This window comes from Dasypus novemcinctus, chromosome 10 (genome assembly GCF_030445035.2).
Source record: "Dasypus novemcinctus isolate mDasNov1 chromosome 10, mDasNov1.1.hap2, whole genome shotgun sequence".
NCBI lineage: Eukaryota > Metazoa > Chordata > Mammalia > Cingulata > Dasypodidae > Dasypus > Dasypus novemcinctus.
In genome coordinates this window covers 21,014,072-21,083,384 of record NC_080682.1, presented here as the reverse complement: position 1 = coordinate 21,083,384, position 69,313 = coordinate 21,014,072, and the positions used below count along the sequence as shown (strand labels likewise).

The following is a 69,313-nucleotide window of genomic DNA, read 5'->3' as shown; positions in this document are numbered from 1 at the left end:
CGCACTCTCACGTGGCCCCGCTCCCCAGGCCCGTATAAAAGATTGCCTGCAAGTACTCGGAGTTAACACCTGCACACGCGCCCTGGCGCGCGCGCACGCTCACATGCACACGCTTTCGCACACACAACTCTTGCATATCACTATTCTTATTGTCATACACACTCTGGGCTCGGGATCTGGAAACAGAAGGGAAAATGGAATCTTGGTTGGTCGTGAGCCCTCCCTAATGGGTGGATGGGGGGAATGTTCGAGGCCTAGACAATGACACAGGCAGAGTGTGTGTGTGTTGGGGGAAAGGGGAGGGGGGGAGGGGGGTGGTGACCAGGAGCCCATCTCCCAGGGAAAGTTGGGAGAGGGGAACCGGACAAGTGCACGGGGTTCCCTTCTACTACCCTGCCCCCCAAGAAGGGATTTCTCTAGAAGCGTGGTGCCGCGAAGATGATCTAAGACAATCCCCTGGGTTCCCCAAGGAGGGGAGGAGGCCGCGAATGGAGGGGGCGAGAGTGCCGCTCCCGCCTCCTAGTGGCCGAGAAAGGGTTAAGTCAGCGAGCCAGGAAGCGAGGGAGGAGCCAAGAGAGTGCGGGAAGAAGTGGGGGTGGTTGGGAAGAGCTTCCTCGCTGTCCCCACTCTCCCTCGGCGAGCGGCCGGGGCGCACGGACCGACGGACTGACGGACTTGTGCATGCACCGCGCTGCTGGGGGACCCGGGCAGCGGGCGTCGACCGCCAGCACCTGCCCTCCCCGCCCCGTCGCGCCCGCCCCGTCGCGTCGCGGCTCATGGCTCCTCCGGAGCCCCGCAGCCCGGAGGGCGCAGGGTAGAGGGCCGCGGCGTGCCCGCACTGCCCGTGGACTCCCGGGCCTTCCCGGAGCCCCGCGGAGGCCCCGCCGTCCGTTTGGCGGGCTCCGGGAGTGAGTGGGAGCACCCTCCCCCCGCCGACCTCCCCCGAGCGTCGAGACAAGATGCTGCCCGGTCTCCGTCGCCTGCTGCAAGGTAGGGACCGCGACCGGCGAGAGGCATCTCGGCGAGGGGAGCAGGGCGCCCCATCCCCCAGGGCACGAGGGTGGGGCACCTAGGGGCGTGGGGTAGCCTGGGGAGGGGGGAGCTTAGAGCCCGGGCCCCGCCCCCACCCCAGGTTGCCCGCTGGAGGGGGACACCCGGCTTGGAGGCTGCCGCGGAGCTCGTGACCCCGCCGGGTCGTGGGGGACAGGCGGAGCGAGCTTGGAGCGGGTAGGGAGGAGGCTCAGGTTCCGCTGTCCCGCCTCCGACTGCTCCGGGGGACGCAGAGGACTCGGGCCGGCTGGGGAAGCGCCGATTCAGCAACTCCTCCAGCCCCGTGCCTCAGCACTTTCCGTCACCTGGGAGGACAGGTGGTGTGGGAAGGGGGCCTTTAGAGAGGGGAGGGGGTGTAGAGGGGACTCCAAATGGCCCTCCCAGTAGGACAGATGGAGGGCGCTAGAAAGGGGGTAGTTCCACGGATTGAGTGACATGCAAAGGGTGTGGGCCAGAAATTGGGAGTGGGGTGGGAGGATGGGAAGGGGAAGTCAAAGATGGAGAAAGGTGAGGGGAGCAGAGAGGAGAGAGGGAGATAGGGAGGAGGGTGAGAAATAAAGGTTGGGGGAGGGAAGCATCCAGAGAAGTGGGACCTAGGTGAGGAACGGGGAAGGAGAAGGGAGACCTGGTTAGGAGTGGGATGGAAAGAAGTCCAGGGACAAAGACCCAGAATCCAAGAGGACCGAGTGAGGGCGGATCCCGGGGGACTGGACTGGAAAAGGGGAGCAGGAAGATCAGGAACCCAGAAGGCAGAGAAGGATGGAGATGGTGGATGGAGATGTCAGGTGTCAGGACCAAAGGAGGAGGGTCAAGAGTGAGGGTCAGGGCTGGGGACAGGGAGCCAGAGATGGGAGAGGGCAGGGGCTGGGGGATAGATCAGGCTGGAGACTGGGGAAGGGAGGGGAGAAAGCGGTGGGGAGTGGGAACCTACCCAAGGATAAGACAAAGAGGCTTCTGGAACCACTTCCACGTGCGAAGGCCTCCATCCCCAGAGTGCCTGCCTGTCACATCGCTTCTCTCAGGGAGTGGCTGGTGGGTCCGACCCGGGGCTCTGTGCTCAGGGTCTTGGAAATGGCTGTGAGGGGGCGAGGGTGAGGACATTCAAGCGGGGTGGCAGCCTCCTTGGGTGGGCACTCCGGCTGGCTCTGTGCTGCCATTTATATCTCTGGGCCTGTCGGATCCCGCTGCCGCCGCTGCCACGGTGGCTGCTTATTTTGGGGTGTTACATTCTGGCAGAGTGAGAAGCTGTTTGCAGCAGCTCTAAACCTCCGTCGCCCGCGTCAGTGCCTCCCCAGGCCCCTGCGTCACTGGCACCACCACCACCTCCGTCCGCTCCTCGGCGCCCACCTCCTCAGCCCCTGCCCCCTCAGCATCTGCCCAGCAGGCCCGGGTCCTTCCCTGAGGCAGCCTTTTGGGTGTGGAGTTGTTTCTTCCCAGCGGGGACCCTGTGCCACTCCTTCCAGAGCCAGGGGCCTTGACCCCTCATCACCCTGGACAGGGGACAGCCGCCAAGCCGCATGGGGTAGCACTTGGCTTCTGCCCTCTCTTCTGGGCCTATCTGCCTTGTCTTCAGGATCTCTTCCTTCACAGAGATCTCTGAATTAAAGGGTGGCTCCTCAGAGGTGAGAACTTTGTTTCTGAGCCCCAGTAATATAGGGTGTGATAGCCCTGGGTCCTTAACTGTTGTCCCTCAGGCAATGGATCCTTTTTGGTTCCCAACCTCTCAGTCTTCCAGGATCAATACCACATTCTGACCTCTCATTGCCCCTTCCCCTGGTCAGTTCCAGCCATACCTTCTACACACAAGGCATCTCTTCCTGACTCCTAAATGAGCTGTCCCCTAGAACAGCCACAGCCTGAAGCCCAGAGAGGAAAGCTTCAGATACAGGCTGGGTCTCTTCCTGGCCTTGACCCTGAACAGCCACCTAGACCTAGCCTCATGGCTGACCAGCCTGGGGCACCTGGGTTAGATTTTGGCCTTCCCTTTACCTCCATGGCAGCATCTCTCACACCCAGAGGTGGTTTCTATGGATAATGCAGGGCCTCCCAAAGAAAAGCCAGGGAGTCCTTTATCACGTGGACTGGTACCCCTTCTTTCCAATCTGCATCCCACCTTGTACTAGCTGCATGGCCTAAGGCAATTCACCTCATGCTCCTGACCCTCTTTTCCCTCTTCAAATTGGGGACCCTAATCTTGATCTCACAAGAGGGGTGCTATGTTATGTTCTATTGTGTGCTATGGATAAGGAAGTTAATATGTAAAAATGGCGAAGTACATGCTCAATAACAGATGGTTTCCTCCCTTCCCTGCTCTATACTCCCCTCCAACTCTAACCATCACCTGCTGGCTTCAGAAAAAAAAAAAAAAAAGGAAGAGAAGGAAAGCAAGAGGATGGGGCGAGCAGAGAGGTGGGAGAAGGCTGTTGGAAAGGGCTTTCCCCTGCCTGGAAAGTCGGGGAATGAAATGAAGCTTCCAAGAAAGATGCTGAAGGCAGGCCTCAGAGTCCAGAGCAGGAGGTCCAGGCTGCTCACCCCAAAGCCGATCCCTCCCCCTTGCCAGCCCTCCGTGGTGTTACCTGTGAAATGAGGGGTTCGTTCTTAAGTCCCTTTCCGGTTTGCCTCCCTGGGCATCTTGCCCCGGTCTCCAAGGGGAATTCACAAAATGGGGGCCAGGAGTGGCGCTGTGGTCCTCGGAGAAGGAGAAGACCAGGGCTTGGGGGGAGGAGCGTGCGGTGGTGGAGAGGCGAGGGGCAGGGATGGGGAGGGGACCATGGCGAGAGGCAAAGGGCACCCACAGGGCAGGGACGGAAGGGCAAAAGGCGTGGGAGCAAGAAGGCCCAGCTCACTAGGCTGGCCACTCCCACCCCTCCCTGTCTGCCCAGGAGCTCTGGAGCTGGGCCTGGGGGCAGAGAAACCCTGAGCCCCCAGCTCCCCCTCCTCCTCGCCTCCAGTGAGAGCCGCAGCCTGAATTATGGATGAGGCTCCTTGGGTTACAGCTGCTTTGCATGGCAGCGAGGGCCAGAAATGGCAACAGAGTCACCGTTACGCAGCAGCTGCCATGGCTGGGGGCCCCCTGGCCCAGGACCCCTCCTCAAAGGCCCCAAGCTGGGGGAGGTGGGCGCTGCTGGAAGACTGTTGGTGCAAGAGGGTGGGGTTATGGGGGAGGTAAGAGAGGTGCCACCTCACGTCGGCCAGCAGGGCCCAGGCGTCTGGGTAGGAGGGGTGAATGGGGACCCTTGCCAGTCCTTGCCACTCTTGGCCTCAATGCTGGAAGAGATCCGGGTGCCAGGGGAGTGGCTCCTCACTCTGGAGCCCTCCAGGATTGCATCTTTCCCTCTGGCTCTCCCGGGGTAGTAGACCGCCCTGGAGGCACCCGAAGAGCTCTGTGATCCACCCGAGGGTGGCCGCCATCACGGCTCACACTCCTGTGAGCTTGTGGATAAGGGGTAGGATTAAGGAATCAGAGGAGGATTCGGCTTTCTGTGGTGTTAAGTCCTTGGAGAAGTGGAGCTCAGAGGGTGACTCTGGCAGGAAGGAAAGTGCCCTGACTGGGCATCAGGAGACTCTTTTCCAGTCCTTGTCCTGCCACCGCTTTACTCTGTGACCTTGGGCAAGTCGCTTGCCCTCTCTGCGCTCCAGTTTCAACCGCAGGAGAACAAGAGGCTGAACCAATGAACCTGGAGGACCTTTCCAGCTCTGAAATAACCAATTCTGAGCCCTAACCTGCAGCCATCACGAAACCCACCCAGGGTCCCCCACCACCCCACCACAGTCCCTCAACCCCACCCCTGCCTGGTTCGGATGAGGGGTGAGAGACATGCTTCTCCACCCCACGTGGCTCTGGAAAACCGGGGAGGAGAAAGTAATCGTGAAACGCCGCACGGGGGAGGGGTGAGAAGGGCCGAGAAACGCGGAGGTGGTGTGAACGAATGGAACAGCAGCCGCTGTGTCACTGAGTATTACATCACACCCAGCCTACACACGCACGGGGCCCGGCACTCACACGCGGAGCACAGCCAGCACACGCTCGCACGCGCGGCTCCGGGAGCGCCGGGACACGCGCGACGGGCCCACGGTCGGCGTCGGGGCGGTGCCGGAAGCCAGGAGCGCCACGTCCGTCGGGCGTGGGGTACCCCGCCCCGCGGCTGCGTGCGTCCCCACGGAAGGCGGCGCCCGCTGCATGGGCCCTCGGGCCTGCCGGTGCCATGTGCGCGCCTGGCTCGGTGGCGCGTCGTGCAGCGGGCCTGTGGCCCATTGCGTTACCCAGTATGGCATACACGTGCGTGCATTCACACACGCAGCGACCTCAGGCGCGGGAGGCATCACGCACACAACCACCACCGAAGCATGTGCTATTCCCGGGTTCCGAGAGCTCACACCTAAAAACAGGGACTCAACCGCAGGCCTAGCCCGTTGCCTGAGCAGAGGGTGTCCAGAAAGAAAACCCAGGGCTCATCTGGAAATCATGATGAAGGGTGGAGGTCAAGCTCGTTGCAGCCCAGAACTCTGTCTGCTTCTGTGAGGGCAGGAAGACAGGGAGTGGGGGTGAGGTATAGCACAGGAATACAGGGGCCTAGGCTCGACTTTCATCCCCAGGCCCACTGCCCTCCCCAGGGCTGCTCCTCCATCTCTGTCATTAGAGGGCCGGACCATATATGACCCTCTAAAGTTACTTTGGAAAAAAAATTTTTTTCAGTGACTGTATATAGGAGCCTGGGGTATAAAAATGAAGCAGATTCCGGGGCTGTGCCCAGGAATTGTGATACAGCATGGGTGAGGCCAAGGAAGCTGCATTCTTTCCTGTATCCCAGCTGATTCTGTTGCCAGCAGTTGGTGTCCCCACTTAGAGACCCACTAACTCCTGATGGGGGGCGGGGGGTGGCGGGGGCCTCTCTCCGAAAGGCAAGGAATGAGGGCTCTGGTCACCCAGGATAGCCAGAGGGCCATTTTGCACAAGTCTTAGATTCATCAAGAGTCTCAAGTTAGTCCCAGCAGTTCTCAGCTGGGGCCATTTGCCCACAGGGCATCTGCCAATGCCTGGAGACATTTCGGTTATCACAACCAGGGGGAGGTGCTACTGGCATCCAGTGGGCAGAGGCCAGGAATGCTGCTTAACACCCTGCGTAGGCCTGCCCCCCACCCCAGCAAAGAGCTCTAGCCAAACTGTCAGTACTGAGTCCGAGAAACCCTGACTGTTCCTTTTTTTGACATTATCTCCAAAGAAGGTCAAATGCCCAGGAGAGAAAACAGGATTGAAAGAAGACAATCCTTTGTCCCACAACTTTAAACATATCGTGGTGGTTTTTTATGATGTCCTCCAGGAATTTCTTTATTAAATAAAACAATTATATATATATATATATACACACATACATAACAGAAGCCTCAAAAAGTGGAAGGGGCCAGGGTCTCTCGTGGCTCTGAAGTTGGCCCCAGGATCTATCTCACACACACACACACCCCGAAATGCCGAGCGCCAGGGCCAGGGGTCCCTCAGCGAGTGGGCAGGTCCCGGCGGCTGCACTAGGCCCTGACGGCCCACCCAGTGAGGCCTGTCTGTCTCTCTGCAGGTCCCGCCTCAGCCTGCCTCCTGCTGATGCTCCTGGCCCTGCCCCCGGTGGCCCCCAGTTGCCCCATGCTCTGTACCTGCTACTCGTCCCCACCCACCGTGAGCTGCCAGGCCAACAACTTCTCCTCGGTGCCGCTGTCCCTGCCGCCTGGCACGCAGCGACTCTTCCTGCAGAACAACCTCATCCGCACGTTGCGGCCGGGCAGCTTCGGCCCTAACCTGCTCACCCTGTGGCTCTTCTCCAACAACCTCTCCACCATCTACCCGGGCACCTTCCGCCACCTGCAGGCCCTGGAGGAGCTGGACCTTGGCGACAACCGGCACCTGCGCTCTCTGGAGCCTGACACCTTCCAGGGCCTGGAGCGGCTGCAGTCGCTGCATCTCTACCGCTGTCAGCTCAGCAGCCTGCCCGGCAACATCTTCCGCGGCCTGGTCAGCCTGCAGTACCTCTACCTCCAGGAGAACAGCCTGCTCCACCTACAGGTGAGCCTGCCCTCCCCGCACCCCAAGTCTTCTCCCTGCTGGCCTCTGTGCTCCGCAGTCCCACTGTGCCCTTTCTCTCTCCGCAGGCTGGCCTCCCTGCCCCAGCACCACTGTCTCTGCTTTATGCCCATTTGCTAAAGTTCTGACCCTCTTGATTTCCCCGGATTTTTTTTTTCCTTCATTTCTTTGGTCTGCCGGTCTTTATCTATCTGCCTCTCTCTAACTCCCCCAGGCCCCCATCTGTCTCCCTCTGCTTCTGAATGTCTATCTCTCCCTTTCAGTCTCTCTCTACCTCTCACACTCACTTGCCTCCCCCATCTGTCTTCTCTGCCTCTTCTGTCTGTCTCCCTTCACCCACTCCACACACACCCCCATGTCTGTCTGGGTGTATCTATGTGTCTCTTTCCTTCCCCCTTGTTTACCTTTGGTGGATGCTGCCTTTCTCCAGGCACTCCAGCCCCATTGTCCTTAGAGCTGCTTTCTCACCCTGTCCCCCAAGTCTTCCCACCTTATGGGGAAGTGGAGCAAGAGGGCAGAACCACAAGAACAGGTGACCCATAGCAGGATCCACTGTCCCCAGCTCCCTGGGTAATGGGACGATGGGAAAACCTCCCCTTCCTAGATTCCCATCCCCCAAATCTGTCATCTCCAGGCAAGGAAAGAAGGGGAAAAAAGGGTAACTAGCTGTTAAGCCATTGGAAAAGTGATGCTCTAAATGGAAGGGAAAACAGTAATTGTTATTTATTGTTATTGTTATTGATCTGATTATTGTTTATTGTTGTTCTTTTGCTGACTGTTTGACAGTCAAGTCCTCCCATTCTCTTTCCCCAGGAAACAATCACACACCCTCCAAACCACTCTGGGAGAAAAATTCTCCCATGGCTCCATGGCCTCCAGCTGGGAAAAGGGAGGACATCCAAATTCTCCCCTTTCCCCACATAAACTTGGAAGGCACCTTCTCTTCCCCTCCTGGGGTTGGTGCCTGACCAGCCACCAATCTGCTGGTTTAACAGTTAGGACAGTGATAATGGTGGTAGTGATGATAACAATAGCCATGTTAATTTAACAAACATTTGTTGAACACCCACTATGCACTAGCTGCTGAGAACAGAAGAGTGAACACACTTCCTAGAGAGAGCATTCTAGTGGAGAGACAAACAAGAAGATGCATAATATGCAGGGGGAAATATGCTGTATGTTATTATTACATCAGAAATGGTAGCAGCCACCACCACTTAGTGGGCACACTATGCATCGTGCACTGTTGTAAGCACTTTACAGCCATCAATTCTGCCACTTACAAGTGTGTGCCATTTTTTACTCTCCCTGGGCCTCCGTTTTCCCAGCTGGAAAACAGGGGTTAGCCATAGCACCTATCTCCTAGGGGGTTTACTAAGGATTAAATGCATGAATAATTTGTAAAGCACTCAGGCTACTGCCTGGCATACAGAAGCACTATAGAAAGGCTTGTTAAAATGCTACTTAAAACCAACCAACCAATCTTATTTAACACTGGCCTCCATGAAGCAGCCCATCTTAGACCCCATCCTGAGAATTATACTGAGGCCCCCCTGGGTGGGTCCCAGAAAACTCTGTTTTCTTTTCTTCCTAAATTTTCCTAGCACCTCACAGTTTCACAAAGTACAGTTGTCCACCTCATCTCATTTCCACAACCTTGTCCAGAGATTGTTTTCCCCTCCTTCTGACTGATGGGGAAACTGAGGCCGTGGGCCCTGAAGACCTGGTAGAGTGAGAATGGCCTCTAGCATAACGATCTCCTTGGCCATTGTTCATCAACTGGGGGCTTCTGTGTGCTCACCATCACACTGAACCTCAGAGCAACTGGCAGCAGGACAGGGGAAATGGAAGTTCCCAGAGGCTCAGGGACTTGCCCAAAGCCACACAGCCAGGAAAACCTGGCACCTGAGCCTGCCTGGTCGGGCTGCATTCCAGGTCATTTTCATCCATCTCAGGCTCTGTCTGGGCAGAGCAGAGGGCGGAGGAGTGGTCCTCAGGAGTACAACAGAGTGGGCTCATTTTTGAGAGCACCCACCTTGGAGTCTGCCAAACCAGGGTCCACATGCTGGCACCTTTAAGACTGTAGACAAATTACTTGATCTCTCTCGATCTCTACTCCCTCATCTGTAAAATGCCAATTATAAACATACTTAATAATAATACTGATCTAAGAAGTTTTGTAAGATTGAAACTATCAGGCATTTAGCACGGGGCCACACTCTCAGTCTGTGGGTGCTGTGATTCTTAGGAGTACTGCTACTACCCCCAGAACCCTAGCCTCCTTATCAGTAGCTATTGGTCATTCAGATGAGGAATCTGCAGTCAGAGTGCCTGGGTTTCAATCCCTGCTCTGCTCTTTTCTATTTAACTTTAGGCGGGTTGCTTTCCCTTTCTGAACCTGCTTTTTTTCATCTATAAACTAAATAAACATAAAAATAATAATAATATAAAAATAAAAATAATATCTTCTTCCAAAGGAGGGTTGTAAAGCATAAATGAGTTCTTGTAGAAGAGCATAGTTCAGCGCCAAATAAACCATGTCATCAGGACCCAACCCTCCTGGCAGTCAGGGCTTGGATTCAGGACAGGATTGGGCAGAGACCTCAGGTGGACTATGGGATCTGCTGAAATGGGAAGCGGTTGCTCCAGATACCCCTGGCATGCATGGCCCCGGGCATCATGGGAAGGAAGCATCTTCACACCTGGCCCTTTCAAGGGGAGAGTGAAAGAGACAACCTCTGCCTGCGAACTGCCTGGCGGAACTAGGCTGGGAGACACCATAGGCAGGTGAGGAAACATGCGGGCTGGGGTGAGATCCACAGGGTGCAGGTGTGACCCAAGATGGAGCCAGGCCTGCTCGGAGAAGGGGGCTTTGGGGGAAGCAAGAAGACCAGTTTCTCAGGATGTAGAAGGGAGAAGTGGAGAGGGGGTGGAGTGGGGGCTCTCCCAGGCTGTATGCTATAAACCAGGAACTGTGCCAGATAAGTTCATTCAACAGGTATTTATTGAGCACCTACTGCATGACAGGCAGTGTTTGTGGGTGCCAGGCATTCAGGGTGAGTCGAACAGTGCCCCTGCCACATGAAGACAGGTGATAAAGAATACCCATTCTCTTTTTTTGATGATGACAGCAGCCTGCCTGATGTTTAAGGGCAGTCTTTGCACTCACACAGACTTGAGTTTGAATCTCAGCCCTACTTTCGATCTGCTCTGTGGTTTTGGGCAAGCTACTTAACCACTCTGAGGATCAGTGGACCGAGTTATCAAATGGAGATAATGATCTATACCTCGGGCATTTCTTGCAAGGATTAAGAGAGAAATTGCTGGAAACCCAGAAAAGAGTAGCTACTGTTTCCCTCCATGTAACTGCTGAAGACAGAGGATCAACAAAGATATCAGCCCAAGGTCACTAGGCTAGCAAGGGTCTCAGCCTAGAACTGACCCTGGTCTGACTGCAGGCTGGTGTTATTCAGAGCCCTGCCTCTGGAGTTCACATTCCCATTCCACTGCGGATGAGCTGATGGACCCCAAGGCAAGCCATTTGACCTCTCTGAGCCTCCCTCTCCTGAATCTCTGAAATGGAAAGATTATTACCCACCTCCTAGGTCTGTGATGCTTAAGGTACTCCATGGGCCCTGTGTGCAGCACAGGGGTTGGCACATAATAAGATCTCAGGAAGTCAGCTGCTCGATGACGCTGATGCTGATGAGGATGATGCTACCCTACATAGATTGGTGAGCTCCGTGAGCGGGGGTGCTTGGCACAGAGGAGACTCTCAGTGAAGCTTTGTTGAATGAATTAGGGACATTCCAGGACTCACCACCTCATAAATATCAGATGAGAATGGGATCTTAAAGACAACTATTCCAAGTCCCTTGTTTCATCGACAAAAGAGCTGAGGCCCAGAGACGTGCCTAGAGGTGCCCAAGGTCACACAGCCCAGTGGCTATCAGATGCCTGCCCAAGCTGGGACCTGGGAGGCTGGAAGGAGGCAAGATTATGAATAGGATGCTGTCTGGGGAAAGGGGGCAGGGATGCTGCATGGAGATTCCAGATGGGTGCAGAGTGCTGTGAACTGGCTGAGGGAGGCAAGGGAAATGTGGTTTTTGAAATGGAAGAGGATGATTTTAGCAGAAGCTCTCTCAGTCCAGAGGGAGGGGGCAGTAGGGAGGGTGGGTGGGGGAGGGCCAGAGCTGTGAAAGTCAGGAGCTTATTAATGCACAGAGAACAGTTTTAATGGTGGAGAGAGAAAGGGCTGGATTTGCGAGCTGGCGCACAGGAAGTGGCAGTGGTACCTGGCAACAGCTTGGATGGGGTGAGGGGTAGCCAGGATGGACCTTCAAGCCGAGACTCACGGACCGGGAGAGGCAGGACCCTTACGGAGAACCAAAGGGGAGGTGAGGAGGTCCTAATCAAAGAATTCCATGGCCTGCAGATTAGGATGTGGGTCAAAGAGGCATGAATTCCCTGGGGTCTTCAAACCTTGGCAACTTGGAAACTTCCTGACCTCCTGGAGTCCCCAAAATGCAAATTACCCCTGCTCCCTTTCTTTGCCCCATATTGATCCTCTGACCAGGTACCTCTGGGTGTGTCCTCCTCTTGCTGACACTCCATAAAGAAGAGAGCCCCTAACTGGGTGTCTGAGTGGAAGAGATTCAGAGCCCAGTCCCTGGGTGGGCGGGAGGATGAGAAGAGGACCACGGCCCGGGCCACGTTGGGCCAGGCTGAGCAGGGAATGGGGCGCAGCAGGCGAGGGCGGAGAACGCCGGTGTCAGAGGCAGCCGAGAAGGTTGAGGGGGACGGATCTCAATGTGGCCAAGAGGAGGGCTCTTGGCAAGCTCAGTTCCTGCAGCAGAGAGGGCGGAAGCCAGATGGGAGGGGGCGAGAACACACAGGAGCACAGGAAGGTGGAGGCTGTGGGTGGGGGCTGGGAGTCGATGCCCTTCCCCCACCTGAGAACCTCCGACCCGCCTCCAGGAGAGAGGGGCGGGGATGGACCGTCTCCCCAGGGAACAGGGCCCTGGGCAAGCTGGCTGGAGCAGAGAGGATGCTTGTCTCAGGGAGCCCCAGACCTCCGGGCCCTGCTGAGCACAGGATGTCCTGCACCGGATGGGGGGCACCTCGGGGCTGTGGCTTCAAGAAGCCTGGCATGCTGGCCCCTTCTCTGGCAAGCCCCTCCCCTCTATGGGTCTCATTGCTCTCCTCTGTAAAAAGTGGACTGGGCTGGTGGTCCCTAAGCAGTAGTTCCCCAACCTGGTCTATCACCGGAATGCCTTGGTGAGCTGGTTAAAATGCAGAGTCCTACCCTTCTCCCCCATTAACTGACCTACAACTTCAGTGTCCTTCCAGCACTGCCGTGGCCTAAGGCAATGACTCCCCAGCCAGGGACCCCTGGGCGAGTGGGGCAGCCCTTCTGAGGAGGGAGACAGTGATGGAGGGCCTCAAGCAGCCGCTCCGCAGCTTCCTTCACCTGTCCTGCTTGCTCCCACTGGGGGTGGAGCTGACACCAGGTCCCCTTTAGAACTCAGCTAAGTAGTAGAACCTTTGGTCCCTGGGGACTCCTCTGTTGGAGGAAAAGGGCTGAGGCCTCATTCTAATTGAACCCCTATTGTAATAATTGGCCTTTCTATGTGGCAGACTGGATGTTGTCCCCAGCCCCTAACAAACATTCTCTCTAACCCTGGGTCAGATGCCAAGGGGGGTACTGCTATCCCCGTTATACCTACTGAGGAAACCAGGGCTTGTCTAGATTAAATAACTTGCCCAAAGTGACACAACTAGGAAGAGGACAAGCTGGCTCTGAACCTGGGACTCTTGCTGCTGGGCCTGTGGGCTTGGTCACTGGCCCAGTTACCTTGTGCGAGTCACTGCCCAGAGCCTCCCTTGTGGCATGCATGTGCATCATCTTAGTGCTCAGTACAAACCCTCCCCACTCATAGACAATGGAGCAGGCTCAGTCAACAGTAATGGCTAACTTACATAGACACCTTGGTCTCAGCCCCTTAAACATGCTGCTCCGTTTATTCTACATTTTACAGATGAGGAAACTGAGTCACAGAGATACTGAGTAGACTGTCTAGGGTGACAAAGTCAGTTAGTGACGGAGCTAACCAAACCAGTGGCTGTGTGGGTCAGCAGCATCTCCTGGAAACTAAAGAGATGCAGATTCTCAGGCCTCACCCCAGACCTGCCGAATCAGGAATCTGAGTTTTAATAAGCCCTCCAGGGGATTCTGGGGCACGCTGAAATTTGAGAACCACTGACCTCAACTATATAGCTTTTCCAAAAGCAACTAGGGAGAGGGGGCGGGATTCGAACCCAAGACAGTGAATCCAAAGATTAAACCCTTCCCACTCTGCCACAAGGTTACCCACCTCTCTTCGGCTCCAGACCTCAGGAAGGAGGCGTGACTGTGCTTCAGGACCATTCTTCTTCCCTCCCCTGTGTCCTACCCCCTCCCCAGGATGACCTGTTCGCGGACCTGGCCAACCTGAGCCATCTCTTCCTCCACGGGAACCGCCTGCGGCTGCTCACGGAGCACGTGTTCCGCGGCCTGGGCAGCCTGGACCGGCTGCTGCTGCACGGGAACCGGCTGCAGGGCGTGCACCGCGCGGCCTTCCGCGGCCTCAGCCGCCTCACCATCCTCTACCTGTTCAACAACAGCCTGGCCTCGCTGCCCGGCGAGGCGCTCGCGGACCTGCCCGCGCTCGAGTTCCTGCGGCTCAACGCCAACCCCTGGGCGTGCGACTGCCGCGCGCGGCCGCTCTGGGCCTGGTTCCAGCGCGCGCGCGTGTCCAGCTCCGACGTGACCTGCGCCACTCCCCCCGAGCGCCAGGGCCGCGACCTGCGCGCCCTCCGCGAGGCCGACTTCCAGGCGTGCCCGCCCGCGGCGCCCACGCGGCCGGGCAGCCGCGCCCGCGGCAACAGCTCCTCCAACCATCTGTACGGGGTGGCCGAGGCCGGCGCGCCCCCCGCCGACCCTTCCACCCTCTACCGAGACCTGCCCGCCGAAGACGCGCGGGGACGCCAGGGCGGGGACGCGCCCACGGAGGACGACTACTGGGGGGGCTACGGGGGCGAGGACCAGCGCGGGGAGCAGACGTGCCCCGGCGCCGCCTGCCAGGCGCCCCCGGACTCCCGCGGCCCTGCGCTCTCTGCCCGGCTCCCCACCCCTCTGCTCTGCCTCCTGCTCCTGGCGCCCCATCACCTCTGACTGCGGTGCTGAGACTGAAGCGGCGCTTGGGGGGAACGGGGCGGAGCTGCGGCACTGGCCCCAGTCCCCGCCCCTGGCCTTGCTCTCTCCCTTTCCCCTCCCAGTTCTCCTCCTCCCTGGGGACCAGACTGCTTCTCCCTGCCTCCTGGGCTGCCTTGACTTATAGCGGCCCCAGAAGGGCGTGTCTGGTGGCTCCCCGGCTCTGGCCATCAACTCTTTCCCCATCCCAAGGCCGGGGTGCTTCCTCCCCCAGCAACTGCTGACCTCTCTCCGGGCCCACGGTGGACTTGAGAGGAGATTTTGCCTGCAGCGCATCTTCCACCAGCAGAGCCTTCGGACGCTCCGCTCAAGGGAGCCGCCCCCCTCCCAGGAGCCCTTTGGAGGGATGCCTCAGCCGGGACCAGGCTGACCCCAGGCCCCTGCTCATCCCAGCCCCCCGCAGCCTCCTGACACTGGAGGAACACTTTTCTCCTAAGTCTACACTGGACACTTTTTAGGGCGCCGGGAGAGGGACTTTCCTCTCCACCATGGCTCCTGTGTGGTGAAGATCAAAAGTTGTTTGGGGAAAAAAAATTTATTAAAAAATTCTATTATTTTATCTCCTTCTGTAAGGTTTGTTGGATGACAGCTCCAAAGGGGGACCAGGGCTTAGAGTCCTAGGGATTTCAGGGTCAGAAGAGGTTTGAGAAGGAGAGCCATCTGATGCCATCAGAAAGGTTCCTGCTGGCTGGAGCTAGATGCTGTTTTCCCCCATAACTAGAAACTGAGGCCCCAGGAAAACAGGGGTGGTCCTGGAGTCCCGGACAGGGAGAAACCTGGCAGCCATGAGTGGGTGCTGATGACATTTCATCTCTTCATTTGTCCAGTGGAAGCAGCTACAGCAGCCCTGAGTTATCTGACACCTAAGGAGCTAGCCTGGGGAAGGCCTCTGGCCTAAGCTCTCGCTCTGGGGCCCTGCTCCTTCAGGAAAGAAAAGCAGTTCTCACTTTCCCCTGCTAGGGCAAGTTACACAGACATCCGTGGTCATGGCCAGCCCAAACATGGCTGTGAGAAAATTGGGGAAAGACAGCGGTTCTTCCAGGGGAAGGCAGCCCCATGCCAGAGCCGACACCTTAGTGAGCAGAAAATAAGGCTGGAGAGTAGGTCACATTCGCACCCTCAGCTGAGTGCTCTTGTGCAGGATACAGCCTGCACAGCTGTACATGGAGCCCTGTAGACATCTGTCTCTCTCCCTTCACTCCTTTTTGGAGTAGAAGTGTCAGGGATGAGCCAGGTCAGAGCAGTAGTTACTCAGGTCCACTAGAAGAGAGACCAAGGGGCCAGGGTGACCATGGAGACAACCCCAAGTCAGGGAGCTTTGCTGGCTTGATGTGTGATCAGAAGCTCCATCTTCCTGGTGGGTGTGCAAGAGGCAAGTCATGGTGAAGGGAATCTAAGAAGGACTTGGGGTGGGGTTTAGGGGTGGGTCTCATCAGAGGGATGCAATGCGGGAGAAGTGTGATGGTGTGAATTAAGAATCTAGCTTAGCAGATGGGAAAGGAAAGGGAGGAGACCTGGATGCTAGCGCTCCAGGAGAAGGGACGCTGAGATTCTGGCTGGAAGACAGAATGAGAAAAAGAGCAGAATCAAGGAGTCGTCCTTGAAGACCGGAGCCAGGTGGGCTTTGGATAAAGGTTGGGGGGCAGGAATAGATAGTGAAAGCAGCTGGTCAGAAACCGGGAGAGTTCTGAGTCTGGGGTCTCACAAGGGCCGGTGTAAGGCTGGCTTTGAGGAGGCTGATGAGTGGGACCAGGGACCAGCCAGGCAGGCGTTCTGCTGGTGGAGGAGCTGCTGGGGCCTGGGCAGGGGGAGGGGAGATGCTGGTAAATCAGAGGCAGGCTGTCCAGGTCACAGAATTATCATTGTGAAATATTCATGGGCCTTCGGTCCAGATGCTATTTCAGAACAGTGAGAGCAGGAGGAGTGTGTGTGCCTCAGGAAGAAGCCTCCAGCAATGCCGCTTTCCACACACCCCCACCTCCGCCAGCCCAGACAGACCGACGGACGCCCATCACGTGCACACCCACGCTCACGAGCTCTCTCTCACACACACACAAAGCCGATCCACAAAGCACATGCAGGCATACCAACGACTCCTGGGCCCCGCCAACAGGCAGATGCACCCCAGATACAGACATGCAAGCATACCCACCCAAGACCCGCCTCACAGACCACACGCCCAGACCCCGGCCTCTCCAGATGACCCAGATTCACAGCCTTGCAGCCACACATCCCGAAAAAGGAGGGATCTTCAAGGCCGTCCAGCCCAACCCCCCTCCCAAACTCTGATAGGGAAACCAAGGCCCCCAGAGGGGAAAGGACTTGTCTAAGACTCCCCTACCCTCGAGAGAAACAAAATTCATTCACCCCTGCCCCTGCATTCTGTGAGCGTACCACATTCTGCATTCTCGTCATCACTCACCAACACTGAGCCTGGTTGTAGCTAACCCCTCCCATTCTCCAATCTGTTAGATCTACTCAGTCTAATAGGCTCCCCTAGTCCCTTCCTTTCCATTCCCCGGCCACCTCCCTGCTCCACTACATTGCCTCGTGCCTAGAATATAGCACTATAGGAGAAATCAGCGGTAACCTCCTCACTGATTTTCCTACATCCAGTCTCTCCCTGCCTCCCACCCGGCCTGCCCACGGTGGCCAGAGTCCTCTGACCAAAATTTGCACTATATTATTATGTCACTCAGGAATCTACAAGGGCTCCCAATTGCTTCCAGGTTAAAGATAAAACACCTTAGCGAAGCATCAAAGATCTTGACAGTCTGATTCCAACTGCCTGTCTAGCCTTCACTCTCATGGTCTCATCCCATACCTGCAGTAGGGCCGGAATGGTTCTAGCAGGCTGAACATCACTTACCCTGCCAGCACTCCACCCTCAAGCCTACTTTGAAATTTCCTCGTCTTTCTCAGACTTGGAAATCGCTTCCTGTCTCTTCAAATCACACACTCCAGAGCCACCTCTACATCTCTCTGACCCTCCACAGACGTTCTTTTAAGGCTATAGGAAGAGGCCAAAGCAGATGGGCTGCCCCCTACTGGCCATCTTGGGAAGCACAGCCAGGCTTGGTATCCTAAACTGAAAATGAACAAAAATTTGCCTGGGAGGACTGGGAAAGTTGCACCAGATGACAAGGTTTATCAAGTCCTTAAACCTCTCTGGTTCTTACACGTGGAGTTTGGGAACGGTTCTCGGTCCTGCATTCTGAGCTGCCTGGCTCTAGACTTTAGAGCCCTAATGCCCTAGAAAACCCCTCTAGGAAATAGACTTCAGGAAGTCTCAGGGGGCTCCCAAGATACTGCTGCAGGGAAATTCACCTTCCAGGCTCTGAGAGGCCACAAGAGGCCAGGAACAGTCCAGGTGGCAGGCCCAAGGTCCATCTAGGGTCAGGTTTCTACATTAATTTTTAATGCTTCCAGCCAGACCTGTCAGATGTTCCGAAACCTGAGCATCGCCTTTCATCTCTGTAGATGACACCCTTTACCTATCCCCTGGGGGGAAGGGCAGGGAGGGAAGGCCTGGGGCAACCACCCAGTGGCCTCTGGAATAACCACACTTGGGCAATGATTTGGGGGGTGGGGAGGGAGGGAGTAGAAGGGTGAGTGACCTAGTGATTCTCCCATTTATCCCATTTATGAGCTCTGTGACCTCGGGCAATTTACTTAACCTCTCTGAACATCCATTTCTTCATTTGTCAGCAGGGGACAATGGTGCCTGCCCAAATCGAATTGTTGTGGGGAATAAGTTCAATAGTCCACAGAAAGGTGACCTATCTAGATATATTTGTTGTTGTTATTTTTCAAGTCCTGCCTCCAGTTTTCTTCCAACCCTGTAGTGTCCTCTAGTCCTTTCCTTTGGAGGTGGGGACTTTCTTTGGTTTTGCCATCCCCCCTCAGGCCCAAACTGTTTACCCCAAGATCTTCTGGTCTTCTTAAGAACTTCGGGTGAAGAAAGGAAGTGAGAAGGTGGGGTGAGGCTGGTGCAACTGAGGCAGAGGAGAGGAAAGTGGGCATGAGAGAAGAGAAGGGGAAGGGTAGGCTCAGGAGAGAACAGCCAGGTGCAAATTCCCTCCCTCCCTCCCTTCCCACCTTCTCCAAGGCTGGTACCATCCCACTGGAAGGAGAGATGGCCACACTAAGCCAAGCTGAGGTCAGGACAGCCAGGAAGGGGCTGGGACTGGGTGGGCAGGGAAGGAGGCTTGCTCAGTCATTCCAGCCCACCAACCCCCTACACAGTGTTTCTAAAACCCGAGGCCACTTGCCCCACTGCAATGCAGATTCCTGGGCCCCTTAGACCTGCTAAGCCAGATCTCCAAAGGGGCTTCTTGCATTTTGACAAAAGGGGGAGGTATGAAGCACTCTGAAGTTTGAGAAACATCTCGTTCAAGGTGGGGTGGTCCGTGGGGGGCAGACGGAAGAAAGCCAAGGGAGAAAAGTTGGATCCCACTCTCCAAAACTCTTCCCCAATCCCCCAGCTCACACACACTGGGGGGAAGTTACAGACAATATTCCTGCGTGGAGAGGGAGGAAGGGTGATGCCAGGGATGGGGGATAAAAAAAGGAAGAGTGAAAGGAAACTCAGAGAGGCGGGGGGAGGGGCCCCAGCGAAGGTGAGACCCAAGGTAAGCAGCGAGAAGCTGAAACCACACTCGGCTTCTAGAACAGTCAGAGAGGAAGCCCCTCACCCTCCAGGCCCGGGTGGTCCGAGGCACAGCTAACGGACACACCGCCATCCTGGGCTCTGCTCTCCAGCCCTCCCCCGCGGAACTCAGCTCGGGTCCAGCACCAGTCTGACTTTTTCGCTCCTCCTGCCCACACCCCCTCGGCCCCCAGTCCCAGCTCATCTGCATAAAGCTCCAATTAACACTTTCTCCCTCAGCTATTTGCGATCCCTGAACTCGCTCCCAGCCCCGGAGCAAGTTTCCGCCGCCCCCTCGCCCCTGGCAGCGCGGCCCCATTAACCCTGGCAACCGGGGCCGCCCCCTGAGGCCTTGACCCCGCCGGCGCGCCCCGCGCAGAGGGGCCGGGGGGCCGAGGGCGTGCCCCGGGGCGCAGGATCGCGCCGCGGGGCCTGCCGCAGGCCAGAGGCCAGGGCTCTCCCGGAAGGCCGGAGGCGCGGGCTCGCCCCTCCTTCTGGATAGAGATGGGGGGGGGGGTCTTCTCCTGGGAGATTCAGGCGTCGAAATTCCTCGTTCCTCATCCTCCGGCCCCCGCACCCCTCCTCTTCCCCGCCACGCACCCTCTCCCCTCCCCAGCCATCTGTTCCACTCGGCGGCGCCGCGACAAACACGGCTCCAGCTCCTTTCCGCCCCCCCCCCCCAAAACTCCGGGAGCGGGGGTGGGGGGTGAGGAGACACCCCTCCCCCAGGAGGCTGCGACTTCTGCCTCAACCACTCCCCCCACCCGACATTCCAAGCACCAGCCTAGACCCCCTATTTCCGTCGCCGGGGTCGGTGGGGCTGAAGATAAAGCTGGAAAGAGTGCGGGTGCCGGGGAGGGGAGAGCTAAAGGAGCGGGTGAGCAAGCCCCTGCACCCAGGGCAGGGGTTCTAAAGGCCGAGACCGGGAAAGGACAGACTTGCAGGGAGACGTGCAGGTGGGAGGGCCGGCGGCTAGTCGCCCCTCCCGGCTCGCGGTCCCCTCGCACCCTCCCACCGGGTCCCGGGCTGCGCCCGCCGCAGCCCTGCAGCGCCGCCTGCTGGGCACGTCGAGTACCAGGCGCACCGGCTCCGTGCGTCCTCAACCTGAAGTCTGCGCGGGGGCAAGCTTCCGCAACTCATCTTGACCGAACTCCATCAGGTTAACGTGAAGTAAGGATCGCGGCCAGAGGGCGCAGAAACCCGGGCAGGCCCTCTGAGAACCACCCAAACCGTTGGTGGGTGCCGCCCAATTCTGATTTCTTATTTTGCAAAAAGGGCCAGGGATCACGTGACTTGGACACGTCTCCAGACCCCCCTGGACAATTTTTTTGCATCTGTAGAATGGGTGTGTCGGTATGTTTCATTAACTCATTACTGGGAATTTCAGACAAAGAGGGACAATGGCTTCTCTTCACTGCTGTCTCCCACACTATCTTTGGGGGGGGGGGGGGGAGGTTTCCTTTGAGAGGGGGAGTGGATGAGGCCTTTCAGCCCTGAGGGCAGCTTGGAGCTGGAACTGAGAAGACCCGATCTTCATTCTGCCCTGTCGGCCAGCAGACCTGTGGCTTGGGCTCTGCACTCTGACTGCCAGGGACTCCAAGTTCAGCTCCACCACCTCCCAGCTTGGTCTGCCCTTGGGCTGGTGCCTCCAAGAGGGATGACAGATCTCTTGAACTATAGTTAGGATTGAATAGAGAGATTCTCAACAAATGTTAGTTACCCCTCCTTTCATCCATCCAATCTATCACCTACTCTTAAGACGTAGGTCCCAGGAGCTCTGGAGGGTGGTAAGAGGCTCTCTAGAAACTCCGAGTCAAAGCTCCGCTATTCTGGAATGTCCCTTATTCCCAAATATAGGGTTTTCCCTTTATGTAGATACTCTTTAAGCGTCACTTTAATGTTAAAGCGGCTGTGGCTCAGTTGGGCTCCCACCTACCATATGGGAATCCTGGGTTCGCTTCCCGGGGCCTCTTTGTGAAGGCAAGCTGGCCCGTGCGCTGCAGAGAGCTGGCACAGCAAAATGACGCAACAAAGGGAGACACGCAGACACAGAAGAAATGTGCAGTGAATGGACACAGAAGAGAGAACAAAGAACGGAACAAGCCGCAAAAGGGGGGGGGGGTTAAATAAATAAATAAGTCTTTTCTTTTAAAAAGACATTATTCTTTAAAAAAAAAAAAGTGAATGTAGGAAAGCAGATGTGACTCAAGCAATTGGGCTCCCACCTACCACACCGTACGTCCTGGGTTCAGTTCCTAGAGCCTCCTGGAGAGGATGAGCAAGAAAGCGAACAGGTGCAATGGGCCGGTGCAGCAAGCTGATGCAGCAAGATGATGCAACGAGGAGACACAAGGAGGAAATGGAATGGAAGACACAACAAAGAGGGCAGCAGAGGTGGCTCAAGTGATTGAGTGCCTAGAAGACGAGCACACAACAAATGGACACAGCAGGCACAAACACCAAGTGGGGAATAAGTAAATCTTTTTTTAAAAAAGTGAATGTAAATACAGAATAAAGAGGAACTCAAAATTTGCATGAAGTTTTAAAGATGACACAGGAGAATACAAAGAAGTGTTACTTTCAGCAGACCCCTAGGGATGCTTTGTTGGAAGAGTTGGAGAGTCATCCCTTAGCATTCTTGTTAAAGCATCTTGCCCTGATACCCTATATGGAGAAAGCCCAGCCTCCCAGATATACCCCAAACCCTGGGAAATGGGGGCCAGGAGCAGGGTACAGGATGTGGACTCCCTTTGGGCACTAAGGAGAGCAGGGAGGCGAGCCAGACAGCCAGAGGCGGACAGGCTGGCACTCGAAGTGCTCCACTTAGTGCCCAGCTGAGCGTGGGTGAGAAGGAGGGCAGGGGAGGGTGGATACACCTCCCACCCCCCACCCAAGGCACAGGCACGCACCAGCCAGTCTCTCACTTCTCTTTTTATTTCCTTAAGACCTGCAAGCAGCAGCACCAGGGAGAGAACCTGCCCTCCAGCCCTTGGACAGAGCTTGCCCCCCAAACTCCATCCAAGACACAGCCAGCACCTCAACCTCAGGCCCCTTTGACCTGAGGGGAAGGTTGTTTCTCATACACACACACGCATGCGCACTCCTGGCACTGGGCAGCTGAGGCCTCCGGGGCAGCCTGTTCGCTGAGCCCACAAGCCCCCAGGCCCCCAGGATGAAGACCCGTAGAATGAGCAGCCCCACAGCCCCGGCTCTTCTAACCCAAGGAGGAGTGGAGAAGGTCCAATTCTTCTAGGACGGGGGCTGACTTCAGTCATTAGAGCGTTGCTTTTGGCGATTTTTTTTTTAGGGTTTTTTTTTTTCTTCTTTTTTGCAAGTCCCTACACAAATAGAACTTCTCTTGGTATTTATAAATCCACAGCCCCTGGCTCTGCGCATATGTTACAGGTAGGAGAGCCATTTGGGGCATTCCCTTTGGCTGCTCAGGCCTTGGCTGCCTGTCACCCAGGTCCCTTGGTCTCATAGGTCTACGCCGTCACCTCGGGGCTGCCGAGTGCCTTTGGCGGGTTCGCTCCGCTGGCGGCGTACTCCCTCTGGAGCCGGGCCCGGTAGTAGAAGAGGTAGGAAGGTAGCAAGAATCCCAGGAGTGAGAATAGCAGGAGGCCCAGATTCACCTTTAGGGCAAGAAGAGAGAAGCAAAGAGTCAGGTAAGCACCTGTCGGCCCTCATCACCCTCAGGGACCCTTCTTGGCCTCTGACAGCGAGAGGGCAGCCAGTTTTGCTCTGGATCCTGGGCCAGGATGACAAACATTGCTAGCAGTCATTATGTGCATATTCCATGCCTGTCACTGTTCCACCAGTTTCTCACTTAATGTTCAGCCATCTTATTAAGTTGCTGAGGTCGGAATGCTTGAGAGTAATAAGTGGCAGAGCTAGGACTTGAATGCTGGCTAATGCCAGTGCCCACAGAGCATGGCGATACGGCACCCTCTAGGGAGATGCAAGGAAGGGATAGCTATGTGGGAGTCTGGGCTGGTCAGGCTGCTCCTAAAATATGCCTTCTAGGCTAGGACCCTCAAGCCTTAGGGAGTCCGTTCAGGATACCCAGCAGTCAACGGAGCTGGGGTGTGCAGGGTGAAGGACAGCCGGCTGGGGTGGCCTGGAAAGCAGCTTTCCACTTCACGAGCCGGCTCTGCTTCTACTCGCTGCCGACTTTGAGCAGTAATCTCAACTTGGAGTGCCTCCTTCTGGGGACAAAGATCAAGAGAAAAAAAAATGTGCACAATATGGTAAATGTTCTGGCAGAAGGAGGGTTTTCACGGCATGGGTGGTCCTACAAGGCAGATAGACCATCCACCTCCAGCAGAGAAATGTTGGTTCTGTGTTAGAAAAACCCTTTCTAACCATAGCAATGGCCGCCTAGTGCAGGAGTGAGTACCCGTTGCTAAGGATTCGAGCTGGAAGGGGAGGAACCCCTTTCAGGGGTCCTGGAGAGGAGATCCCAGCACTGGGTGGAACTGGGTTGGATCGGTGGTTCTTGATCCAAGGATCAGGACTGGGCACACTTCATACATCCCCCAGGTGTTTCCTAAAAGCACAGACTCCAGGGCCTAGGTCAAGAGATGTCACTTCAGTAGGCTGGGGAATCTGCACTTTTAACTCTCTGAGGAGTTCTGATGGGCACCCCCATGTTAGAGACCTCCTTCTGGTTGAGATGTGAGGAGTGAGGGATTCTAGCCCCCAGAAGCCCCCTGCTCCTGCTCCCCCAGTGCCAGCCCGGTTCTCACCCAGAAGGCCTCTCCTTTCAAAGGTCCCACCATGGCCATGAAGAGCAGCTGCTGGAGCAGGGCGAACACGGCACTGATGAGGGACTGTAGGCCCGTCAGCGTCCCAAAGTGGTTGGATGGGAACCTGTGAGCGAGAGCGGGGCCTGAGCATCAGGACGCGTGGCCCGGCACCCTGAAGCCCTGTCTCCCCCCGCAGATGGGGAGGCAGGTGGTCTTAAAGCTCTTTGGTTGCTTAGGCCTCAGCTGCCCTCTACCAGGCCCCCGGGCCTCAAGAATGTACACCACGTCATGCACAGTCCTGATGCGCGGAAGGAGTGCCTTGCCACGCAGGGCTGTCCCCCACATAGGGGAGCCCCACGCGCAAGGAGTGCACCCCGTAAGGAGAGCCGCCCAGCGCGAAAGAGAGTGCAGCCTGCCCAGGAATGGCGCCTCACACACAGAGAGATGACACAACAAGATGATGCAACAAAAAAAAAACAGAGCTTTCCGGTGCCACTGATAAGGATAGAAGCAGTCACAGAAGAACACACAGCAAATGGACACAGAGAGCAGACAACTGGGGGCAGGTGAGAAGGGGAAAGAAAGAAATAAAAAAATAAATCTTAAAAAAAAAAAAAGTACGCCACGACCTAAGGGCCACCAGGCTGGGTTCTGACTTCGTTCTGTGTGATAAGAGCAAATAACACAACCTCTCTGAGCCTCCATTTCCTCCTCTCCTAACAGGGGTACTGTTGACATCATTATTCTTATTAAATATATTTAATGAGCTCCCACTATGTGCCAAGTCCTGCTCTAGGTGCTAGCAATACAGCAATGAGCCACACAAGATTCCTTCCCTGGTAGAGGGGACATTCTGGACGGGCGAGTGGCAACCAGACAACAGAATAAATAGATAGTGTGCTCGATGGTGGTAAGGGTAAGAGGAAAGTGAAGCCAAGAAGGGGATGGAAGTGTCCAGGGGGTGCCATTTTAGACAAGATGGCCAGGGAGGGCCAAGGGACGAAGGGGCCAGTTAGGCAAAGAGCTGAAGGGAAGGGAGCAAGTCCTGCAGCTGTCAGGAGAAGAGCGTTCTAGGAAGAGGGAAGAGCAAGTGCAAAGGCCCCGGCTGGGAACAGGCCTGAGGAGTGTGAGGGGCAGGAAGGCCAGTGTGGCTGGAGCAGAGTGAGCGCCGGGGCAGGGAAGGCAGAGGGCATGGGGAGAGCCGCCAGATCCCCTAGGGCCTCTAAGGCCAAAGAATAAAGTGTTTGGCTTTTACTCAGAGTCAGATGAGAGGCCACAGAGCTCAGAACACGGGAGTGACACGAAGAGACTTATGTCTTAACAGGTGACACACTCCAGCGCCTGTGCTAAAAATAGTCCAAAGGATTGGGGTGATGGAAAAGTTCTGGTACAAGATGTTGGCGACTGTAGCACAACACTGTGAATATAATTAATACCACTGGACTGTAACCCTCGAAAGTGATTAAAAACGGGAAATTCTATGTATGTTGTCTATATGTTACCACAATAAAAAAATTAAAAATAAAAACAGAACTGTGCAACACCAAGAGTAAACTCTGATATAAACTATGGACTATTGTTAATAATACGATTATAATAATACCAGTTCATCAACTCCTCTAAAAGAATAAAGTGAATCCACCCCCCCCCCAAAAAAAAAGAATAATTTTTTTTAAGTGAAAAGTGGAGAGACCACTTGAAGACCGCTGCGGTCATCAGGTGGGAGACGATGGGGGGCTGAGCCCAGTGTGGCAACAGCGGAGGTCAGATTTGGGGTCTCTGGAATGTGGGACTGACAGGATTTCTGAGGGGTGGGATATGTAGTGTGAGGAAGGGGAATCAGGGGCGACCCCAGGTGTGGGCTTGAGCAACGGAAGGAAGGCGGTTGCCCTTTGTGTGATGACAGCAGTGAGGTTCAAAGAAGAGAACGTTGGGAGTGTGTTACCACCACCCTGCCATGGAGCAGACACTCAATGAAGGCTATGTTTCCGTCTTCTCCAGTAAACTGTCCTGCTACTCCTCACACACAGTGAGAGTCGCTCTGGAGGAGAAACCCAGAGGAAAAGAGAACTGGAGAGAGAGGCCACTTTGGGGGCTAATCCAGAGACAGACATGCAAACAGTGTCATTCAGCCGAGGATGTCAGCTTCCTTGAGAGGGAACTTTCTGACCATGGGAGCCACCCCGCTGTGAGGCAGCTGCCTTGGGGGAACGGAGTTCCTGGTAGAGGAGCTACTGGAGGGGGCCAGAAAGCCTCCCAGATGCCTGCCGGCTCTGAGAAGTCAGCGTTCAAGCCAAGTTCAGGAGCCAGGGAGGCTGGAGAAAAGACACTGGCACAGGAGGTGGGGGTGTGTCACCCAGGGGCGCTGTGCTCTGCGACTCTCTGGCCGTGGGGCCTGGGCCACTCACACTGCAGCGTAGAGGCCTCCGCAGGCCGAGTGGAAGAAACCTCGGACCATGGTGTGCAGGATGAAGGTCACAAACTAAAACCAGAAACCAGAGAATAAAAAGGTTAAGGGGGTATGGAGTCAGGAGGAAGGGTGGGTGGGGTGAAGAGAGAAACGGGGGTCACACCGAGCCCACCCACACAATCCTTCTCCCTTGCCAGTCCCATCCTCCTGAAAGATGTCCCAGAGACCCTGGAGAATGGGCACACCCAGAGGAGAACCACCCCTCCTGGAGGTAGCGCTGAGTGGGGCATCCCTTTGGAGGAGGCCTGGGAGGCGGGCAGTGGGGAAGGACGGAAGTGGGTACCTGGATGTGTAAGTTGTTAATGAGGCAGGTGACGCCAAAACCCACGAGCAGAAAGTTGGTCAGGGTGAAGGCATTGATGGCGTTGGTAAGCTTCTGGACCTTGCGGTAGCGTGGTCTCAGAGACTTGGTGGCAACCCCATCCCTGAGGAGAACAGGCAGTCATTGGCTCTTGCCTCTACTTCCCCACATCTCCCTCCCCTCACTGATGTGCCTTCAACCTGAAGACTAATGGGTAGCAGATATGATAGAAAAAAACATTTCTCCAGTTCAGTGTTTCTCCAAGTGTGGCTCCCCCCACCAACTACACCAGTATCACGGGGGGGGGGGGGGGGGCTTTCTTAAAAATGCAAATTCTAGGCCTCACCCCAGACCTCAGAATCTCAGGGGTGGGGCCCAGAACTCTGCATTTCTGACAAGCATTGCACCCTGACATTTGAGGACCAAGGATAGGAAAGAAGGCAGAGAATGGGAAGCTCTTGCCCCATCTCTCATCAGAAGCCCCCAGTAGGGGTTCTGTCCACCAGCCTGGACAAGAGCAGATGCCACTCTGTGGGCAGCTTGGCCCCTGGCTGCCCAACTAGGCCTTCTCTCTGGAACGACCATGATGGAGTCAAGGGCTCTGAGGCCCACCTAGTGGAGAGGTCAGTAGGCTGGGTTGAGGGCAGTCCACCCAGCTTTCCTGGACAGATGGCCCTGCAAATGGACCCTGGTTATCAGGAGCAGAGGGCAGAAGGGGAAGGCTGGGTGTCTCGGCCAGGGAAGCCACTGGATTGTTCCTTAGACACTGCCTCTCCTAGTAGTCTCCCTCTCTCTCCTCTCAGGACAAATGGGGTCTATTTGGATTAACACAAAAGAGCAAAAGCAGTCAGAAGATCTGAGCTCAAGACCCAACTGTGGTAGCCAGCCTCCAGGATGGCCTCCAACGTCCCCTACCTCCTGGCATCCACGTCCTTGTATGGTCCCCTCCCCACTGTTCCAGAGTTGCTGTGGGACTAGCAGAGTGTCACAGAAGTGATGGCATGGCACTTCTGAGATTAGGCTTAAAAGCATCTTGGGCAGCGGTTCCCTCTCACCCTGTCTTAGATCTCCCCCTCTGGGGAAGCCAGCTGCCTTGTTGCCAGCCCCATGGAGAGCCCAAGAGGTGAGGAACTGAACCTCCTGCCAGCAGCCATCGGGGTGAGCTTGGAAGCAGATTCTGCCCGTCACTACTTCAGAGGATGGCAGCCTCGGTCAATAGCTCGACTGCAACCTCACTAGAGACCCTGAGCTAGGCATCCCCAGCTAAGCTGCTCCCTGACTCCCAACCCTCAGAAACTGTGTCAGATAATGTTTGTGGTTTTAAGATGCCAAGTGTTGGTGTGATTTTCAATGTAGCAATAGACATCCAGTACACCAACTCTCTCTCTTCCTCACTCTAAGAAGGCTATCGAGTCTGACCTTTATAACAAGGGTGCTGGAGTCTGCCCCTAAAAGCTGTGCGATCTTGGGTAAGCATCCTAACTTTTCTGAATCTCAGCTCTTCTGTACTCATCTGTGAAATGGGGATAATAATATACCTACCTGAGAGAGGCACTGTAGGGCCTAAATAAGACAATGCAAGGTGCCTTGTGCATGGTCAGCACTCAGTGCCAGCTATTCTTATTAGCAAGCAAGCCGTGTCCCCCTCTTGGCCTCAGCTGCCTCATCTGTAAAATGGAAAGGTGGTCCTGCTCTCCCAGGCCACTTGGGAGAACGACATGAGATGCCGGGTGTGAAAGCACATAGAAAAAGTGAAAAGCACTGCCTATTTACTGTCGCCATCCCTGTCCGGGTCACCTGGCATCTCCGAGGGCAATGCCCTCGGCGGGGGCATCCACACAATCCTTGATCCGCCAGTCCATGACGTAGCCGATGAGGGGGCAGGTGAGAAGGCACAACAGCTGCATGGCCCCAAAGATGGAGGAGTAGAACCCGACTGGGTGGGGCGGAAAGGGAAGTGGGGTCAGGAGCTGGCCCGAGGAGGCTAGCGGCCCAGTGGGCACTGCCACCCACTTCTAGTGGAGGAGAGTAGCCTTCTTCTGCCCCCCCGATTCTCACATCCCCCAAATGCCCAGAGCGGCAAGAGTGGGTCCAGGTGGAGGATTCCTGCCCACCCCGTGGTGTGGGCCCAGGCCCCGCCTTCACCTCCCTACCTGTCTCTGCTGCCCTTTGCCTCAGCTCTTCGGTCACTGTGGGGGTAGGGGAAGAAGCCAGGGTGAGAGGAGCTCAGCCGGGGGAGGGGGGTGTGGGGTGAGGGGGGACAGCAGTGCCCGCTCAGCCTCCCAGAGGGCTCAGCAGGGCCTCACCATGTTCCTGGCCACCGGTGACCAGGAACTCCAGCATCTTGTTCATGGCAGCCATGTAGAAGATGATCCGCAGCTGGGTCATGCCCATGGTGAGGAGGCTCCACAGGAAAACCGGGGAGCAGAGACTCTTGCGGAAGGGGATGGACTCTGGGGAGACAGCAGGGGGTGCCCGTGAGTCCCAGGCCTTCCCTGTCCCTCGGCTTCTCCAGGCTCCCACAGTTCTAGTGGGGGCTCTGGCACTGACTCTGCCTTTGGAGAGAAACCTTTCCCCTCGGGCCCAGTTTCTTCATTTGTAAAAGTTCTTGCCCAGCTCTGTGATGGCTCTCAGCACATGTTCTGCGGCCCTGTGGACGGACGCCCAATGCTGTGTGTGGTAAGAGCTCCTGCCACTATTTATTTTGCACTCGCTATGTGCTGCATGCTTGACATCCATTGTCCCAGTAATCGAATCTCACAAAACCCTATTTTTACCCCATTTTACAGATGAGAAAATTGTGGCTGAGAAGCTAAATGACTTGCCTAAGCTCACAACTGCTGGTGCCTCAGGCAAATGTCCTTAACCTCTCTGCCTGGTGCGCCCGCCGTGGGATAACCACCCCCTTATAGGCCCTTCACGAAGAGCTTCCGCATCCATGGCTTCATCCATTCCTCACAACTAACGTCCCCATGAGGTGCGTGTTATTGGCACTGTTCAAGAGATGAGAAAAGTGAGAGCACTGGTAAGGAACCCCAAGCCATAACTCCAACTTCCACCTCCTGGCTGCAGAGCCCATGCTGCAGGTCCCATCAAGGCAGGGACCTGGAAGTCCAGGGGCCTCGGGCACTTTGGGAAGTGGCCCTGGCACAAGGTGCCTCAACCAGACCGCTGGCTCCAGAGGGAGCAAGGAGGGTGCAGCTCCGCCTGCAGCCGGCAGGGGGCGCCAGCCTGGAGGCTGCCTGGCCAGGCTCAGGGGTTGCAGGAGACCCTGAGGGAAACAGCTGCCCACAGCCCTGGAGACGCCACCCCCATTTTGTAAGCTCCTCCTCCCAGTCCAGAACTCCAGGAACCCCTGAATCTGAACGTCCGGAGTTCTATGATTCCCTGCCTGTAAACGAGGAGCACGCCACCACCTTCCTGCTGGGGTGGCGTGAGGACTCAGCCGTCTCTGTCCCCCGAGGCTGGCATCGCGACCAGACACTCACTCTCGCGAGGGTTTTCCAACTGGCCCCGAATGTCCTGGGACAACATGGAGGCTTCGGCCCCCTCCTCCAGGCTGGGGGCCTTCTGGCTCAGCCGCTGGCCCACGATGGTCACATAGGTGTAGAAGCGGTCCCCGGTCACCTTGTGGTCCAAGGCCAGCCCTCGGAGCTTGATCTTCTTCCTGCCGGCAGCCAGGCCAGAGCACGTGGTTACCAGCCAGGCTGGCCCATGCTCAAACAGCCTGCCTCTAGGCAGCTGTCCCAGGAAGTGGCTCCCTGTGCAAGAGCACCCAGGAAGCGACTCCCTAAGCAGAGGTGCCTGGCAAGCAGCTCCCTGTGCAGGGGCACCCGGGAAGCAGCTCTCTGTGCAGGGGCGCCCAAGAAGCAGCTCCCTATACAGGCCCCTGCCTTTGCCCGCTTGGCGCAGAGCCCAGGCCAGGGAGGCTCATCACAGGTGCCCAGAGAGTGATGGGTAAATGCGTCATTTTCACTTGGGCCCTTCCCATGGGGAAGGCAGTGTGAAGAACCAGACTCAGAAGTCAGACAGCCTCAGATTCATACCACGGCCACCTGCCTTTACTGATATGACCTAAGGGTTCCCTGAGTCCACCTGCAAAATGGGTAAATGACAGAATCCACACCAGGGGGCTGCTTGAGAATGACAGGGCAGCAAAGCACAGTGCCCGGCACACAGTTGGCAATCAATCAATGCCAGCTATTTAGCACCCCTCCACCCCCACCCCCACCCCCAGCAGCTGAATTGATTTGGGGGTGGGAAAAGTTGGCTACATGATGCCCCACAAAGGGTGGGGCGCTCAATTCCTTGCACACACTCGCCTGCTTCTGAGTCCACGCCGCATCTGGTGCCCTTACTGGGGTGTCTCCTACTCTGACTCCCTCCTCCAAAACCCTAAAAGGACTCTAGCAGTGATAACAGCACGTTTTGACCACTTATTTTGTGCCAGGCTGATTACTCAAACATGCCTGCAGGTGGGGACAGAGGAGAAAGCAGTGCTCAGGGGAGCTGCCAGGCTGAGATCCAGTCCAGGTCTCTCTGTCTCCAAAGCTGACTCAATCCAGGGCCTCCTGGCCTCCGCCCTCAGCCACCCCCCTTCCCCCCGCCCCCAGCTCCGCCACCCCCCCCCAGCCACTCACGCATAATCCACTTCCTCGGGGGCAGGAAAGGCCTCACTGGGCCAATTGAGGGCGCAGTTCAGAAAAATGAGGCAGGCCAGGCCAGACCAGGTGAACATGATGACCACAAAGGCCACGCCGGCATCGTAGATCAGCTGTGGGCAGAGGGAGCAGGCCCGTGGGGGTGAGCCCAGGCCTCAGAGGCCTTGGAGGAGGCAATTCTACCCCCGTTCTTTTTGCCTGGTTTACAGACCAAGGCCAGAGGTTAGTGCAGACTGAGAAGACCCACCGCCCCTCTTCCTTTTCCCCCAAGACCCCTAAAGAGGTGTGACTTAGTCCTCACACAGTGCTGGCCCCAAGCTCAAAAGGTTTTTGAAATCTCAATGATTGTTAAATGCACACAAATTTTGCCTATGCCTCCGTAAACACCCATGTTTCTTTTCACACCAACAATTTCAGTTCATGTTATCTACAAAAGAGGAAAATTAATGCTCCGAGTTAACTGGCATAACCGTGTTTATTCTGGCCTTTCCCAGCATTCCTGGGGGAAAGGTAAACCCGTCTGAGGAGCCCTATCTCACCTTTCTCAGGTGCTCCCAGCTGTAGCAAGGTGTGTGTGGGGGTGGAATTGCTCTGAATGCTCTGCCCAAGGCCTCCTAACCCCAGGACAAGTAGGTTTAGCGTGGATTTGGATCAGCCTTTCTGCTGGAGGAAGCCACAGTGATGCCCTTTTCCCTCCTGTCGCCCTGAGACCTGCTGCCTGGGCCAGTATGTGCCCTCCCGGCAGCTCCTGCTCAGAGCTCCCTGTCAGCCTTGTCCTCCTTGAGCTCTATGGATCTTTCCTCCCTGGGGGGCAAGGCAGAACTTCAAATGATCGCGCCCCCTGGATATGGGGTAGAAGAGCTGGCTCCTCAAACCTCACTCCCTTATTGAAGAGAAGGGAGAACCTTCCATCCTCCATGCCTACCGCTACCTGGACAAGTGAGGGCCATCCCCGCCCATGCTCACTCCCCAACTCCTTCAAGGATGCTGAACAAGTGTGCTCTAAATCACAGATTACCTGTCCAAGTTCATGGAGTCTGACAGGCACCCCCAGGCCCAGCCTAAAGGGTGCTATGATGTAATCAGAGGAATAGACAAAGGTCCCCGGCTGGCACTGAGCTAGAACTCAGGTCTCCTGGCTCTCATTCCACCAGGCTGATTTGTCAGAATTGAACCTGGCACAGGCTGGCTTTATGACCTTGGGACCTCTCCGGGAGGTGTGGAAGGAGATATGTGTGGCCAGAAAGGTTGGTGGAGCCAGAGAGCCAGGGGCTTTGAATGCATGTGAAGGGGTTGGGCTTGATTGGATGGGTGAAGTAGAACCACTGAAGTTTTTTCAACAGGCACATAGGCCAGTCCCTCCTCTTAGAAAGCACATTCTGGAAGCCATGTCAATGACAAATTAGAGAAGGAAAGGACCAGAGGCAGGGAGAGCGGCTGAGAAGGCCTGCCCTGGAGAGAGAAGATAAAGACCTAGTCTAGGACAATGGCGAAGGCAAGGGGAAGATGGTGCAGGGAAGTCAACCCCACCAGTCAGCAGCAGGGTCTGCCTCTTCCCAGGAGGACTGTGCTTTCTCATGCGGTGGTGGGAACCGGCCTCTCACGGTATGAGCTGGGTCACCAGACATGCTAGCCACCGCTCACCTAGCCCCACCCAGCTTGCACATCAAGCAAAACGAAAACCCCTGTACCCTCACTGTCCCCCACCCCAAGCAGTTCCACCTACCTTGATTCCAGGGAATGTGATGGCTGAAGAGGCATAGGAGCCGATCATGAGGGCCATAAAAGTGGAGCGCAGGTTCCCAAACATGTTGGGCAGCTGGGGGAGGAGACAGCGCCATGAGCTGGGGAGGCCCAGGGCCTGAGCCAGGGCTCCCTTTCCCCAACCCCACCCCGGAAAGCATCCCACAAGGTAAGCTCCTGGTGTACCGTGCCCGCAAGGGGAAAAAAAAGGTCTAAAGCCAAATAAATGTAGGAAACTGTATTCTAACCCCCTTCTGCAGAGTCACGATGCAGTTAGCATCTAAAAGGCTATTTTTACTTTTATAAAATAAAAATAATTCATTTTGTTTAACCCCAGGGTTTCCCAGTGTCTATTTGGGCACCTCTTAATAACCCACCCAAAAGGGGTTTAAGGAACACTGATCTAGTCCAACTTAATATTTTTTTAGGACCAACTTATTTTATAGCTGAGAAAATTGAGGCCCAGAGAGGGAAAATGTGTACTCCAGGTTCACAGAGTGAGTTAATGACTTTCTCCCTTGTTTTGGCCACTCAGCCCCATCCCAGCCCCCGAGGCAGCAACCAGGGCTGCCCCCGAATAGGATAGTGCCCCTTAACCCTCCCGGTGACCCCAAAGACCCCAGCCCACAGTTTTCGCCAAGCCAGGACAAACCATAGGAACGACCAGGGAATTGGGGATGGGACTCTGGGAGGGGACAGATCAGGTCTTTAAGGGAGGTGGCTCTGAGGCACAGACCATCCAAGAATTCCCACCAGTAGAGAATTAACTGATCACATGTTCTGCTCTGCAGGTCTAAGCCAGGCCCTCAGGCAGAGAAAAGAAAGTGATGACGTCCTTTGTGGAACAACTGCTCTGGCCCCAGCATGCTCCCCAGGTCACCAGAGCCAACGGTTGGGAAAGGCCTGAGACACCATCTAAAGTCTAAACCTTCTCTACAGAAGGGAAACTGAGGCCCAGAAGGGGTCCTCAGATATTTGTCCTTTATGAGCAAGGCCTGGGCCTTTCAAAGAAATCTCTGGAAAGGGAGGTGGGTCAACACAGAGAATTAGCAGCTGCCCCCACCCTAGCTCAAGGTGACTTCAGAAGGGAGGTGGGCCACAGGCTGGCCCCACTCCCATAGGTTTCCCTGGCACCCCGTATTTCCAAGGCAGGCTGCCAAGGACACCGGGGAAGAGTGCCAGGGGCCGGCCCGGGCGAGCGACCCAGTCCCGGGGCAAGGAGCCACGGGCGCTCTCCCCACTCAGCACGGGGATGGGGGGCAGCCCGGTCCGGCTGGCCTAGGCTGGTCAGGCCTTGGAGGGCACAGGCCCGTGGCCAGCTCCAGCAGCAGGCGGTGCCTGGGGCGGGGAGGGGAGGGGCCGGCCCGAGGGGTGGGGGCGGGGCCAGCGCCGAGCCCTGCCATTGGCTGGAGATTATGGCGGGTAGCGGGGCGGGGTGGGCAGCGGCCCGGCTGGCTGCGGGCCCAGAACCCCTCCGCTGTCCCCGGCAAGTCCAAGGTCAAGCCCAGCGCCCGGGGATGGAAAGGATTTCAGGGGCCCGAGCCAAGTTGCCTAGCATGGAGAAGGGTCTGCGAAGGGGGGCGGAGGAGGAAGGGATTCACTTCTCGAGTTGTGAAATGTCCCCGACTGGAACTACAGGCAGCCGCTGGGGTGAGATGAAATTCAGCCAAAACCTCCCAGTTGACGGCCAGGCAGCCCTCATCGCAGATACACAGCCCAAGGACGGCCCGGCCTGGAGCATGCACTCACACACACTCACGTTCATATTATTCGCACACACACACATACATAAACACACATAGCAACACACGCACACAACTCACACACAGATGCAAGAGGTCAGGCCAGGTGAAAGTGCCGTTTTTGTAAGTCAGACGCGGCTGGTTAAATGCTAGCAATTTCATAAGGGTTCAACCTAATACACTCACATGATCACAAATAAGAAGGACCCACTGGCGCCCTTTCACATAGACGGTATCTCAAATACTGTTACCCCATGACACGGCAAACATGCACGCACATCTCAAGCTGCCGCTTCACCGTCACTCCCACATGACCCATTTTGATTTTCTTCCCAGCATTTAAGACTACTGACATAATGCATCTGGCTACTGGTTTCTTGGGCTGCCGTTTCCCCACCCACACGAAGGCAAGGACACAGTCCCTCAGGTGTGTGTGGTAACCCAGTGCCTAGAGCAGAGCTCGGTAGGCTTTCGTGGGCTCCGTGCACGCACTCCCCTTCCCACCTCGCACATCCAGTCTCTGACACCCAGTCTCAGCCACAGCCTCATAGTCACCTTCAAGACTGCCTGTACGACTTCCGATTTCACACCCCCTCCCCTACTCACACCCTTGCTCACCCCTACACCCACCAGGCCCCTGGGTGCCCTGCTCTGCCAGGCCGGGCCTGCCATACTCACGGTGAGTGACGTGAACGTTAGGCAGATGCCCCCAAAGCCGTTCAGGCACAGCGCCAGGAATATCAACGGAGACAGAACTGGGAAGGGGGGAAAGGGGCGGATGAGGGCATTTGGGGAGCTGTGGGAGGTCAAGGGAAGGAACTGGGGTAAACGTCATCCCACCCATCCTTTTCTTGCAGGGGTGCAAGAGGCTAGACAGCTCACCTTTGGTGTCCCGGGAGGCCAGAGCCATGAGGGTACAGGATGCAGCAAAGCAGGCACTGTTGGGACATGGGGGGAGGGCAGGTGTTGACCTGTGAACTCTGAGTCTCCTGGCCCCCTGTACCCCCAGTGCCTGCCCCCCAGCTCTCCTCCCACCCAGTCACCTCACCTGCCCATCAGCCGCATGGGCCGGGGGCCGAAGCGGTCCATGAGGATGCCCAAAGGCAAGGTGGTGGCACTGAGCACAAAGGAGCCGATCGTGAAGCCCAGGTTGAGCATCTCGTCCTGCTGGTCACAGCTTGGCCACCGGGGCTGCTCATCCTGGGTGGTGTTGGTGGTGTTTTCAGCTGAGGAGGGGGGAAGGAGGGAGCTCAGCAGGTAACAGGAGGAGCAGCTGGGCAGAGGGGAGAGCAGCCGGGGGTCAGGGGTCCTGTGTTCAACCCCAGACCTCGGGTGGCTCTGGCCTCTGGCATGGCCTGGAGTCATTCCTACTCTGGTGGGGAGGGGCGTTCCATAAAAGGCAGCAATTATCATCTGACCCTGGGAAAGAGTCACTCACCCAATCTGCGGCTTCAGCTAGCTCAAACGTAACCAGGGACATGAAAATACCAAGTTGCAGCATTCACTAAACACCAAAAGGAAGCACCCCCGAATCTGAGGACAAGGTCGCAAGTGATGCTCTAACTGATTTCACAAGAATTCATTTAAAACCTGGAGGAAGCTTCCCGGATAAATGACCTTCTGATAATAATAATAGCTAATATGTATTGAGTGGCTGCATTAACTCCCAACTGCCCCAAGTATGCTAATAAAATATCCCCATTCTCGAGATGATGAAACTGAGGCACAGAATGATTAGGACCAAGGCATCGCCCTCCAGAACCCTTTAGAAGTTCACCCGGTAGACTTACCCTTAAGGTAAACTGCCACCTTGGGATTGTGACATGTTAACCCGAAAGACTAGCAGTGAGGTAAGGGTGAGGTCACTTCACTCAGGGCTCAGTGCGTCCTCTGGCAGCTGCTCTCTGGCTCCTAGTTTGTTACTAGACTTGTATCGCCAAGAGCAAACTCAGGTGGATCCTGGGAGGCAGACGGAGAGGGCCAGACCGGAGTCTGAATTCCTGCCACCATTCCCACCACCTTCCTTACCAGCTGTGCAACCTTGGACAAAGAGATTTCTCTTTGAGCCCCAGGCTCTTTGTCAAAGGCGGCAGAGAACACCAAAGGCACAGGTTCCTTCGGAGGATTCAATCAGAGAAGATGAGCAAAGATTTGCACAGAGCCTGGCCCAGAGGAGGTGCTCCTGAAATAATTGGTGGAGGGATAAATGACGGCCCTCCCGGAGGGTCACCACGTGGGGAGCCCCTTACTCTAGGTGCTGGGGATGCCACAGCGAATAAGACAGGAAGCTCTGGCCAAAAAGGAAATAAACAAAGATTCAAGAGAGAGAGGTGCTGAGAAGAGAAAAACAGAGGCCTCTGGTAGTGCCTGGATGCTCAGAAGTCTATGCACTAAGGCTTGAATGATGAGTGACCCCCGACTTCAAGTATCTGAAGGGCAAGCACGCAGCAGAAGGGTGAGCCAATCTGTGTATTATCATAAAGAAGAACTTAAAGATAATGAGTGCTGGCCATCCCAGGAACCACGGCCTTGGGCAATGGGGAGTTCCCTGGTGCCAGCTGCTGGAGGGCTGGGGGGAATGCCCAGGAACCTTGAGGAAGCAGCTGGAGCCTGGGGGGATGGGGTTCAGATGTACAGCCATCTTTATGATCACCTGTTCTTCTCTCCCCCAGGTTTGTCTGCATTTATTTATACATCCCACACTTGCTTTGTACTATATGCCAGGCCTGTGTGGGACCGTGGACAAAGCACAAAGAAATGCAAAGGTGATTTAGAACAGAGGCTGCAAATGGGCAGCCAGCCTTGGCCCCCACACATTTTGCGTGACTGGCTGTGTTGACCCTTAATGGTGTTGTTGATTTTCATTGAGTGCCAGTTTAAAACCAGGAGCTATCACACACAAACCCAGATTTCTGGCTCCTCTTTCAAAAGTCAGAAGATCTTGCCATCGCTAAAGCTGAGTGCAGGCCACCCACTTTCCCCAGGACTTGCCCTTTCAAGGTCACCCAGGTCCTTGCAACTCTCTTATACTTGCCCAGCTTTGCCCAAATGCCTGGTCCCCACCCAGCATTTGAGTTTGCAGCCACTGAATTAGACACTCCCCTGCTCCTAAATCTTTCGCAATCATGTGACAATTTCCCTCAAAAATAATCTCATTAGCTCTCGATTAATGAGCACCTACTTTGTGCCAGGCTTTTCCATATAGGATCTCATCTAATCCTCACAAACCTAAAAAGTGTGTATAACAAACCCCATTTCATAGATGACAAGGCTCCGAAAAAGAAAGCAACTCAGTCACATAGCCTCCTACAGGCAGGCTCAAATTCAAACTCAAGACCATCTCCAGAACTAACACTTCTCCCGTCGCACCCCAGGGACCCTCTACTCACAACAGACCAGCTTAGTAAGTTTCCTGAGTAAACCCGTGGTGCTGGCAAGGAAATGAGAATTCCAGCCCCGTGGATGCTAATGACTCAAGGTCAATGAATACATTAATTTTTCTGGTTTCTCAGTCAGCCTCCTGTGAGTGCTCCTAATGTGAGCTAGTTCCTGGGCTGATCACTCCAGAGCAGTTGGATAAGGCCAGCCTTCGGAACCAACCACGAGGGGAGCTAGCCCAAGATGCAACAGCCTCTTGGACCTCCACCCATGAAATCCAACCTCCCCACTTCTATAGATGAGTCAAGTGAGGTGTGAGATGGGACAGGGGGGCCTTCTTCAGGAAGTGTGATAGAGACGGACTTAGAAGCCAGGGAATTCAGGGTTTCCCAGAGTGTGGTATATATACCATATGGGGTACTCAAACTGTTGGAAGTTGGGGACATCTACAATGTCCCCAAGAGGTCCAGCAGAGGGTTCTGGAGTCTGATATGGCATTGAATCCTCACTCTGCAACTTATTTATTAGCTGTGAGACTTTGGGCAGGTTGCTTAGCATCTCTGAGTTTCAGCTTATGCTCTTTTTAAAAAAAAATCAATTTTATTGATACACATTAATAAAACATCCAAAGTATACAGTCAATAGTATTCAGTGTAGTCACATATTTATGCATTGATCACTTCAATCATTCTTAGAGCACTTTCATTATTCCAATAATAATTGTAATAATAAACAGCAACCGAAACTCACCTCTTAATCCCTCTATGCTTCCCCTGCCATACATAGCTGTAACTCTTTTTTCCTTCTTTCGAGTATATTTGTGTTTATATTTTGTAGAAAGTCATATATTGGCATTGTCATCCATATTCATGTTTTACATGAGGTTTTACTATCTTATACAGTCCAATATTACAGTTTTTAGCTTTCCTTCTAGTAATATACATGACCTAAGACTTTCCCTTTCAACCACTGTCATACCCATATAATAGCTTTACTAGTTACAAACACCATGATATGCTTTCACCAATTCTATTTATTTCCAAAGATTTAAAAACAACCTTTTTACCAATCCTACACAGATTAACCCTCAGTTTTCCACTCTCTACACTCCTATTTTCTGGTGATCTATATTCCAATTATTAATTCCATGAGTTTGCACAATATGTTTACTTCCTAATAGCGCAGTCATATAGTATTTGTCCTTTTGTATCTGACTTACTTCAATCAACATAATGTCCTCCAGGTTCATCCATGTTGTCATATGCTTCAAGACTTTGGCACTTGTGCAGTAAACACAGTGTGTAATAAATTGAACTGTCCTGCCTACATTCTCAGTAACAGGGCTCCTTTAGTTATGACATCCCCTCTGGGTGGGTCGACCACTCACCCCAGAATGTACCCTCAAGAAAGAGAGCAGAAAGCACTGAGAAGACAGAAGGTATGGCTAGGGAACCCCAAAGCTTCAATCATGAATTCCCACATTTGCTGAATCCTTCAAACATGTTTTAAATGACCTTATTTGAACCTCACATCACTGTTCTGCAGCAAGCAGGACGAGGATAGTCTACTCCATTTTCAGACATGGCATTGGAGATCCAGAAAGAAGTGAGTTGCCTAAGGTCACACAGCAAATGATGCCGCAGCTGGGTCCAGAACACAATAACCACACCTATCTGTGGTCTGAAATTTTGTTGCATTGTTCTCATTTTATTTTCACAATGGCATCATTAGAGAAAGATGATTAGTCTCATTATGTAGATGAGGTCACCAAAGTATTCAGAAAGTTAAGCAATGGGCTCAAATCAGCCAACAAGCAGATAGCAGCATTGGAAGCCACGTTGTCTGACTCTGCACAGACCACATGGGCCCAAATTCCTGGTCTGAGTCTGTTTTCTGGGAATACCATAGAAGGAGGCTAAGACCCAGACTGAATGGGGCTCCGAAAAATGGAAAGCAGGTGCTTTCTTGATCAGGCAGCGTGGCTGAGCAGAACAGGGACGAGTATCCTCCAGCAGCCTGACAGTCTCAAGGGCTGGGAGCCATGAATGGAAGAGGGGCCAGGGAAGAGAGGCAGGTTGACTCTGCTTGCCAAGAGTAGACAGACAGATCCTGAGAAAAGGAGAGGAGTTCTCTTTGGTCACCTCTAGTGATCTCAAACAGCCACATTTAGACTCAAGCCCACTTCCAGGAGGAGACCCCACCCCATCTAAAAACATTAACTCAAAATGGATCAAGGATCTGTGAGAGCTAAAACCGTAAAACTCTTAGAAGAAAACAGGCATAAATCTTTGTGATCTTGGACTCTTAGATTAGGCAATGGGTTCTTAGATATGGCACTATAGCAGATGTGACACTCCACCCCCCAGAAAAACAGATGTATTGGACTTCTTCAAAATTTAAAACACTGTCATTCAAAGAACACCATGAAGAAAGTGAAAAGACAACCCAGAGAATGGGAGAAAAATTTGGCAAATCATATATCTGATAAGAGATTCAAATCTAGAATATATGAACAACTCTTACAACTCAATTCTTAAAAGACAAATAATGTATAAAATTTTAAAAATAAAATAAAATAAAACACCAGGTGGAAAGAGCAGAAAGAAGCTACCAAGTGGGAAGTGGGACGGCATCAAGGCCACTAGGGGACAGAGTGGTGGGCGACGAGGGACACGGGGAACACAAGGCAGGGCCTCTCCAGTCTCCAGGATAAACTCAGGGGAACCTGGCCTCCTCACCTCCATTTCCCTGCCCCCCACCCAGCCCTTCGCACAGTCCTCTCTGCCACCCTGAAGGCCGATTATTCCATCCCAGACAAGCTCCTCCCACCCAACCTGCCTCTCCAGGCTAAGTGCCAACTCTGTACTCCACCTCCTCCAGCAACCGGCACCCTGTAATTAGGGCCAGGAGGCATGGGCAAGTCGCCACCCTCTGTGCCACCTGCTGCTTCCTTACAGATAAACCTGGCTGGGGGTGAGGAAGCCAGGTGGAGGTGCTGCTCCACCCCCAGGCGCTGGTCTTTACCCAGGGCCAAGACAGGGAGTTGAATTGAGGAGCCAGGAGAGGAACAGTAAGATGTAGGAACTACTGCTAACTCTCACAACATCCTGGCAGAATAGATATCTTTATTATTCCCATTTTGCAGAGGAGGAAACTGAAACTCAATGTTTAAGGAACTTGCCAATGTCACTCAGCTGGTAAAGAGTGATGGAAACTGGGATTCCAAAGCTTTTTCGACAACATGGAGGTTGGGGGAAGGAGAGAGGAAAGGAAGAGCCAACTCCACATCCATCCAGCTCCTGAGGCTGAGCTTTCAGCACAGCTCTCCCCTTCCCAGAAAAGGAAGATACCCATCAGAACACGGGCGCCTCCAGTCCCTGTGCCCAGGGCACCTGGAACTAGCAGGGGTGGTTCTTGCTCCCTAGGAGTGTTAGAATTTCCACTCGCCCCTCCTCCTTGGCCATGTACACAAAGCCAAGGTGATTGAAATGGAGAATGAGGACCCTCCTATGCCAGGCCTAGAGCAAATGGGGCTAACTTCGTGCAAATAGATCTTCTGAAGAGCTGGAGGTTTACAGGCCCAGGAAAGGGAGAAGAGCAGATCTTTCACACCCAAACTCTCCTCTGCAAGCCCTCACAATAGCCCTATTAAGAAATCCCTCACCTGGCCTTTTACAGAGCACTTCCTCCTCCAGGAGTCTCCATCCTGCGCCAGCCCACAGGCTCCCGGGAGACTTAGGAGACTTAAGACTGCCCATTCGCCCCAGGATCTGGAAGCCCGACAGGATTTGATGAACGACGTGGAGTGGGCAGAATGCCACCCACTGCCCAGGCGAAGTTTGAAAAAGTCAAGAAGTGAGGCCAGTGCTCTATCCAAGGCAGTCTCGTTTTCTGTTCAATCTGCCACCTGTCTTTTTCCGGCTCCCGCCTCCCCCCTCCGCGATCCCGCCCGCCCAGCCCTTTTCCCGACACACCTGGGCACAGGCTGGAATAGAAGCCCTCGTCCTTGAGCATAATGAGCAGGGAGCCCCAGCCCAGAAGCACGGCCGAGAAGAAGAGGTTCTCCAGCACAGCGGTGCATGCCATCCACCAGCGCCGCTGGTACGCCTGCTGCAGCGTGGGGGCCATGCTGGCCGCGAGCCTGCGCAGGAAGAGGGTGCTGAGGGAAGAGCCCCCAGAGTGGCCCCCGGGAGGAATCCAGCATCATCATGGCGCCCGAGACCCCCCGAGGGGGTCTTCATGGAGTCCCCATAGAGCTCTGGGCTTGCCAGCAGGTAACGCCAAGCTGGCCCCTGGCGCACCAGCAGAGCCAAGGGCGCACGCGGCGCGGGGCTCCCGCCGGGCCACTGTCAAAAACAAGGAAGATCCTGTCTGCTCGCAGCCGCTTCCTGGAGAGCTGCCAGGCTCTCCCACCCGGGCCCGGGCGTTCAGAGTCGGACTCCCGGGGGTCAGAGCCACACTTTCTCAAGTTCCCAAACGTCAGCAGGGGACAAAACGCGGTCAGAGGATACAGCTGGCGCATGTCCGGTCTCCAGCACCAGAAAGGACCCCCAGAAGCAGGCAGGAGAAGGAAGGGGAAGTCTGAGGCTAGCCTAAGACGCCCCCTCTTCCCGTTGACCCTCTAAGAGCACTCCCCCCTGCCCCCCCTTGAGCCTGGAGAGAGCAAGTCCTCCTCCATCTCACACCAGGCGACCGGTGTCCCTAGAGTCTCTCGAGTCAAGAGAACAGCTGCCACGTGGAAGGAGACCCAGGGCGGGCCCTCTCCCCTCCCGCGCCGCCCCGGCCACCCGGCACTCACTCGGCAGGGCGCGGGGCACCACGCTGCGTGGCTCAGCGCCCTCCCGCCCCCTCCGACCCAGGGAGGGGGCTCGGGCTCCCGCAGGAAGTCCGGCGGCCGCGGACTTTATAAGGGCAGTGACGGCAGATGCGCTGTTTGTCAGAGGGAGGGAAAGAGCCCCAGCTCCCCCCGCCGCAGCCGTCAGAGGGGGAGGGGACGGGACGCGAGTGGGGAGGGGCAGGGAGTGGGGAAGGGACCCGGGGGCGGCGGGGAGTTGAGATCGAAGGAGGCGGCGAGCAGGGAACGGCAAAGGGCAGGAGAGCGACACAGCAGAAGGGAGGGAAGGAAAACCCGAGTCATTTCCCTAGGGGAGCTTCGGTGCCCTTGTCTGCGAAATGGGGATCGAGATTTAGGCGCTCCTAGGAGTCCGTTCCGATTCCGACAGGAGTGTCTCTCTAAAAAGAGGAAGTAAAGAAAGGGGCGCGCGAGAGGAAGAGGAGACTCGGAGAGTACAGGGGAGAGAGGGAGGGACGCACTCATGGGGCTGGCGTGCTTGGAGAGACTGGATCACGCCGCGGGACCCGTGCGCTCAGGTAACGGGCTTTTCTAGGGGAGCCTGAGAGTGTCTCTGGGACCCTGCCCAGAGGACGCGCAGTGGGGGACCGCCACCCACAGCTCACCTCGGGTCACAGGCAAACGCGCCTGCAGCCGCCGGCCGTGTTTCGGGGAGCGCAGCGCCTCGGCCGAGCGTCCACACTCCCGGTGTCCGAAGTCCTGCGGGCCCAGCCCTGAACTGCAGAGGCGCTCGCGGCTTCCACGGGGCAGCCTCGCAGCTTCAACCCCACTGGCCGGTGGGCTCACCTCCTCTGCTCCCTCGGAAGAAGTCGGGGAGCTGGGGACCTGCCGGGCGCCACTGATCCGCGAAGCGGGACAGGACGAAGTGGATTCACGGAGTTGATAGATGTATTTACACGCGTCGCGGGCAGCGCCCCGAGGTGGGGGCGGGGGCTCCCGTCCCATCCCCTCCTCCTAGGTCGAGTTTCACGCGCACGTGACTCTCTCGCTTGTCCCCAAATATTCGCCCCCAGCACACGCCCCAGCGCCTAAAACTTTCACCCTCTGCCACCCCCATGCTCACCCCCTACCGAGAAGAGTATCTGGCAGCGCCTTCTCTATCCTTGGTCAAAACAAAGACCGATCCAGCTGGAGCAGACGGACCGCGATACCGGGCAGGCTTGGGTGGAGTTTTGAACTGGGCAGCTGGCAGGAATGTTTTCCGCGAGGCAGAATGACAGACGGGCTTCCTTGGAGTCAGATCGAGGTCAGAATCCCGACTTTGAAAGTGACTAGCTGGGTTATTATGGTCAAGTTACTTAACCTCTCTGAGCCTTATTTTCCTCCTCTGTAACATTGGGACAGCAGTAGTACCTATCTCAAAAGGTGGCTGGGAAGAATTAGGGGTTATGATGAAGGTAGAATTCTGGGCACAGCGATTGGCATATATATACATATATATGTATTTTTTTTTAAAGAAGTGCTTTTTTTTTTCATCCCCTCCCCATCCTTGCTGTCTGTGTCCACTTGCTGTTTGATTCTCTGTATCTATTTCTCTTTTTGGCTTCTCATCTTTCTCCTCTAGGATTCACCAGGATTCCATCCTGGGAACCTCTGATATTGAGAGTTCCCTGTCAATTGTGCCACTTCAGTTCCTGGTCTCTGCTGTGCTTCACCTTGACTCTCCCCTTTCTCTCTTTTGTTGCGTCATCATCTTTCTGCGTGACTCACTTGCGTGGGCACTTGGCTCACCACGCAGGCACTGGGCTCACCACACAGGCACTCGTGTGGGCACTCGGCTTGCCACACAGGCACCCATGTGGGTACTCAGCTCACTGCTGGGGCTCTCGGCTCACCACACAAGCACGCTTTCTCTTCTTCTTTTCACCAGGAGACCCCAGGGATCGAACACGGGTCCTCCCGTATATTCCCATATGGTAGTCATAGGCCCTATTACCTGAGCTGCATCCGCTTCCCTTGGCATATATTAAGTATAATAAATATTCATTGTTTTGTTGCTCCTGTAATCATAATTACGATTTCGGAAGACCTGGTGATCAAATGCTGCCAGACACTAACTGATTGCTCCCCAGTAAACCTGTCAACCTCCAAGAGCCTCCAGTTTCCACATCTGTAAAATGGAGGTAGGTGTCACTGCCGGTGGGGCTTAATGAGATGATGCTGGTAAAGGCAAAGGCAGATGTGACTTTAATAAACGGTGTGGCGAGAGACACAAGTGATACCCACTCAGCTCTGGGAATGACAGCAACTGCTCGAGGAGCTCCAAGAAGGTCTTGGAGAACAGGGAACCCCTGAATAGCTGAGCAGCCAAGAGAGGGACTGACTGACATTTGCTGAGTGGCTATTGCTTTCCAAAAATGTTATCATTAAGTCTTCAAAACATCAGGGTCTTATTTACAACTTTTTACAGAGGGAAAAAACCCAAGTTTGAAGTTGGAGCATGGTGGGTGGAGGCAAGATGCACAAGTTGCTTCTGTGTGGCTTTTGAGTTGGGCTCTTTCCATCCCTCTAGGCAGGTGCCACAGGAGCAAGGCAGGGCAGGGGGGAGGGAGGAGGCAGGTGAAGTTCTCTCTGGCAGGAGCACAGTGCCAGACTCTGATTGTTTTACTTCTTAAAATGTGTTACCGGTTCCAGAATTTCCTCAACAAAGTTATACTCCTTAGCTCAGCATAAAGGCCTCTAGAGCAGGTGTGCTTACTCAAGAAGCTCAGGGATCCCTTTGGGAACATAATGATACGTTATGAATCCACTCCCTGCAAAAAAAACAAACACATAAAATGCATGTGTGGATGTAAGCGTACACACACACACTTTTACATTCAATTTCAGGGGGCTCGTAGACACCCTTCCGGGACTCTAGGGATTCTTGGAGCCCTGTGGCTGAGACGCTTGTCCTCCCTCATTCCCAGCCCACATTTCCAGGCTTTCCCCTGGACTGTCAGTTCAGCAAGGGCACAGGCCTCATCTGTCATTCTCACTGCGGTAGCCCCAGCAACTAGAACAGCACCTGGCAACCAAGTGGCTCTCAGTAAGCACCTGTGGAATCAAGTGTGAAGCCAGCTGGTTTCACACCTCCTTGCCTTTGCACCTGCTGTTCCCTCTTGTGAGAATGACAGATTCCCTTCTTCGTTTCTAATGGACTCAGCCTTCACCTCCAGCTCCTTGGCTCCAGCTTCACCTCTTTCTGGAAGACATCTCCAAACTCCCAGGCAGGGTGAGCAGCCCTGCCCATGTACGCCCCCCAAACATTGTGCTTTCCTCCCTTGAAGCCCTCACACTGACCCAGAATCTTGATCCAGTTTAGTTGCCTGGCCCTCCCTGTGAGATATAAATCTCTTAGGCACAGGAGCCAGCTGTAGGTGATTTTATACCTCCTACCTTCCTAGGTACCTGGCACGAGCAGCAAGTCCATGGTAGACATTTGTTGAATAAATGAAAAGCAGTGGTGGGAAATAGAGCTGTGAAGGCAGACTGGAGTCAGTTTGGGATGAACTATGCTAGGCCAAGGACCTCCATTGTCGTGAGGGAGTTGATAGGGACTCCTGGAGTTTTTCTTTGGTTTTGTTTTTGGTTTTTTGGTTTTTAAAGATTTATTTCTTATCTATTTTCTCTCTCATCTCCCCCACCCCCGAGTTGTCTGCTCTCTCTGTCCATTCACTGCGTGTTCTTCTGTATCCGCCTGCATTCTTGTCAGCCGCACCAGGAATCTGTGTCTCTTTTTGTTGCGCCATCTCGCTGCAGCAGCTCTCCGTGTGTGCGGCGCCACCCCTATGCAGGGGACACTCCTGTGTAGCATGGCACTCTTTGTGCCCATTAGCACTGTGCATGGACCGGCTCACCACACGGGCCAGGAGGCCCTGGGTTTGAACTCTACAACCTCCTCTGTAGTAGGTGGATGCTCTACAGTTGTCCCAAACCACTTCCCTGGTTTTATTTTTAATGAGGGGGATAGACATAGTCAAGTTTAGATAGACCATGGGTAGGTAAAGCAATTAGGCCACTGTCATAGTTCAGTTGGAAATAAAAAAAAGGAGGGTAAGAAGACATCAAGAGAAGGGAGAGCAGGAGTGCTCCTGTGGGCTCTAGAAACATCTAGACACTACAGGCACAGCAGACAATCTCAGGAATTATGCACCTCATCAGTGGACCTTACCTTGGAATATATTTTCCCCAATGTAACAGAGTTAGACTCATTTATAATTTCCCTATGCATATCTCTTCTGCCTTTTTTTGAACCTATAATTAACATTATAATTTTTAAATATATATACAAGAGACATAAATCTTCAGTCTGTTTGTGTGCTGGTTGAGCAATGAATCTCCACAGAATTGCAACTTATACTCTCCAATTCATCGGTCTCACCCAGGACAACTAACAAACTGATAATGATGGAGAACACAACCAGACCAAAAAACAGAGTATTTACAACTGCAAGCAAGACAGTTCCATCCATCTGCCCCTCATGGGATCTAAGCCCTCTCTCAATCAGAAAGAGAGTAGGCATTGCCATCCTAAAATCCTCAAGATTGAGGAATGAACAAACATAAGGGGGGAATGCAATTATAGACTAAAGTAGACTTACTATTATTCTAGCAAAGGAAGAATTTATAACATTGATATAAGGTAGGCTGAGAAGTTCACCAGAGGCTCTGAGAGGAGGAAAATGGAAGAATGGATGTAACATGGGGCATTTTTTTTTTAAAGATTTATTTATTTATTTATTTAATTCCCCTCCCCTCCCCCGGTTGTCTGTTCTCTGTGTCTATTTGGCACGGGAAGTGTGGGCGGCGCCATTCCTGGGCAGGCTGCACTTCCTTGTGCTGGGCGGCTCTCCTTACCGGTGCACTCCTTGCGTGTGGGGCTCCCCTACGCGGGGGACACCCCTGCGTGGCAGGGCATCCTTGCGCGCATCAGCACTGCGCATGGGCCAGCTGCACACGGGTCAAGGAGGCCCGGGGTTTGAACCGTGGACCTCCCATGTGGTAGACGGACGCCCTAACCACTGGGCCAAGTCCGTTTCCCAACATGGGGTATTTTGGAGACATTGGAATTGTTCTGAATGACATTGCAATGACAGATACAGACCATTATACATTTTGTCAAAAGCTGTAAAAATGTACAGTTGAAAGTGTAAACTAAAATGTAAACTGTAGTCCATGGTTAGCAGCAATGCCTCAGTATGTGTTCATCAATTGTAACAAATGCACTACACTAATGAAAGATGTTAAAGGGGAAAAGTGGGGGAGGGGTGGAATATATGGGAAGCCCCTATATTTCTGATGTATCATTTATGCAATCTAAAGCTTCTTAAACATTTTTTTTAAAAGGAGAGAAGGGAGAGATCTGAGACCGATATCCATGCTCAAATTGAATCAACCCTCTCCCTCTGCCCTCAGAACTAATCCCTTCCTAGACCCTGTTCCCCTCTGTCACTACCCATAACATGAGAATAACCATGTATTCACAGTGGCTCTTGTGTGGGCTCTTGACTAGAGTCTTTGCTTCATGTTTAATGGTCAAGAGCACTGACTCTGGAGTCAAAGAGCCAGAATTTAAAAAGACTGTGACTCTGCAGGCCAATCAGGTGTGCAATTTTGGCTATGTCACTTACCCTTCCTGAGCCTCATTCTCCTTGTTTATAAAATGCTGCAAATAATAGTACCCAATTCATGGTGTAAGCCATTGTTTATTCAATCTAACATAGAGTCATTAAAAACATTTGCATAGGGAATGTAAATAAAAATGATGGAGGTACTTTGGAAAACAGTTTGGCAGTACGTCAAATGTTCAACATAGAGTTACTGTATGACCCAGAGGTTTCATTCCTGGAATTTCATTCCAAGATAATTGAAAACTATGTCCATGCAAAAACTTTTTCAGGAGTGTTCAAAGCAGCATAATTCTCAAGACCCCAGAAGTCCCAACAATCCTATTGTCCATCAACTGGAGAAATAAAATGTGATCTATCCATAAATGGAATAGTGTCCAGCCATAAAAAAGGTACAAAGTACTGAGACATGCTGCAATTGGATGAACCTCAAAGATAGTGTTAGTCACATTTCTCCAGAGAAACAGAACCTACAGGATACATACATATATACATACACATCTATATGTATGTATGTATATATGTACATATTATCTATATATGTATGATTGCAAATATTATGAGATTATAGGAATTGGCTCATGGGACCGTGAGAATTAGCAGTTCAAATTCCATAGGGCAGGCCCCGACTTGGGGACTCTGATGAAGGCTCTGATGAGTTCCCCAGGAGGACATTGTATGTCCTCCCATGGCCCACTGGGTGGACTGTGGGAGAGTGTGGGCTATGGTGTGGACCATTGACCATGAGGAGCAGTGGTGCTCAGAGATGTATTCACCAAGTGCAATGAATGTCTCATGATGATGGAGGAGGTTTTTTATGGGGGGAGGAGTGTGGTGAGGGAGGTGGGGGGTATATGGGACCTCATTTTTTTTAATGTAGCATTTAAAAAATTAAGACACACACAAAAAAGAAAATTTTTAAAAAATAAAAAATAAACTCTTCTGACTGCTGAAATCACCAGGTCTCCCTTTAAGGCCTTTATCAGATTGGATGAGACTTCCCTCATTGCTGAAGGCAGTCTCCCTTGTTGACTGCAGATGTAATCAGCTATAGTAGAGGCAATCAATTGACTAATAATTTATATCACCGAAATACCCTCACAGTAACAATAAGCTGAGTACTTGCTTGACCAAACAACTGGACACCATAACCTAGCCAAGTTGGCACATAATCTTTTTTTTTTTAAGATTCATTTTTTATTTATTTCTCTCCCCTCCCCCCCCCCCCCGCCCCAGTTGTCTGCTTTCTGTGCCCATTCACTGTGTGTTCTTCTTTGTCCACTTGTGTTCTTGTCAGCGGCACCCAGAATCTGTGTCTCTTTTTGTTGCGTCATCTTGCTGCGTCAGCTCTCTGTGTGTGCGGCACCATTCCTGGGCAGGCTGCACTTTTGCACTGGACGACTCTTCTTACAGGGTGCACTCCTTGTGCATAGGGCTCCCCTACATGGGGGACACCCCTGATTGGCAGGGTACTCCTTGCGCGCATCAGCACTGTGCGTGGGCCAGCTCATCACATGGGTCAGGAGGCCCTGGATTTGAACCTTGGACCTCCCATGTGGTAGGCGGATGCCCTATCCGTTGGGCCAAATATGCTTCCCGGCACATAATCTTAAACATCACAAACATTATGCTAAGAAGCCAGACACAAAAGGCATAGTAAGTAGTTCTACTTACATGAAATGTCCAGAGTACACAAATCCATTGTGACAGAAAGTAGATTAGTGGGAAACGGACTTTGGCGCAGTGGTTAGGGCGTCCGTCTACCACATGGGAGGTCCGCGGTTCAAGCCCCGGGCCTCCTTGACCCGTGTGGAGCTGGCCCATGCGCAGTGCTGATGCGCGCAAGGAGTGCCCTGCCACACAGGGGTGTCCCCCGCGTAGGGGAGCCCCACGCGCAAGGAGTGCACCCATAAGGAGAGCTGCCCAGCGCGAAGGAGGGAGCAGCCTGCCGAGGAACGGCGCCGCCCACACTTCCCGTGCCGCTGACGACAACAGAAGCGGACAAAGAAACAAGACGCAGCAAAAAGACACAGAAAACAGACAACCGGGGGAGGGGAGGGGAATTAAATAAATAAAAAATAAATCTGTAAAAAAAAAAAAAAAAAAGGAAAGTAGATTAGTGGTTGCCAAAGGCTGATTAGTGACTACTAGTGGGTAAAGGGATTTCATTCTTTGGGTGATGGAAATGTTCGGCAAATAGTGGTGATGGTTGTACATCTTTGTGAATATACTAAAAGCCACTGAATGTACATTTTAAAAAGGTGAGTTTTATGGTGTGTGAATATCTGAATCAATAAACAATAAAAAAGGCTTTGCCCGTGCCAGGCATTAGGGATTCAGTGATGAGCAAGACATAGTCCCTACCCTGGGAACACAATGTCCAGTGGGAGAGAGGAATAGATGAATCAAAGGATCACATATTAAGTGTAACTTCAACAAAAGAAAATGCTGTGGGGGAGAGGCGGATGGTGCTATGAGAACACGTAACTGGGGAGGCGGGTTTGACCTAGACGGGAAGTCAGACAGAGGTCCTTAAGGGTGATGATCATGCTAAGATCTGTAGACACATTTTTGTGCATCAGAAACAATAGGATTTATCCACCCACAAGAGAAAAGAAGCAGCACACACAACGGATCCCAGCACAGGAGGAAGCCTGATGGTATTCAGGGAACTGAGCAAGGGCCAATGTAGATGAAGCAAATAGAGTGAGGAGACTGTGGCAGGGGATTGCGGCTGGGAAGGTAGCTACAGGCTGATGGTATTGGCCCTTCTAAGACACTGAGTGCACGATAATCTCAAGTGACCCAAAGACAATGACACCCTCAATGATGGCCCCCAAGCTCTGCATCACATGGGCCCCACCTACTGCTCCCAGCCTCTATTCATGCTTTTTGCCTTTGTGGCCGCCTTCACTTCCATTATAGTCCATGCTCACTCCCACCTCAACTATTCCTGAGCCTAGAACATTTCGCCTGCCCTGGCCTAGCTAACTAATGGTCCAGATCTTGATTTAATGGTCACTTCCTAGTGGACAGCTCCTTGCCTAACCCTGGAACTAGATGGGCTAAATCCCTCTATGTGACAGACACAACACCAGAACTTCCCTTTGCTGAGCTTATCACGCTGTGGGTGCTTTCCTATGATGGACTCTCTGGGCTGGAGGGCAGGGACCTGTGCCCATCTTCTTCACCACAATCTCCCGGCCACTTAACCCAGAGCCCCCCACCCACCATGCTGCATGCTTGGGAAACTCCTATCCAACCTTCGAATCTCACTCACCTATGACTTTCTGGGGCAGACTTCCCTGAATACCCAGCTAGAGAACATGTTCCTTTTAACATTCCCAAGGGGTCATCTCTTGTAGCACTGATCACAAAGTAAAAGCAACTGGTTTTAAAATCTACCTCCCTCACTAGATTTTCTATCTTGTTCCTCTTGGCACCTAAACCCTAATTCTGCACCTAAAACCACACCTGACAAAACTCCCTTCAAGTTAGCCCACAAGAGGAGTGATGAAAATCTCCAAAACTGCTTGCAAATTTATATGTGCATGTGCGTTTTTCTGGGGAAAATGCTTCTGTCAGATTTTCCAAGAGGTCGTTAAGACATGAAAAAGGTTAAGAAACCTCTCCCAGGGAGCTGAAGGAGCTATCTTATCTTCAAAGCCACAGTGTCAATTTTGACTTCTACTACACAAAACCATCCCTGCCAGAATATAAGCTCCAAGAGGTCAAGAATCTTTATTTATTTGGCTCTTTAATGTATCCCAAGCACCTAAAACATTTGGTGCAAAATGACCAAAGCACAGTCTCAGACAACTGTACACGTGTAGAATGTGCATGTATTGGTTACCTATTGCTAACAAATTACCCCAAAATTTAGTGGCCTAAAATAACAGCATTTATTATCTCAGTCCCTTTAGGCCAGGAGGCAGCCTGTGGCTTAGCTGGGTCCTCTGGCTCAGGTCTCTCACAAGGCTGCCAAAAGTTGGTCAGGACTGCAGCCATCTGAAGCCTTGGCTTGGGGGGAAGATCTGCTTCCGGCTTGCTCACACGGCTGTTGGCAGGATGCAGTTCCTTGCTGGCTGTGGGCTGGAGGTGGACCTGACCAAAGGGCAGCTTATAACACAGAGCTGCTTCATCAGAGTAAATAAGTGAGAAGGGCCAGAAAGAGGGAGAGAGAGCCCTAACACCTAACACAACGGACATTACCATCTTTTTTAACTTAACCTCAGAAGTTGCATCTCCTCACCTTTGCTTGTTGTCAGAAGCAGCCCTCTGGGTCCAGCCCATACTCAAGGCAAAGGGTTAATACCAGGGGCAAGGGTCCCTGGGGGTCATCTTGGGAGGCTGCCTACCATGGTATCTTTACGTGGGCCTGAACCTTTCCTGATTTCTTGAAACGCCTTCTGGGAAGCAGATGTGGCTCAACTGATAGAGTGGCCCTCTACCAAATGGAGGGTCCAGGGTTTGATCCCGAGGGCCTCCTGACCAGTGTGGTAAGCTGGCCCATGCACAGTGCTGCCACACGCATGGAGTGCCGTGCCATGCAGGGGCATCCCCGCGTAGGGGTGCCCCACGCACAAGGTGTGCGCCCCGCAAGGAAAGCTGCCCTGTGTGAAAAAAGTGCAGCCTGCCCAAGAGTGGCACCACACACACGGAGAGCCTACGCAGCAAGATGACACAACAAAAAAGAGATGCAGTTTCCCAGGGCTGCCTGATAAAGCAAGTGGATGCAGAAGAACACACAGTTAAAGAACACAGAGAGCAAATGGGGGGTGGGGTGGAGAGAAATAAATAAAATTAATCTTAAAAATAAATAAATAAAAACGCTTTCTATGTGTGCCCCATGTCTCCTACTCTACCCTCTGCTCACTGAGGGCAAAGACACAGCAAATTCACTTTGGGCATTTCCCAGAGCTCTTTACATGACACAAGTCGTAAGTATTACTGAATGAAATATGAAATTGCTGACATATATCCCATCAGGGACCATTCCTCCGAATCCTAGAGGAGTCCTTCAAAGTGACCTTTGGGGTCTAAGTTAGAATCCTGGCTCTGCCACTTGCTTGCTACCTGACCTTAGCCAAGTTATTAACTTTCCAGAGACTCAGTTTCTTTGACTGTAAAACAGGAATGATCATACCTGCCTCACAGGGTAGTTATAAGGATTAACAGAAATAAAATCTTAAGGTACCTTGGTTAGCAGCAATGCTTCAATATTTGTTCTCCACATGGACCACACCAATGTAAGATGTTATTAATAAGGGAAAATGTGAGAGATGTAGGGGGTGGGGTATATGGGAATCCCCTATACTTTCAATGTAACTTTTCTGTAATCTGAAACTTCTCTAAAAATAAAGTTTATTACATGAAAAAAAAACCAAGAAACTTAGCACAAAGTTTAGCACAATCTAGCATCTCACTAAATGTTTAGCACATCTAGCTACTCTTACATCACCCTCCTTCTCCCCTCACTGGCTCCTTGCCATGCCTCCCCTCAATCCATTACCAACTATCATCTACCACCATCCACTTGGCCGGCAGCTAGGGTGAGCCTCTAAAATGCAGATCTGTCACTGCCAGGTTGAAATCCATCAAGAGTTTGCTAATGCCCTTGATAGGAGAAAATCCACACCCCTTAACACAGCTTGCCAGGTTTTTTGGAGCTGCGCCTGCCCTGCCTTCCAGCCTCATCTTTCACGACTACCTCCTTTCACACTCAGCACTCAGCCACACTGAAGCTTTCCTTTCCTAAGCATGCCACACTTTGTCACTATCCCCTCCAACTATAACCTTTTCCTCCCCTTCCTACCACCCCTTCTAGGTTTGCGATTCCAACTACGTGCTGAGAATTCTTTTCCTTGCTAAAACTGAGGACAAGTTAAGGTCAGGAACAATATCTATTTTCCTCACCACTCTCCTTTCCTCCAGCACAGTGCCTGCCAGAGTAGGCAAATAAACATTTCTGAAATTGTACACAGCAGCCCTAATCCCATGGGTAGAGAGCGCCACCTGTTGACCCAAATTTGCATCTCAGTACCTAGACGGGAGCCTTGGCTCTCTGCCCACTCAGAGGGCAGGGCAAATGGTTTTGAGGTTTTCCAAGGGGTCTTATCTGGTGTCTCCACCTCAAACCAAGCACTATTATTATTGAGTGCTTAACATGTGCCAGGCACTCTCCTGACTACTTTAGGTACTAAGGCAATTTTCACAACCATCCAACAAGGTAAGGACCTTTTATCACCATTTAGGAACAAGGTTAACAGGCAGAGTGATTAAATGCCTTGCCTGAGACCACTGGCTAGACTCTACCATGAAGGTGCAGCCATCACAGCGGCACTGATTGATGTCAACTGAAATCCCCTCTGGGTGACCCACACATATCCTGAAAGCTGCACGACCCTGTCAGAGCAAAGCCCAGAGCAGAAAGACTCAGCCCTCCTTGGAAGGGCAAGTGCAGGAGCAGCCCTGGCCTCCCTGTTGTTGCTCCACTTGCATGACCTCCAGCAAGCAACTCCTCGGATCCTCCACTTCCCAATAGGACCTTTAGCCCAAACGGGAGGATTAGACTGGAAAGAAAGGTGAGGAGCCCAAGCCCCAGCTTAGGCAATGGCAGTGGTTATCACTTAGTCCCTTCCTTCCATCTGGACCCAGGCAGGCTCAGTCATGTCATCCACTTCCTGATACTATCATTTAGAACTAAGAGGTTGACTTCCTTCCAAAATCTAATCTACTTCTCACCTTTACCTCTAAATCACTCCTTTTTATCATTTGTGAAAAACACCTGCCTGCCTGTCTCCAGTTTTTTTTATATATATATAGCTAATATTTATTGAGTACTTCCTAGGTCCCAGTCATTATTCCAAGTGTTTTACACATATTAACTCATTAAAACCTCACAATAGGGAAGCGGACTTGGCCCAGTGGTTAGGACGTCCGTCTACCACATGGGAGGTCTGCGGTTCAAACCCCGGGCCTCCTTGACCCGTGTGGAGCTGGCCCATGTGCAGTGCTGATGCACGCAAGAAGTGCCCTGCCACGCAGGGGTGTCCCCCACGTAGGGGAGCCCCATGCGCAAGGAGTGTGCCCCGTAAGGAGAGCCGCCCGGCGTGAAAGAAAGTGCAGCCTGCCCAGGAATGGCGCCGGCCCACACTTCCCGTGTCGCTGACGACAACAGAAGCGGACAAAAGAAACAAGATGCAGCAAATAGACACAGAGAACAGACAACCGGGGGGGGGGGGGGGAATTAAATTAAATAAATAAATCTTTAAAAAACAAAAAACAAAAAAACCTCACCACAATAGCTGTATGAGGCAGGCACTATTATGTTCCCCACCTTATGGATGAGGAAGCTCAAGCCAAGAGGAGCGACATGCTCAGGGTAAGTTGTCATACCAGTCTGTACTCTTAAACACTATGTTAGACTCCCTCTGCAGGCAGGTACTGGGTCTGCTCTTTCCTCCAGAGTGCCAAGCACACTGCTTTGCACATAGTAGGGGTCAAACTTATTTTAATATATATAAATATACACATACACACAATTTTTATTCCAGTGTGACAATGCTCCTTCTTCAATCAGGAAAGAGCTTTACCATACACTCCAGGCTCCTGGAGACCATCCAGAGAGAGCCGAAGCCTAGCAGTCTTCACAGATGGCACCCAATGGGGGGCACTTTTATTAGGAAGTGGGAAGGGGCAGATGCACCCCAGGGTGTATACTGTCTGGGGCTTCACACAGGCCCAGAACTCTGCTGCACCCTCTTCATCAGCTCTTCGTCCTGCATAGACAACTCTGTCAACTTTTTGCCCATCCGCTCATGGATGTCTAGGTACTTGGAGACACACCGGTCCAGGCATACAGACTCGCCCTTGGACAGTTCTGCTTCCTTGTAGTGGGGAGGCACGCACTTCCGGTGGCAGGCACTGGTCATTCTGGGAGAAAGAAAGGGCAAAGTCAGGTCAGCAGCATCCTGTGACATCTTAGGGACCCTCAACCACTCCTGCCCAGCTATACTGATTTTACCTTTCCAAAGAAGACAGTGTAAATCCTGTTTGCACCTTAACCAGCCTGGAAGGCCCTTGAATAGGAACCCTGTCTGAGCCCATATAGATGAATAATTAAATAGAAACTATTAACTGAATTATGGCAGGCATGACAGTTCTTTAAATGGATTCCCTTGCGAAGCAGACTTGGCTCAGTGGATAGGGCATCCGTCTACCATATGGGAGGTCCATGGTTCAAACCCTGGGCCTCCTTGACCCATGCAGAGCTGGCCCATGCACAGTGCTGATGTGTGCAAGGAATGCCGTGCCACGCAGGGGTGCCCCCCACGGAGGGGAGCCCCATGTGCAAGGAGTGCACTCTGTAAGGAGAGCTGCCCAGCGCGAAAGTGCAGCCTGCCCAGGAATGGCGCCACACACAAAGAGAGCTGACACAACAAGATGATGCAACAAAAAGAAACAGATTCCCATGCCGCTGACAACAACAGAAGTGGACAAATAGAAGAACATGCAGCAAATGGACACAGAGAACAGACAACTGGGGCAGGGTGGGGTGGGGCAGGGCGGGGAAGGGGAGAGAAATAAATAAATCTTTAAAAAAATAAAATAAAAGGATTCCCTTATGCAGTCCTTATCATAACCCTACAAGGTAGGCACTATCATTATGCCCACTTCATGGACGGGGAAATTAAGGTACAGAGAGACTCAGTAATTTGCTGAGGATCACACAGAGCTAGGCTAAGAACCCAGATAGTCTGACTTCACAGCCTACATTTTAAAACCATTTTAATATATAGCCTCCAACAAACCAAGCAATTAAGAGAGAAGATAGAGAGCTTCAGCTGATAAAAATATCAAACTGCTTTCTCTGTGTTGGGATTTTTTTTTTTAAGATTTATTTATTTATTTTTTTGCCTTCCCCTCCTCCTGCCCTGCTGTTTTTGCTGTCTGTGTTGTCTTCTCTTCTCATTTTCTCTCCTCTAAGATTCACCCAGATTTGATCCTGGAGACTCCTGATGTGGAGAGAAGTTCCCTATCAACTGTGCCACCTCAGTTCCTGGTTTCTGCTACACTTCACCTTGACTCTCCCCTTGTCTCTCTTTTGTTACATCATCATCTTGCTGTGTGACTCACTTGCGCGGGCACTGGCTCACCACGCGGGCACTGGTTCACCATGTAGGCACTCGCATGGGCACTGGCTCTCCGCACAGGCATGCTTTCTCTTCTTTTTCATCAGGAGGCCCCAGGGCTTGAACCCAGGTCCTCTCATAGGGTAGGCAAAAGCTCTACCACTTAAGCCACATCCGCTTCTCTCCTGTATTGGGATTTATGTTAAGGGTTTGTCACATATTTTTACATTTGATATATACCACGTTTCTATGATGAAGGCTCTATTATTATCTACATATTATATATGAGGAAATTATATCAAAGGACCCATGAAACTTGCCCAAGACGTAATGCTGCGATTATGGAATCAGGGTTTGTTCCCCAATTTGCCTAATGGTTATGAGCCCTAGCACTGGAGTCAGACTGAGGTACTCGTCCTGACATTGCTAGTGACCAGCTGTGAACCCTGAGGTAGTTAAACTTAAACTCTAGAAGCCTCAAATTCCCTATCTTAAAATGGACTAATAAAATGACCCCCACGGATTGGTTTGAATTTTAAAAGTTTCTCTCCCAGCTTGGCTCCTTCCTCTCCAGTTCCATCCCAATCTAAAGTCCAACTTGATTTGGTGACTCCATACCGAGTCTCCATTAGCTGTATATCATAGGAGGGGTCTGGACAGATAGGCATGGGCCTCTGGCTTCCCTTGACTGAGGAAAGCACTTTTCAGAAGTTCTCCACCCTGCTCTGAGAAAGGGTGACACCAAGGCTCATGCTCCAAGACTTAGGGTCGTGCTGGGCCGGCTCTCATTACCTGTTGTACATATCTGCCATCATCTCCACCTCCAACTCCGCCGCCAGCTGCTGGGCCCTGAGTGGATCCATCTCAGGCCGGGCACCGTGGAGGAGGTCTCCTTCCGGCCTCCTAGTCCTGGGGGCAGACATCACTGTCAGGGCCCACACTCCGTTCGCTCTCCTACCTCAGGGCCTGGAAATACGTCACACCTGAAGGAGCCCACAGAGCTCAGCGAGCCCCACCACTCCATTCACAGATGTGGACACTAAGGTCCGAAGGGGAACACTGCCTAGCCCAAGGTCACATAGTACGTCAATGGAGGGGCTGGGAATCGAGTCCTAGCGCCCTGACGCCCAGTCCCGCGGAGTCACCTCTCTCCAGAATACCGAGAGACCGGAGTGGAAAGCCATCAAAAACGGCGGGACCGAGACGTCCTGGGCCCGGACCCCAGGGCCGCAACTCAGAAATGGCGGCACCATCACCGGAGCTACCTCGCGGTCAGAAGTTACAGGTCACTCACCTTGGCCTGGGGCCGGTCAATATGCCCCCCGTGTCCCCAACTTCGGGCGAACACTAGAAACTCACCCAGCTCCGGGTCAAGCAAGGCGGAAGCACGTGGGTCACTTCCGGGAGGGGAGTCCCACCTCCTCTTTGAACCCGACTCGCTTCCGGAATTAAGCACCAATGAGGCGGAGCCGGGAAGTCCGCTACCATAGAGAGGGAGCCGCCGGGCCCCGCCCAAGGCCAAGACGAGTTGAAAATGCTAGAGGGGCTCCAAAATACCATAGAGGTCTGGGCGGGGTGTAGAGCATCCTCAGCCTGGTTGAAATTCAAGTCCCCCGGACTGTCACTTAGAGGTTCGAGTTTATTGGTTATCTAGGAAGGAGCCTTGACCACAGAGCTCGGTCATCCTCACACCTACCCTGGAGAGCAGGCGCTTGAACGCAAGCCAGGCGTGACGCAAAACCGCGGTTTTTGGTTTTGCTGCACATAGCTCTTTTGAAAGTCCTGATGCCCTGGCCTTAAGTCATACTAAATAAATCAGAATCTCTGGGAACCAGACCTAGGCAAAGATAAGTGAGGCGCAGTTCCTACTCGCAGAAGACCAGACAAGTAAAGATTATGTTTTATTTATTCTCCCTGGGCAATAGAGAGATTCCCAGGAGCCATTTCGGCTGCCACCTGAGTTAATCTACTGCATTTGATGAGGGAGAGGACTGGTGAGCTCTTCATCATTCGGGAAAAAAATGTTCGCGCTTGCGCACGCACACACACAGACACACGCCTCCAAATACACTTTAGCCCCTTGATTTTTCGCGTAATTTCCCGGGAAACTAATCCACAAAATGCAAAGAATGGACACAAGGGTACACTGCCCATTGGAGAATGTGGGCTGTATGAACAAATATAAACTCAGCTCTTTGTCTTTAGCTTTCTAGGTGCTTCCCCAATCGTCCATGACAGTCCTGATTTTAAACAATCTGTCTCATTACTGTTCTAAGGACTCATCTTTGTCAAACTCTGTGTCCTGATTATTTTTTCTTTTTTATGCCCATCCCACACTGTCTTGATTACTATAATTTTGTAGTAAATTTTTGTTCAGTTTTCTTATATGTAAAATGGGTATAATAATACCTGCCTCATTTGAGATTTAAAAGAAATAATATGAACAAATGATTGATACATACAACAACATGGATGGATCTCAAGGTGTTTTAGTTTGCTAAAAAGCTGCCAAAAGCAACATACCAGAAATGGGTTGGCTTTTACAAGGGGAATGTATTAACTTTATAAGCTTACAGTTCTGAGGCTGTGAAAATGTCCAAATCAAGGCTTCATCAAGTGATGCTTTTATCCCTGAAGACAGGCCACTGATGACCCTGGACTCCTCTATTGCATGGCAAGGCGCATGGCGGCATCTGCCAACGGCTGTCTTCTCCTCCAGTCTCCGTTACCGACAGCTTCTTGCTTCATGGCTTTGTCTTTGCTTCTCTGTTTCATTAATTTCAACTTATGAGTTCTCTCTCAGCTTCTGGGGGTTTCTCTCTGTCTCTGTGGCTCCCTCTCTCTGTATTCATCTCATTTATAAAGGACTCCAGTAAGAGGATTACAGCCCATCCTGGACTTCCAGGAAGATGGAGGACTAGAAAGACAAGGGACTCTCTTATCCCCCAGAAAAACGGCTGGAGGAGAGACAGAAAAGTCCTGGAAAAAAATCTTCTAGGATTTAGGACACCAGGGGAAGGCTGGACACCGCCCAAAAGAGTGAGGGGAAAAGGAAAATCCAGACGACAAAACTGCAGCTGCGGCATCCTCCACCACCCTATAGACACATTTAAATTCTCAGGCCTTGGGGGCCAGAGGCTACAAAGCAGCCCCCAGTGGCCCTCTCCCTAGGAAAGGTGAGAGGAACACAGCCTAAAGCTAACTCAGCGTTTGACCCACAAATTTGGTCTGCTGTGTCCCATGAGCCCTTCCAGGGCCATCCATATCCTGCCTACAAGAGACGCCCTTTACACCCAAGGAAACAAACTAGCTGAAAGTGAAAGGTTGGAAAAAATACCCCACGCAAACAGTAACCAAAAAAGGGCAGGGTTAGTTATACTAATATCAGACAAAACAGACTTTAAGTGCAAAAAAAAAGTTATGAGATACAGAAGGCCATTATATATTAATAAAAGGGAAAATCCACCAGGAAGGGATAACTGTCCTAAATACCTATGCACCAAATCAGGGTGCCCCAAAATACATGAGGCAAACTCTGGCAAAACTGACGGATGAAATGAACATCTCTACAATAATTGTTGGAGACTTCAACACACCACTCACATCATTAGATAGAACTAGACAGAAGATCACCAAGAAAACAGAACTTGAACAATGTGATAAATGAGCTAGACCTAACAGACATACACAGAATGTTGCACCCAAACTCAGTGGGACATATATTCTTCACAAGTGTTCATGGTTCTTTCTCCAGGATAGACCACATGTTATGTCACAATGCAGGTCTCAATAAATATGAAAAGATTGAAATTATACAAAGCACCTTCTCAGATCATAATGGAATGAAACTGGAAATCGATAGTAGATGAGGGGAGTGGTTGCAGCTCAAATGCTTGAGTGCCTGCTTCCCACATGGGAGGTCCCAGGTTCAGGCACCGATATCTCCTAAAGAAAATAAAATAAAACAATAAGCAAACAAAATGGGGGAAAAAACTAACTCAGGGGAGCCAATGTGGCTCAGTGGTTGAGTGCCGGCTTCCCAAATAAAAGGTCCCAGGTTCAATTCCCAGCCCTGGTACCTCAAAAAAATAAATAAATAATGGATGGGAAAGAAATCAATTCAAAATGTGTGGAGGCTGAACAACACACTCTTAAATAATTAGTGGGTCAAAGGAGACATTGTAAGTGAAATTAGTAAATATATTAAGATGAATGAAAATGAGAACATGACTTATCAAAGCTTATAAAATACAGCAAAAACAGTCCTGAGAGGGAAATTTATAGCCTAAATGCCTATATTATAAAAGAAAAAAAAAAGAGCTAAAATCAAAGATCTAGGGAAGTAGACGTGGCTCAACTAATAGAATGTCCGTCTACCATACGCAGGGTCCAGAGTTCAATCCCCAGGGCCTCCTGATCCGTGTGGTGAGTTGGGTCATGTGCACTGCTGCGGTGCGCAAGGAGTGCCATGCCACGCAGGGGCATCCGCACATAGGGGTGCCCCATGTGCAAGGTGTGCGCCCCACAAGGAGAGCTGCCCCGCATGAAAAAAGCACAACCCACCCGCCCAGGAATGGTGCTGCACACAAAGAGAGCTGATGCAGCCAGATGACACAACAAAAAAGAGACACAGTTTCCCAGTGCCACCGAATAATGTAAACAGACACTAAAGAACACACAGCAAAGGGACACAGAGAACAGACAATGGAGGGGGAGGGGAGAGAAATAAATAAAATAAAATAAAAGATCCAGCTGAACAACTGGAGAAACTAAAAAAGAATGGCAATTCATTCCCAAAGCAAGCAGAAGGAAAGAAATAATAAAAACTAAAGCAGAAATAAATGAAATTGAGAACAAAAAAAAAAAATAGAGAAAATCAATAAACCAAAAGCTGGTTGTTTGAGAAGATCAATAATATTGACAAACCCTAACCTGGACTAACAAAGGAAAAAAGAGAAAAAACACAAATAAAATTAGAGTATATTATGAGAAACTGTATGCCAACATACTAGACAACCTAGAGGAAGTGGACAAATTCCTAGAAATGCAAAACAACCTACACCAATGCTACAAGAAATACAAGAACATAACAAATCAATCTCATTTAAAGAGATTGAATCTGCTATCAAAAATCTCCCAACAATGAATTTACAGGTGAATTCTACCAAGCATTTCAAGAGAAATTAACACCAATCCTATTTAAACTCTTCCAAAAAATTGAGGGGGGGCGGAAATTATCCAAACATGAAGCAAACATCACCCTAATTTTTATGAAGCAAACATCACCCTAATACCAAAGCCAGATAAAAACACTAAAAGTAAAGAAAATCACAGACCAATCTCTCTCATGACCATAGATGCAAAAATTCTCAACAAAATACTTGCAAGTAGAATCCAACGGCATATCAAAAATTTACACATCACGAACAAGTGGGATTTATTCATAGTATACAAAGGTAGTTCAACATAAGAAAACCAATTAAAGTAATACACTACATTAAAAAATTGAAGAAAAAAAGACCACGATCATCTCAATTGGTGCAGAAAAGGCGTTCAACAAAATCCAGCATCCTTTCTTGGTTAAAAACACTTCCAAAGATAGGAATAGAAGGAAAATTTCTCAATTTGATAAAGGGCATATATGAAAAATCCACAGCCAGCATTGTACTCAAAGGGGAAAGGATGAAAGCTTTCTCTCTAAGATCAGGAGCAAGACAAGAAGGCCTAAGAATGTCATTGTGTTAGAAGTTCAACTGGAGAAATTAGGCAAGCAATTAGTGCAATTAGACAAGAAAAATAATAATAAAAGGCATCAAAATAGGAAAAGAGGAAGTAAAATTCTATTTACAGGTGACATGATCCTATGTTTAGAAAATTCTGAAATGTCTACAACAAAGCTACTTGAGCTAATAAATGAGTTCAGCGAAGTGGCAAGGTACAAGACCAAAACACAAAAATCAGTCGTGTTCGTGTACCCTAATATTGAACAATCTGAGGAGGAACTCAGGGGGGAAATTCCACTTACAATAGCAAAGAGAAGACTCAAATACCTAGGACTCAATTTAACCAAAGAAGGACAGGGCCTATATATAGAAAACTACAATATAATACTAAAAGAAATCAGTGAAGACATAAAGAAATGGAAAGACATTCTGTGTTCATGGATTGGAAGACTAAATATCATGACGATGTCATTCCTACCCAAACTGATTAATACATTCAATGCAATACCAATCAAAATTCCTACAGCCTACTTTACAGAAATAGAAAAGGCAATTACCAAATTCATTTGGAAGGGAAAGTGCACCTGAATAGCCAAAAGCATTCTAAAAAAGAAGTGCCATGTGGGGAGAATTTCACTGCCCGACTTTGAAACATATTATAAAGCTATGGTGGTCAAAACAGCATGGTATTGACATAAAGATAGACACATCAATCAGTGGAATAGAATTGAGAGCCCATAAATAAACCCTCACCCCTATGGCCAACTGGTTTTTGACTAAGCTAAAGCCATGTTAATGAAAAGGAAAAAAAAACACAGTCTCTTCAACAAATGGTTCTGGGAGAACTGGATGTTGATAACCAAGAGAATGAAAAAAGATCCCTATCTCACTCCCTATACAAGAGTCAACCCAAAATAGATCAAAGATCTAAATATAAAAGTCAGGACCATAAAACTACTAGAAGAAAATGTAGGGAAACCTCTTAAGTCCTTGTGGTAGGTGGTGGTTTCTTGGACCTTACACCCAAAGAATGAACAACAAAAGAAAAATTAAGTAAATGGGACCTTCTCAAAATTAAACAATTTTGCACCTCACAGGACTTTATCAAAAGGGTGAAAAGGCAGCTGACGCAATGGGACAAAATATTTGGAAATCACATATTCACTAAGGGTTTAATATCCACAATATATAAAGAGATGCTACAACTCAACAATAAAAAGGGAAGCGGATGTGGCTCAAGCAATTGGGCTCCCATCTACCATATAGGAGGTCCAGAGTTTGACACCCAGGGCCTCCTAGTGAAGGCATGCTGGCCCGTGTGGTAAACTGGCCCATGCAGAGAGCTGCCCTGCACAGAGTGCTGCCCTGTGCAGGATTGCTGCCCTGCACAGAATGCTGCCCTGTACAGGAGTGCTGGCCTACACAGAAAGCTGGTGCAACAAGATGAGGCAGCAAAAAGAGACACACGGAGAGATAATAAGAGACACAGCAGTTCAGGAGCTGAGGTGGCACAAGAATGATCGCTTCTCTCCCACTCTAGAAGGTCTCAGTATCAGTTCCCGGAGCCGCCTAATGAGAATACAAGCAGATACAGAAGAACACAGAGCGAATGGACACAGAGAGCAATGGAGGGAAGGGGAGAAATAAATACACAAATAAATCTTAAAAAAAAAAAAAACAATAAGAAGACAAAGTACCTAATTTTAAAATGGGCAAAATATTTGAATAGACATCTGTCCAAAGAAGAAATACAAATAGCGAAAAAACACATGAAAAAAATGCTCAATATCACTAGCAATTAGGAAAATGTAAATCAAAGCTACAGTGAGAGGGAAGGGGATGTGGTTCAGGCGACTGGGCTCCCACCTACCACATGGGAGGTCTCTGTTCAGATCCTGGTGCCTCCTAAAGAAGACAGCAACAGGTAGGTGCAGCAAGCTGACACAACAAGAGATATAAGAAGAAAAACATAATGAGACATACAAGAAAGCAGGGAGCAGAGGCTCCTGGTGCCTTCTAAGGAAGACAGTGAGCTGATGTGATGGGCAGGTGCAGTGAGCTGATGCAACAAGAGATGCTGGGAGGAAAAATGTAATGAGAGACAACAAAACAGGGAGCAGAGATGGCTCAAGCGATTAGGCATTCACCTCCCTCCCACATCAGAGGTCCTGGGTTCAGCTCCCAGTGCCTCCTAAAGAATCAAGGAGGGAAGCAGATTTGGCTCAAGGGATAGAGTGTCCACCTACCACATGGGAGGTCCAGGGTTCAAACCCAGGGCCTCCTGACCCGAGTGGTGAGCTGGCCCCTGCACAGTGCTGATGCGCACAAGGAGTGCCGTGCCACACAGGGGTGTCCCCCATGTAGGTGAACCCTACGTGCAAGGAGTGTGCCCCGTAAGGAGAGCCGTCCCATGTCAAAAAATTGCAGCCTGACCAGGAGTGGTGCCACACACACGGAGAGCTGACACAGCAAAATGATGCAACAAAAAGAGATACAGATTCCTGGTGCTGCTGACAAGAATAGAAGCAGACACAGAAGAACACACAGTGAATGGACACAGAGAGCAGACACTAGGTGGGGAGGGGAAGCGGAGAGAAATAAATAAAAAATAAATCTTTAAAAAAAAAAGAATCAAGGAAAGACAAATTCATACAGCAAGTGAAAAACAGCAAGGGGGTGGGGAGAAATAAGTAAATAAAATAAATCTTAAAAAAAAAAGCTACAGGGAAGCAGACTTGGCCCAGCAGATAGGGCATCTGTCTACCACATGGGAGGTCCGCGGTTCAAATCCCGGGCCTCCTTGACCCGTGTAGAGCTGGCCCATGCGCAGTGCTGATGCGCGCAAGGAGTGCTGTGGCACGCAGGGGTGTCCCCGCGTAGGGGAGCCCCACGTGCAAGGAGTGCACCCCGTAAGGAGAGCCGCCCAGCATGAAAGAAAGTTCAGCCTGCCCAGGAATGGCACTGCACACACCGAGAGCTGACACACAAGATGAAGCAACAAAAAGAAACACAGATTCCCGTGCCACTAACAACAGAAGCGGACAGAGAAGAACATGCAGCAAAATGGACACAGAGAGCAGATAACGGGGGGTCGGGGGGAGGATTGGGAGTGGGGGGAAAGGGGAGAGAAATTTTTTTTTAAAAGATTAAAAAAAAAAAGAAAATGTAACTTTAAAAAAAAAAGCTACAATGAGATATCATTTCACCTATTAGAATGACCACTATTAAAAAGATAGAGAACTACAAATGTTGGAGAGGATGTGGAGAGATAGGAACACTTACTTATTACTGTTGGTGGGTATGTAGAATGGTACAGCCACTGTGGAAGACTGTTTGGCAGTTCCTAAAGAAGTTAAACATAGATTTGCCACGTGACCCTGCAATACCACTACTGAGTATATACCCAGAAGAACTGAGAGCAGTGACACAAACAGACATCTGCACACCAACGTTCATAACGGCATTATTCATGATTGCCAAAGAATGGAAACAACCCAGGTGTCCATCAACTGATGAATGGATAAACAAATTGTGGTATATTCACACGATGTAATATTATGCAGCTGTAAGAAGAAATGAAATCATAAAGCATATGACAGCATGGATGAACCTGAAGGACATTATGATGAGTGAATCAAGCCAGACACAAAAGGACAAATACTGTATTAATGCACTACTATGAACGAAGTAATTGAGTAATCTCATGGAGTTAATAACTTGAATATGGGACACCAGAAAAAAGAATGCAGTTAGGAAATGGAAAGCTGAGGGTTAACTTGTGCATAAGTTAATATTTGGAAATGAATAGAAGCAAAATAATGTAACATTGAAGTGTATAGCATAGTAATATCACATGTGAAATATGAATATGGGTAAAACTGCATATATAAGACCGTTTTTCTTTGAAACTGAACTAATATGTTAATACTACAAGATGATTAAAACAGACAAAAAAAAATTAAGTGAAAGAAACCAGACACAAAGTACTACATATTGTATGACTCCATTTATATAAAATGTGAATACAAATCAATTTATAAAGATGAAATTGGATTAGTAGTTATGTAAGTCTGGGGAAGGATAGAGGGATTGAGAGGTGACTGCTAAGGGGTGTGGGGTTTTTCTCTTTGAAGTAATGAAATTGTTCTAAAATCTTTTGTGGTGGGAAGCGGACTTGGCCCAAGGGATACGGCATCCGCTACCATATGGGAGGTCTGCAGTTCAAACCCCGGGCCTCCTCGACTGGTGTGGAGCTGGCCCATGCACAATACCGATGTGTGCAAGGAGTGCCCTGCCACGCAGGGGTGTCCCCCGCATAGAGGAGCCCCACACACAAGGAGTGCGCCCCGTAAAGAGAGCCACACAGCGCGAAAGAAAGTGCAGCCTGTCCAAGAATGGCGCCATCCACATGGAGAGCTGACACAACAAGATGATGCAACAAAGGGAAACACAGATTCCTGGTGCCGCTGATAAGGATAGAAGCGGTCACAGAAGAACACACAGTGAATGGACACAGAGATCAGACAACTGGGAGGGTGGGAGAGGGAAAGAAATAAATAAATCTTTTAAAAAAATCTTTTGTGGTGATAAATGCTCAATATTGTGATTATACTAAAAGCCATTAATTATACACTTTGGATAGATTGTATAGTATGTGAGTATATCTCAATAAAACTGCTCAAAAATAAATAAATGTGAAAGAAGAACCAGAAATAGCAGCTATGAATGGCAGGAGAAGCAGAGAGAGATTGAAACGTGAAGAATTTTCTTGTTTTTTTGTTTGTCTGTTTTTTGTTTATTATTATTATTGAAATAATGAAATTGCTCTAATAATGATTGAAGTGATGAATGCACAACTATGGCATTATACCGAATACCATTGATTGTACACTTTGGATGAATTGTATGCTTTATTAATATAAATCGATAAAATCGATTTGTTTAAAATTTTAAAAAAGACCTATTGTGGGTCATGTTCTAATGCAGTGAGCTAATCGAAAGGAAGGTCCCACCTATGATAGGTTTACACTCACAGGAATGGATTGGCTTTAAGGACGGGATCTTTTCTTGGGTCCATAAAAGCCTCAGACAACCACACAAGGCTATTATGTTACATGAAAAAAGCCAATCTCAGAAGGTCACATATTATATGATTCCATTTAAATAACCCTTTTGGAGGGCAGACATACCTCAATGGTTGAGTGCCTGCCTCCGACATACAAAGTCTCGGGTTCAATCACCGGTGCCTCCTAAAAAAAAAAAATTGCTTTAAATAAATAAATAAATACCCCTCTTGAAATGACAAAATTATAGAGATGGAGTATAGATTAGTGGTTGCCAAGGGTTAGGGTTGGTGGAGGGGAGGGAGGTGTGCCCATAAAAGGGTAGTGTGAGGGAGAGGTTTGCATTGATAGAATAGTTCTTTCTTTTGATTGCAATGGTGGTTACACAAATCACAAATATGATTAAAATGTCGCAGAACTAGACACACATATTGTACCAATGTCAGTTTCCTGGCTTTGATACTGTACTGTAGTTATATAAGATTTAACCATTAGGCAAAGCTGGATGAAGGGTTTCACAGGCTCTCTCTGTATTTTCTTTGCAACTTTCTGTGAACTCATAATTATTTTTTTGAAAAGGGTTAAAAAATTACAAAAAAGAAAAACAAGCAAACGAGAATGTAAGTAAAGACCTAGCCCATGGTAGATGCTCAATAAAAAGAAACCATTGTTGACATTGATGATAATGGTATTATTGCTATTAACATTATTTACTGTGAGATCATATCTTTACTTTCTTATACTTACACAGTTGGTGATTTGGGGACCTACAGGGAGAAATCTCTAATTGTCCTTGTTAAATTTCTTCTTGTAAAAGACAGTTTATAGCTCAAGCCTGAAATGAACTCTGGAATATGGATATGGCATCCAAA

General features: G+C 51.6%; 3 protein-coding genes across 17 annotated transcripts; 1 reads left to right on the top strand and 2 right to left on the bottom strand.

Moving 5' to 3' along the window:
- Window positions 1–654: 654 nt before the first annotated feature.
- Window positions 655–14,931, top strand: RTN4RL2 (reticulon 4 receptor like 2). Its single transcript, XM_004471024.4, has 3 exons — window positions 655–990; window positions 6,621–7,102; window positions 13,584–14,931. The coding sequence occupies exons 1-3, from the start codon at window positions 960–962 to the stop codon at window positions 14,331–14,333; spliced, it is 1,263 nt and encodes a 420-aa protein (XP_004471081.1). The 5' UTR covers window positions 655–959; the 3' UTR covers window positions 14,334–14,931.
- Window positions 14,932–21,938: 7,007 nt separating this feature from the next.
- On the bottom strand, window positions 21,939–43,908 carry SLC43A1 (solute carrier family 43 member 1). Of its 12 annotated transcripts, none has more exons than XM_058305415.2 (16): window positions 43,518–43,889; window positions 42,035–42,201; window positions 41,725–41,884; window positions 35,731–35,908; window positions 35,565–35,620; window positions 35,361–35,437; window positions 32,924–33,016; window positions 31,177–31,310; window positions 30,025–30,203; window positions 28,843–28,989; window positions 28,690–28,725; window positions 28,334–28,472; window positions 26,519–26,660; window positions 26,174–26,247; window positions 23,766–23,889; window positions 21,939–22,652 (listed from the first exon to the last, which is right to left on the bottom strand). In XM_058305415.2, the coding sequence occupies exons 1-16, from the start codon at window positions 43,855–43,857 to the stop codon at window positions 22,506–22,508; spliced, it is 2,193 nt and encodes a 730-aa protein (XP_058161398.1). In that variant the 5' UTR covers window positions 43,858–43,889; the 3' UTR covers window positions 21,939–22,505. The 12 variants fall into 12 exon arrangements, 11 of the variants coding, with proteins under 11 accessions (XP_058161398.1, XP_058161399.1, XP_058161403.1 ...); XM_058305416.2 differs by having other exon boundaries at window positions 41,725–41,830; window positions 43,518–43,887; XM_058305420.2 differs by lacking the exon at window positions 41,725–41,884 and having other exon boundaries at window positions 35,731–35,955; window positions 43,518–43,645.
- Window positions 43,909–56,014: 12,106 nt separating this feature from the next.
- On the bottom strand, window positions 56,015–59,099 carry TIMM10 (translocase of inner mitochondrial membrane 10). Of its 4 annotated transcripts, none has more exons than XM_004471028.4 (3): window positions 59,015–59,099; window positions 58,448–58,564; window positions 56,015–56,456 (listed from the first exon to the last, which is right to left on the bottom strand). In XM_004471028.4, exons 2-3 carry the CDS (start codon window positions 58,516–58,518, stop codon window positions 56,255–56,257), a joined length of 273 nt encoding a protein of 90 aa, XP_004471085.1. In that variant the 5' UTR covers window positions 58,519–58,564; window positions 59,015–59,099; the 3' UTR covers window positions 56,015–56,254. The 4 variants fall into 4 exon arrangements, with proteins under 4 accessions (XP_004471085.1, XP_004471084.1, XP_004471083.1 ...); XM_004471027.5 differs by having other exon boundaries at window positions 58,950–59,070; XM_004471026.5 differs by having other exon boundaries at window positions 58,448–58,621; window positions 58,950–59,045.
- Window positions 59,100–69,313: the final 10,214 nt, after the last annotated feature.

What these genes read in the sequence shown, in the direction of transcription:
- RTN4RL2 (XM_004471024.4), top strand. Translation starts at nt 960, where the DNA reads ATGCTGCCCGGTCTCCGTCGCCTGCTGCAAG. An exon ending in TCTCCGTCGCCTGCTGCAAG is followed by an intron (nt 991 to 6,620) that starts GTAGGGACCGCG and finishes GTCTCTCTGCAG; the next exon opens with GTCCCGCCTCAGCCTGCCTC. An exon ending in ACAGCCTGCTCCACCTACAG is followed by an intron (nt 7,103 to 13,583) that starts GTGAGCCTGCCC and finishes CCCCCTCCCCAG; the next exon opens with GATGACCTGTTCGCGGACCT.
- SLC43A1 (XM_058305415.2), bottom strand. Translation starts at nt 43,857, where the DNA reads ATGGGACGGGAGCCCCCGCCCCCACCTCGGGGCGCTGCCCGCGACGCG. An exon ending in GGCCTCCCGGGACACCAAAG is followed by an intron (nt 35,438 to 35,564) that starts GTGAGCTGTCTA and finishes CCCCCTTCCCAG; the next exon opens with TTCTGTCTCCGTTGATATTC. An exon ending in CCCGAGGAAGTGGATTATGC is followed by an intron (nt 30,204 to 31,176) that starts GTGAGTGGCTGG and finishes GGCTGCCGGCAG; the next exon opens with GAAGAAGATCAAGCTCCGAG.
- TIMM10 (XM_004471026.5), bottom strand. Translation starts at nt 58,578, where the DNA reads ATGTCTGCCCCCAGGACTAGGAGGCCGGAAGGAGACCTCCTCCACGGT. An exon ending in ATGGCAGATATGTACAACAG is followed by an intron (nt 56,457 to 58,447) that starts GTAATGAGAGCC and finishes TCTTTCTCCCAG; the next exon opens with AATGACCAGTGCCTGCCACC.